General features: G+C 39.5%; 6 protein-coding genes across 11 annotated transcripts; 3 read left to right on the top strand and 3 right to left on the bottom strand.

Moving 5' to 3' along the window:
- The first annotated feature begins 20128 nt into the window (after positions 1 to 20128).
- Positions 20129 to 29515, top strand: LOC112286655 (mediator of RNA polymerase II transcription subunit 14). 2 transcript variants are annotated; one of them, XM_024528751.3, is made up of 10 exons: positions 20129 to 20335; positions 20949 to 22040; positions 22399 to 22496; positions 23003 to 23177; positions 23432 to 24677; positions 25149 to 26194; positions 26382 to 26447; positions 26628 to 27673; positions 28003 to 28306; positions 28513 to 29515. In XM_024528751.3, exons 1-10 carry the CDS (start codon positions 20129 to 20131, stop codon positions 29059 to 29061), a joined length of 5829 nt encoding a protein of 1942 aa, XP_024384519.1. In that variant the 3' UTR covers positions 29062 to 29515. The 2 variants fall into 2 exon arrangements, with proteins under 2 accessions (XP_024384519.1, XP_024384520.1); XM_024528752.3 differs by lacking the exon at positions 26382 to 26447.
- A 2405-nt stretch (positions 29516 to 31920) lies between these two features.
- LOC112286651 (uncharacterized) lies at positions 31921 to 38274 on the top strand. Of its 2 annotated transcripts, none has more exons than XM_090252911.1 (11): positions 31921 to 32059; positions 32190 to 32540; positions 33484 to 33524; positions 33643 to 33778; positions 34251 to 34380; positions 34678 to 35432; positions 35577 to 35907; positions 36084 to 36375; positions 36549 to 36698; positions 36818 to 37342; positions 37579 to 38274. In XM_090252911.1, the coding sequence occupies exons 2-11, from the start codon at positions 32369 to 32371 to the stop codon at positions 37891 to 37893; spliced, it is 2847 nt and encodes a 948-aa protein (XP_090109037.1). In that variant the 5' UTR covers positions 31921 to 32059; positions 32190 to 32368; the 3' UTR covers positions 37894 to 38274. The 2 variants fall into 2 exon arrangements, with proteins under 2 accessions (XP_090109037.1, XP_073392309.1); XM_073536208.2 differs by having other exon boundaries at positions 37576 to 38274.
- A 1184-nt stretch (positions 38275 to 39458) lies between these two features.
- Positions 39459 to 41795, bottom strand: LOC112286652 (uncharacterized). Its single transcript, XM_024528747.3, has 6 exons — positions 41522 to 41795; positions 40665 to 40792; positions 40411 to 40514; positions 40213 to 40300; positions 40024 to 40085; positions 39459 to 39679 (listed from the first exon to the last, which is right to left on the bottom strand). Exons 1-6 carry the CDS (start codon positions 41632 to 41634, stop codon positions 39527 to 39529), a joined length of 648 nt encoding a protein of 215 aa, XP_024384515.1. The 5' UTR covers positions 41635 to 41795; the 3' UTR covers positions 39459 to 39526.
- Positions 41796 to 44124: 2329 nt separating this feature from the next.
- Positions 44125 to 49427, bottom strand: LOC112286550 (uncharacterized). Its single transcript, XM_024528513.3, has 14 exons — positions 49210 to 49427; positions 48238 to 48356; positions 47791 to 47902; positions 47544 to 47626; positions 47365 to 47430; positions 47113 to 47210; positions 46766 to 46884; positions 46426 to 46466; positions 45976 to 46064; positions 45701 to 45869; positions 45286 to 45402; positions 45054 to 45098; positions 44725 to 44835; positions 44125 to 44606 (listed from the first exon to the last, which is right to left on the bottom strand). The coding sequence occupies exons 1-14, from the start codon at positions 49253 to 49255 to the stop codon at positions 44481 to 44483; spliced, it is 1341 nt and encodes a 446-aa protein (XP_024384281.1). The 5' UTR covers positions 49256 to 49427; the 3' UTR covers positions 44125 to 44480.
- Positions 49428 to 49749: 322 nt separating this feature from the next.
- On the bottom strand, positions 49750 to 59818 carry LOC112286549 (myosin-1). 2 transcript variants are annotated; one of them, XM_024528511.3, is made up of 23 exons: positions 58353 to 59818; positions 57928 to 58029; positions 57668 to 57811; positions 57296 to 57452; positions 57062 to 57089; positions 56743 to 56908; positions 56469 to 56532; positions 56300 to 56313; positions 56006 to 56090; positions 55725 to 55828; positions 55423 to 55561; positions 54833 to 54951; positions 54479 to 54631; positions 54181 to 54270; positions 53924 to 54001; positions 53542 to 53700; positions 53185 to 53361; positions 52861 to 53066; positions 52471 to 52615; positions 52121 to 52250; positions 51724 to 51870; positions 51236 to 51558; positions 49750 to 51119 (listed from the first exon to the last, which is right to left on the bottom strand). In XM_024528511.3, exons 1-23 carry the CDS (start codon positions 59091 to 59093, stop codon positions 50274 to 50276), a joined length of 4317 nt encoding a protein of 1438 aa, XP_024384279.1. In that variant the 5' UTR covers positions 59094 to 59818; the 3' UTR covers positions 49750 to 50273. The 2 variants fall into 2 exon arrangements, with proteins under 2 accessions (XP_024384279.1, XP_024384280.1); XM_024528512.3 differs by having other exon boundaries at positions 49750 to 51113.
- A 6693-nt stretch (positions 59819 to 66511) lies between these two features.
- Positions 66512 to 70061, top strand: LOC112286535 (putative fucosyltransferase 8). Of its 3 annotated transcripts, none has more exons than XM_073536176.2 (3): positions 66512 to 68069; positions 68258 to 68950; positions 69112 to 69280. In XM_073536176.2, the coding sequence occupies exons 1-3, from the start codon at positions 67416 to 67418 to the stop codon at positions 69130 to 69132; spliced, it is 1368 nt and encodes a 455-aa protein (XP_073392277.1). In that variant the 5' UTR covers positions 66512 to 67415; the 3' UTR covers positions 69133 to 69280. The 3 variants fall into 3 exon arrangements, with proteins under 3 accessions (XP_073392277.1, XP_024384252.1, XP_024384253.1); XM_024528485.3 differs by having other exon boundaries at positions 66513 to 68069; positions 69200 to 70061; XM_024528484.3 differs by having other exon boundaries at positions 68258 to 70061.
- The last annotated feature ends 270 nt before the right edge of the window (positions 70062 to 70331 follow it).

The raw sequence follows: 70331 nt of genomic DNA, 5'->3' as shown, positions 1-70331 counted from the left end.
AGCTTCTTCAATGAATATGTGGCATTATCATGAACTGTTACTACCACGTATGGTCCAAACCAACATTTTTAAAATTTTGGCAAAGCACTATGTTGGTTATCTAGACTACTATCATAAACAAGTATTCAATCACATTCCTCAATTGCTCTAAGCCTCAAACTAAGTTGCTTATCAAATCAAGTCTTATTGCCTAATCTTGCCTTTTGTAACCTTTCTAATGCTAATTCCACATATTTTGATCTTTGTTTAAGTTACTAAATTCTAATACCTAATAAATCTTCTCTTATCAATCCATCTTTCTATAGTAATATACTCCAAGTTGGCACATGTTCTTGAATTAGTATAATTGGTTTTTGACTTGTCATAAGTTCTACCAACATATATCTTATTACTAAACTATGTGTTGTTTGATCAGTTTATAATGCATGAGGCAAAAATTAAGGCCATTCTCTCACTCTTCTATTGCATGCTTTAACTAATGCTTTTATAATTGGAGGATGTTCACATTCATTCTTTGTATTCCCCTTATGATTATAAGTAGTAGTCAATGATAATTTAATTCCATATTTCTTAATGAATTCATGAGTTTCATGTGCATCCAATTCTCCACAATTTCTAATAATCTTTTCGACATATCCATAGCAAAAAATAACATCCTTAAGTAAAAACCTACAAATTTCCTTTGTGAACTTTGTTTTTAGTGTCCTATCTTCTACTTGGTTTGATAAATTTTTACAAGCCAAAATTAAACATCTTATTTGTCATAATTCCATCAACATAATAACTAAATCCACAATGTATTTAAAATGAATAGCCAAAAGATATGTGAAATATTAACCATCTCAATGTTGTATATTTGAATACATATGACAAGTTACACAAGATTCTATAAATGAAGCTACATTCCAATACATATTCTTCTATCAATATCGTTCCTTCAATTTAACAAAAGTAGTTCAGATTCTTTTGTGCCCTACTCGTAGACTATCATAAAACTCTTTGTTGATCTTTTTTGGTACCTACTACTCGTCATGGTATTCCAATATTTGATTTTGGCTTCTTCCGTAGAAATTATCATTGTAATATGATTCTATATATTTTTTTCTTGATCTCTTTAAATTTTTTAATTGACCAATTAGTATGCTTAATTAATGTGCTCAAATAATATCCAATATCTAATAACTCTTCTTCATAATTTCCTTCATGAAATGACTTAACTTCCTTGTTTAATTTTACAACCAAATAAAATTTTGTATCTACATCATCAATATCTTGAATCATCTCTTTTTCTTTATTATATATTGCTCAAGACAACATATTTGCTACCAAATTGTCTTTTTCTACAATATGTCTAAATTTTAGATTAAATGATTTAATATAAGCAATCTATCTCAATATCGTAATATTTCATGTTGTATAATTAGTAATCATTCAAAGTAAAGGCAAACAATCTGTTTCAATTACCACCACAATTCCATTGAAATAATCCTTTTCAACTTTCATAGAAGAAACAAGTTCATGTAATTTCCTTTTCACCTAAGAATATAAATGTTGGCAAGTATTTAAAACCTTAGCCCAAATCGCACTATAAATCTCTGTCTATTCGAATCATCTTGACCTACAATCCATCCAATGATAATTGGACTAGTATCCACTGTAAGAATCATTGGTTAATTACACTTATAATCAATTTTTCTTAATACTAAAGATGATGTCAATAATTTCTTCAATCTTAGCACTGCTTTAATAATTTTTTTTTTTTTTTTTTTTTTTTTCTTTCCATTTAAACCAATTGTCCTTTCATAACAATTTCTACAATGGATCCGCTACATGAGCATAATGAAGAATCTAAATATGATAAAATACACTTGTACCTAAAATCTATGAATCTTTGTTAAAAAAATGTAGTCTTCTTTCATTCTTTCAATTGCATCAACTTTCATTGGATCTCATTTTCTTCCATAAAATTCATATAAATGTCCAACAATTATGATCTCTTGTACTTCAAATGAAGATTTTGCATGTGATAATGTAAGATGAACTTCTCCAAATCAAGTCAATATTTTTTTATAATCTTGTATATGATTAATAATTTACTTGTAATATTCCTTTTTATTTAAAGTTTTATCCTTGTCTTGTTCTTTGCACCCCTTAATAAGAACATCATCTAGAAAAAAAATAGACTTTTCAAGAATAAAATCCCTCAATACATTGTTCATCACATTCACCATATGTGCAACTGAGTTAGTTATGCCTTGAAGAAGAGTATACATTTTAACTAGGCCAATGGTATTTTCATTTTTGTCATATCTCTAATCTATTCTGTAAGTTAAAATTGGTCATAGCCTGAATACAAATCACCTATTGATTAGATTGCTCTTCCTGCAAATGCTTTAGCAAATTCATCTACTATTGATGCAATTCTTGCATTCTTGATAGTCATCATATTTATTGGCTCTATATCTTGAATAAATCGTAATGATCCATTTTTTTTAGGCATTATAAACCATTGACTAGAATATAATGTAAAAAAAGGTTCCAAATTCTTCATCTTCATCTTTTCTTTTAATAATTCTATCAAGCTTAGTAAATATATCTTTGGTACTGGAGTTGGTTTTAAATTCTAAGCTACATGTGGTACAGTGAAAATAACTATAGGCATTACAATATTTAGATCTACATACTTTATTTTGTGAGATTCAAAGGCAAATTATTTACCTCATTTTGTCAACATTTCTTTGAAGTAAACAATTTCCTTTGGCAAAGAAGAACCATTAGAATCAATCTTCAATTCTTCAAAAGTCTCTTTAGTGAATTTGTGCCTAATATTTCTTGGATTCCTTAAGTTCTTTTTTCTTAATGCTTCTTCTATCTATTCTTTAGAATCTTCAAACAAAGGTCCAATAATAGATTTTACTTTCTTATCTACTATCTTATATTTTTTCTCAACCATAACCTCTGGTGCTTGAAAGGATTCAATCATATTATAAAATTTTCTTGAATGAATTTGTATAACTTTATCATTATTACCTAATTAAAAAGATGAAATCAATTCCAAAGGATCCTCTAGTCTTTTTTTTTATATAAATACTAGTAATATTTTTATTATCTTTTAGTATTCCTAATCCCCGCAACTCTTTTTTAATAGCGCACATAATTCTTCATAATACTTCCATTTTTAAAAATGCCAATAAATCTTGCATCAAAGGCATCTATATCTTATAACAATACCTCTCTTTTTGTACCTTTATAATCTCATTTTATAGGGATACTTCCGAAAAATCCTTGAATTCTTCAATAACCTTTGGCAACAATTTTTTTCTCAATTTGTCTCAATTCCAATCATAATTTGAAAGCACAGTTAAAAATTGTACCACCCTCTTCCTATACTTACTACAAATTCATGTATAAGATGAACCATCATCAAGTACCTTTGTTTCTATCCGAGTTACAATAATATATAGTTCTTCCAAAATAAGAAGATAAGATGTTGTATCTTAAACAATGAAATTTTGCTCCATTACAATATTACCAACACAAATTTTCATATATGGAAAAATATCATATAAATCACCTTATGTATTATTAGCTATTCATATTGTTGATCCATGCTCTATATCAATTGGCCACCTTTCTTTCATATAAAGATCTTTAGACATAAGATTTATCTCCAAACCATGGTCAATCAAAGTAAGAATTGACTTAGCTATATCTCCAACCTTTATTAATGCCTCTCTAGTTATTCTAGCCCAATGCTTCTAAGTATAATGACTTAAAACTTATTTATCTTTATTATTTTGATCATCAAAATATACTCTTTGATTATGACTCCTTCCTTCACTTACTGATTATTTGCAACAATTATCAAATTCATCTTCTTCTTCTTCATATATGCATGCATCAATCGCATGACTTAATCCAGCTTCTTCTATTAATTACCTCTTTTTTTTAATACTGTCAATAATAAAATTAAGGAATTCTTTCTTGGCAATTCTCAAAATCTCGTTTAATGTGAATTCAACTTTAGTATTGAGCATACATTCTTCAAGCACTTCCTTTAAATTTTTTGCTACTTCAATATCAGAGAGTAGTTTGTATGTTGATAATTTACCTTTCTTTTTTGTCTCTTTTGTTTTTTCTTCTAATATTGTTGAAGTATCCTTTGTAGAGAATTCTTATGAAGTTGCTTCACAAGCCTTATCTCCTCAACTTTGCTTCTTGGAAGAATTTCCTTCTCTTGTATTATCAAAATTTCTTCTCTTCTTCTCTTCTTTTAAAGCTTCATGTTGGCTTTTAACAATATATGCATGTACTAATAAAGCTTCTATAAGTTCTTCCTAATCTATAGTATCACAAATTGTTGTAATAGTTTCCAATAAAGCTTCCCATGGCATCTTCTCTTTTTGCATTGTAGAAATGGCAGAAGACCAAAGTCCACTTAGTTGAATATTTCTAAAAAAAATTTGTTTGCTATCATTATCTACCTTAGTTTCATAACTTGCAGCTTCTATTGCTACAATCCTATGTACTATCAAATAATCTTTAAGTAACGCTTTCATACCTCCTTTATCAAAGTTAGTTTAGAGAAGATCATAAGTATCTTTCAATGTAACTTTTCCATCTTTTCAATAAACAATGCCTTGCACCATCTCATTGAATTCACTACAATCTTTTCAAAAATAAGAATCAACACCACATCAAATACATCTTTGTACATACCCTTGTTTAAAAGTATCTTTTAAATTTTTTATAGAAATATTTTCCTCAAGCCTAACAAATTTGATTTGAAGATCTTGCATCCCACGTACAATCTCTTCCAATCCCATATCTTTTTTCTTTGGTGTAGCTAGTAGAGGTTGAATAATAGGCTCAGTCAATTGTGTAGTAGGCGTTGGCATCTTTGATACTTATACTACTCTTCAAGTACTAATCTTATTCTTTCTCTTTTTTCTTTTGACATTTAATCCAATAGTATCTTTAATAGCCCTCTACTTTATTGTCAATCCTTCATCTTCATTCTTGTCTTCAAGAAGAACTTTTAACTTCTTTTGTAATTTTCTATTAGGAACTCAAAGAAATAATTCAACCTTGTTTGATCTTAATGTTAACTTTTTTATTTTTGATAATTGAAAAAATTACCTTTAAAATTTTTTTAGTAATTCTGTAGCTTACAAATTCTTATAAGATCATTCAATTCATTTCAAGAATGATTTCTTGGTAACTCAATCAATATCCTCTAAAAAATACTCATTCTTCAATGCATGTAAAAATACCTCCCATGAACTTCCAAATTGTCCTATAATAGATTTTATATGTTCCTTTATATTTAATACCTTAGCAAGCTGAAATAATTGAATCATCTCTTTCTCAGAAATATGATTCAATTCTATTTCTTCCACATAACATCTTAAATATTTGAAAATATTCCTCCCATTAAATTGATCAACTTTGTTAACCATTGCTTGTAATGCTTTGATTGCCAAAGCATCTTTACAATCATTGCCTTGTTATTATTACACAAATAATATAAATGCTTGAAACATTTTTGTAGTATTTAGATCAAAGTACATACCTTATTCACTAATAGAAAACCTACTTGAAGCTCTACTTAAAGATCTACTTGAAGTTCTACCCAAAGCTCCATCAAAAACTCCAAATTCAACCTTCTTGCCTTCTTGTGCCATCAATTTCAAATAACCACAAATACAATTCAATACCTTCCACCACAAACTTTCACTTCAGATTTACTATTTATATTGTATTATGTATTGTCTTATTCAGAAATACACCAGGTATCTTATTGTGGAAGGTAAGGTTGTGTTTTATAAGTATCAAAGAGTCCTAATATATTTCATTCCTATAAGAAGAATGCAATTTGAATTTTAATTTAAAATACTTAAATCTAATATAAAGTACTCAAAAACACTCTTCTTAATAATTTGAATTATATATAAACTCAAATTGCCTATTTTTATAATTAAAAAATTTTGATTTTTTTTTTTTTGCAAGCCCTAATTTTAATTAATAAGTTTCAGTAAGTTGTAGCTCCTATTCAAATTATTCACTTGGTTCAAAACTTTGTATATAAATGCCACTATAAGTCTTCTATATGCTCAAAAGAATTTATTCCAATCCAACTTACAAATCATGAAAAAACATCCAAAAATCTCACTTATGTTATTTGGCGACCAACTTGAAAGTTGATACAAATGTTCCTATAGTGATTTCTCCTTCTCCAATTGTTAACTTCAACTTAAAATTGGTAAGTAGCTTGATCATCAAGTCTTCTAATACCATGCCGAATTTCACTTTGATCCAAATCATAGATCTTGAAATATAATAGAAATCCTATCCAACTCCAAACTACTAACTTCCAATATCTTCTTATACGAAAATCCATATGTCTCTCAACTACATCAATAGATTATCACAAATTCTTATATAAACTTAGCACACCCTATTAACCAAGTACTATCAAAATTTGAACTTTAGATGTGACACCCATTTTACAATCTAGTTAAGAGTGCTAATCTTAATTGTATTGCATAAATCCCAAGTTACCAATACAAATCATGACTTTGAACAACAATTGCAAAGTCAAATCAAATCCTATAAAAAAAAGCCTTATGTCTTTGGAACAAGCTTCAAGCTAGCTCTCCAATTTCAATTGTTGATCTTCAAATGTCTCCCTATTTTGCCTTAGGCAGTCATTTTAGTGGCTAGAGGTCTAATTTCGACCCTTTCTTACAAACAATCGATCTTTGAGTATTAATCTAACCTATCCTAGGGATTTTTTTAGCCTAATTCTATCCTTAACTTAATTTTAATATCAACCATGCTAATTACTTACCTCTTCAAATCTGATTTTATCAATTTATGGTCTTTCTAAGGTAATAAAAGAATTTCTGTAGCCAAGAAGGTGAAATTACTAACCAACATTTAACCTACTAAATATTAAGACAAAAAAATAAATTAAGAGGCTTTTATAAAAGCCATGATTAAATATCTTGAATTATTTTGAATCAAGATGATTAGATATTAATTAAAAATTCATTTTTGATTATATTTTCATCATATAGTCGCATTATAGTTGGACAACGTACAATAATAAGATATATTCTTCTATTCAATGACCACATTTCTATCCTCATTGAGGTTATTATCTACAACTTGATACTTCAGACTTTTCAAAAATTAATAATCATATGACAAAAGATATAAAAAATTAATTATTAAGCTATATGTAATAATAAAGATATAATTAAAAAAAACTCAAGAATAATAAAAAAAATCAATGAAGATGTGTATTGCAAGGAACAACCTCAATTCTACATTAGAAATGAGATATGGCTATTTTATTATAATAATAAGACTATTCATCTTTGTAATTATTAATAAGATATTTATCAAATTAATATATAGGCCAATTATAATACCATCTCTAAAATAAGTCTTGAATAATTATTATATGAATTGCAACAAAAATTGCAACAATTATATTTGATCAGTTGGAAGAAGATTAAAGTAGATGATAGATGGAAAAAATGAAGACTAATTGGATAAAAAATTGATTAAAAGTTGGCTGAGTTGGATGGATATTCAAATACCAAGATTTGAATAAATCATGGCAAAGATGGATTAAACCTCAAAAGAGGATCAAGAAGCAATGTAGATAGAAACCCATTCTAGATATGGAATTGTGTAAAGAAAGGTGGGTATGATTAAAAGAATAGTTAGAAATAAAAGAAGAGAGGATGTGAAGAGGATATCATTAGTATAGTGATGAACATAGGAATAGTGAGTATGACAAGTAGCAAAAGTAGAGAAGGAGGAAGAAACAAAGAGGTTTTGATATAGTTGGAAGGAAAGCAACTCTTATACTAAGCATGTTGATTATTGTGTGATAATTAAATATGAAATAAACATTTCTTTTTTTGCTTTTTTGAAACTTGAGTGGAAATAGAAATCATCCTAATATTAATAAAATAATTTATGATCAAAAGACCTTGGAGGATTAGATTGTGAATGTTCTTTTTATGGTATAAATAAAGAGTCTATTTAATAGCAATAAGGATGAAGACAAAAAAAAAAAAAAAAAAAAAAAAAAAAGATAAGAAATATAAAATATTAATAGAAAAAATAATACTATCTCTTATACGAAAATTGCATTGCAATGACTGGAGCTTTGATCAATAGAAGGTACTTTAATGAATAGTGAGGCACTAACACCTTGTTAATAGCATATAATATCAAGTAGGAGATGGCATATGCATACAAAAATCATCCAAATTGAAGTTGAAAATAGCTCTACTATTAGAAAGTAGAAGATATAGTTATAAATATAGAATCTTTGTACCAAAAAAATATATGACTAACACATTCTAAAGGCAACATTGGTACTACCAATAATTTCTTAAGAAGAAAGATTTGCATGATTGCATTATACAATAGATTGATAAGAATCTTAGATTATAAAATGATACTTCAAAAAAATCTAAATAAAGTAAAATATCAAAATAAATATAAGTACAATAACTACTCATACAAGGATTAATTGAAAAATTAGAAAAATAAAATATTTTATTTAGGAACTAACAAATATAAGAAACTACTACATAAGAAGTAAAAGAATGATTGGGATAAAAAAGATCGATAGTAACTAGTCCAATGGTCACATGGTGGGAGCAACTACGACTTACTTAGTGAAATCAATTGAAACCAAATATCAACCATTGAAAGTACCTGAAAGAAAGAATAGTGACCACGTACTACAATAGAATAAGGCTATTAAGGATTGAATAAGGATAAAATCATTAAAAAATAAGCAAAAAAAAAATTAACCTAAAAAAATATTAGAGAACAAGGAGCATTAGCTTAAGCAAGAAGAAATATACATAGATAAATTAGCTTTGAAGAAAATATTACTAAGGAAAAAAAGATAGACTTAATAAATAAGAACCTAATAGATAAAAATTCTAACTAGAATATAATATTAAAAATAAGCAAGAAAATAAAATCAATAATAAATATCTTACTTCTAATTATTTCAATTGATAAGAAGAGAGAGAAATAAAGAAGTATAATAGCTTGGTGCCATTATCTATATCCAAAAAGAAGAAATTTTCAAGACCAAGAGAAAAAAATATTTTACAATATTGATATTTCAATATAAGAATGGTCACAACCTTCTATCAAAATTAGGAGGAAAAAAAGAAAGGTGATAATAGACTAGATATTCTTTAACGAAGCAACTAAATTTTGAGTAATCTCAAGAAAATTATAAAATCTGTAAAGTAATTGAAGTAGCTTAAGACAAAGAATAAAACTACCTTTGATAATTTCTAGACATTTGAAATGTCTAATATTGTAAGGCAAGGCTCAATACAGTTGAAGAAGTATAGAGTGCAACTTATTTAAGAATAGATTACAGGTACAAAAGTAAAGAAAGAAGAAAATATAGAAAGTAATTTGAATTATTTAAAGCTCAACAATATAAAAAAAGACAAGCAAAATAACACAACAGAAATCAATGGACTATGGAAGAAAAAAATCAAAGATAAAAAGAATAATTAGACAAAGCAAATTATATTAAAAAAAAACATAGATAATTAGGCAGCAAAGCTTGTAGATACTAGAATAAAAGAAGTAATGTAATTGTAGCAAGTAATAAAAAAATTGAAAGAAAAATAATAAGATTAAAAAAGATAGAAAACTATCAAAACTTGGTTGAGGCCTCATAGAAGAAAAGAAGTAAAAAAGAAGTTTAAAGACAAGATACCATCTAACAAGATTTATTATACTAGGATACCATATACTTGCAGTAAGAGACCAAAAGATTAGCAAAAGAGACAAAAACAACAAAAAGACAATAATCTTAAGATTATATTATTTTATTTTAATAATAAAAGATAATAGCCAATAAAATACAAACATCAAAGGTCCAATATAAAATTACTTCAAAAATGTAATATAGATCCTGAAAACTAAAAGAACAACAATCTATCTATGAATTCTACTAATAGGTCTTAATTGGTAGAACTATTAAAAATATAGGTTTTAATTATTAAAATATTAAAATATTAATATTAAATAATTTTTTTGATGATTTAATTATTTATTATAATTTTAAAATATTTTTAGAATACAAGATTCTTATTAGAAAAAAAGTTATAAAAATGGAGTCTTAATAAGACTTAAAAGAAATTATCTTAGTTGATTTAGTATTTTTATTTATTATTAAGTATTAAAGATTAGTTATTAAGAACAATTTCTACATTGGACTTTTATGTAAATTTATTATTTATTTATTATTAAATATTAAAGATTAGTTATTAAGAACAATTTCTACATTGGACTTTTATGTAAATTTATTATTTATTTAAATATCTATAAATATTAGTTTGTAGTTATAAGAAGCATAAAAAATCTTATTCTTTTAGTTATTTATATTAAAAATAGAATTTTAGTTGATTTAAATTAATTTTATCATTATTAAATATTAAAAAGATAAAATACATAGCTTTAATTTGATATTAAATATGTAAAAAAATTATATAATTTTTTATAATTTATTTAGAATTTATTTAGAAATTTTTAGGAATTTTTAGAGAAAATTTTAAGACTTTGGTAAAATTGAGTTTTTACCACCTTGGGAGCTGTTATGAAGAAATGGAGCAAGATTTGAAGGCCATATCAGGTTCTTATCCTAATTGGATATTTTTGAATATTATGGTGTAGTAAAAAATATATAAATATTAATTTTACTAGTAGAAACTATGAAGACCAGGAGCTAGTCTAATCTTCATAGGAAGGAATGTACACAAGTCTCATATGGATTGTAGCACCTTGAATGTAGTTAGTAAGATAAGACTAAGGCCTCATGGACTCTCTTAGACATCCATATATACTACATATGAGCCTTGGTGAGGCTCAAATCTTTGACCTATAAGCAAATTATCCTTGAAGTAAAATATTTTTATTTAATTAATTATTTATTTATTTATCATTTTTAATCTTTTATAACTTACTCATAATAACTCAAATTTACATGTTTCTCATATCACTAGGAAGATAAAGAAATTAAAATTTCAAATTCATATTTTTTTTTCAAAAAAATTACTTTTATTTTTTATTTAATAAAAACTTAATAAATAAACTATGATTAAGTTTTGAGGTATATAAATGTTTGATTTTATTTATTTCACTTGTTTTTTTTTTTTTTCTTTTTTTTTTCTTGTCATTTGTTTCCTTCATTTTATACCACCAACTATAAAAAAAATTAACTAAAGTTAGCTTATGATTTGGATTGAGGAATGAAATTTATCCTCACACTATCCAAACTAAACAAAGTGAAGTATTGGGGCTTCTATTTCTCTTAGTGGCTTCTTTAAGTTAAATAGAATGTATCTATAGCATCTGAGGATGGTGATAATATAAGAATTTAAATATCTAAGGAACTTATAAGTTACACATTGAGAAAAAGATGCTTATAGGATCAATAACCAATAACAATAAATATAAAAAAGCTTTTAAAAAAATCTATAGTTATTAGAAAAGTAATGATAATAATATTGATCCAAGATCTTGTTTTTGCCTCATTTGATAAAAAAAATCTTTTATCTATCAAATAAAATAACTAAAACGTATAAAAAGTTACTACTAAGGCTATACAATTTAGTTATAGTAATCCATAATGCCAAAAAAAATTATTATTAAAAAATAAAAATAACATGCAACTAATATAGTCCTTGAAAGAAAGGATGTGCATATGTTTTATATGAATTTTAGCACCTTAGATGTAAGCAAGAGAATAAGACTAAGGCCTTGTGGCCTCTCAAATATACTTTTATATACTACTTGTCAGCTTTGGTGATATTCAAATATTTAATCATTTAAGCAAATTATTTTTAAAATAATTTTTTTACTTAATTTTTTATTATTTATTTTCTATCTTTAATATTTATAACTTACTTATAAAAAACCTAGATTTTTTAATGTAATTAAAAACTAAAAAAATTAACTATTTAAAAACATGAATTTAATTTTTTAATTTTTGTTATATAAAAATCTAATAAACAAATTATGACTCATTTTATAATATATGATTGCTTGATTGCAATTCTTTTACTGATAATATATTAATCTTCTTTGTTTCTTATTATTTATTATTTTTATTTCATATCATCGATCACAAACAACGCTTAATTTAAGTTATTTTATAATTTGGATTAAAAGGTGAATTTAACTTTATGGTTTAATGTGCCCAAAAATTTGATGGTATAAAGTTTAATGATTCAAATCTTTCAATATTACACATCTTTTATACATGCTATTATGTATATTTGTAAGTATGCATTTAAGCTTAGTTGACTTTTAAAAAATATATATTATTTTTTTTAGTACAAATACAATGTTAAATATATTTTTACCATAAACAACATCCATGTGTAATATAGCTCCATATTCATCAATATAATATCTTATAAATATTTTATTAAAGAATTTTCAACTTTTATAGTCATATTTATTTCAAAAAAGTTAACTTGACATATTTTTGCATGAAAATTTTGAAGGAATTGTGACATGGCTATAAAAAAAATAAAAATACTTGATTGCTTACTAATATCAAACTATCAATATTCCTTATCAACATCATACTATGGCTTTTTTGTGAATAAAAGAAGATATATTATTTTATTACCTCTATTTCTTCATTAATATTATTAGCATAAACTTTAACCACCATTTGAATTAAAAATCACATGCCATTAATCAATGAATTATTCTTAACCTTTTACTTTTTTTTATTTGCATGATGTGTCTTAATCATAAAAGAAGGTGCATCTACATCCAAGTAAATTAGATAATTGATTTTGGAATTTGAAACATTGACATGAGCTCCTACAAGTAGTTGAAATGATTCCAAATTATATTGCCTTTTAACACAATATAGAATATAAGGATAGAAATGCCAAAAATTATTTTCAACCTAGTTTTTTTTGTGATATATATTGATTGAGTTATTTTAAATTTATGTATTTTATTTGAAGAAAATTATATTAAAAATAAATTTGAAAAATAAGAAAATAATAAATATATATATATATATATATATATATATATATATATATATATATATATATAAATAAGATCTTATTGATAATAAAATTATAGATGAAAATAATATAATAATTAAAATTAAAGCATATAAAGACCTTCTATATATAAATAAAAAAATTTATCATTAAAAAATAAAAATAATAAAAAAACAAAGAAGTATAAAGAAATAAAGATATATATATATATATATTCTTATATTTTTAGAATCTAAAAATTTATTATTGGATTTAGAATGATCTAAAATTTTTAGATTTTTAAATATATATAATTAAATAAGTTATTAAAGCTATTTATTTTTTAATAATATATTTTTTTAAATTCTAATTTTACATATCTTTCTATTTTTAATGCTTTTAAATCTAGTTCTTTTTTTTGGATTTAGATTTAGAATTTAAAGAGTTAAAATTTAGGATTTAGCTTTAGAGGTTTGTGGGTGAGGATTTAAGATTTAAAATATTTAGATTTAGATTTTAAGATTTTAAATTATGTATGTGAGCTTAATTTTTTATTATATTATTTTTTAATTTTGACTTGATCTATTGTCTCATTTTGGGCTCTAAAATTTTAACAATATATATCTTACTCAATTAGTTTTTAGTTTATAGAATAGATCAATTTAAATTTAGACTTTAGAGATTTTATTTTAAACATATAAGATCTTTTGAAAGTTTTGAAAAGACTACTAAATACATTTAAGTATTATCAATTCAAAATATATGTAGGAATTATTTTAAAAGTATGTAGATTTGTAAATATTTAAGTTTTAACTATTTCAATTTTGAATTGACTTTGGAAATAGTTAAAATAATGTATATTTTTATTTGACCTATATTTTTATTTTTGAGATTTATAAATCTAATTATAAAGTTCAGATTTTTTATATAGAAATTTAATTTTATCATAGATATATTATATAGGAGACTAAGTAAGAAGTTGAATAGAAGAGTTTCAATAAGAAAAGCTAACAAAAACTTGATTAAACAAGATGAGTACAAGATCAATACTAAGAGAGGTAGGCTAAAGCTCCAAGAGATGTATTGTCAAGACTAAGAATCCCTATAGCCTCGACTATAATATATACTAGATATTAGGAAGCTTTTCAAGAAATTTCTATGTTACTTGAAGATGAAGCAACCATAAAAAGCTTCTCAAACAACTTCACTAATTTTTTAAAAATATTCTAAAAATCTTCTAAATTTTTTTTCAAAATCTTTTGGAATATTCTAAAATTTAATAGAATATTTTAAAATCATTCCTAAAATCTTCTTATTGGATGTTTATAACATCACATTATCTTTTAATTCCAAGTTCAATAAAGAATATTAATTTTATATTTTCTTTATTTGTTATATATAACATCCTAAAATTAGCTTCATAAAAAAGTCATCTTGAAATAGGTTTAGATTTTTGAGGATATTTTTGATGAAACTCTTATACTTTTTGTAGCACATTGATATTGTTGTCATGCCAATGAACAAAATATTCTAATTTGCTTCTTTTTGTTGAGAATCAAGGATCTTTTCCATCTCATATTTTACATGATTATCTATTTTAATATAAGGTAGTAATGATCATATTCTTTCCAGAATAATTGATTTTGAATAAGCCTCTAAGAGAGAAAAATGAAAGACTAGATGTATCTTTATAGATGTGAGTAGTTCCAACCAATAAGCTATTAAATTGATTTGCTTTTGAATACAAAATGGCTCCAATCTTTAGTAGTCCAACTTATTAAAAGGCTAATTAATTTTAATATTTCATCAAAGAAACCATACTTTATCTTCAACTTAAAAAGAAAGAGATTCTTTCCTAAATTCATTTGAAGATGTTTTGTAAGAATCTTAAGCTACATGTAAATAAAGCTTCAAAGTTTTTTAGAATTATGACAAATATTCTGTAAGATCTTCAACTATTGGATTTTTATCTTTTAATGTATCTAACATGTACCATATTTTTAAATTTATTCACAACAACATAGATAATATCAAATATAGTTGTTGGTGGCAGATTAATAATGAAATCCATTGATACTGAAGACCTTAGTCACTTCAAAATTGGTAGAGGCTATAAAAGTCTATAAAAATAATATTGAGAATTCTTAGAACTTAAACACATGTTACATGAGAGGATAAAGTCCTTCAAGGTCTTCCACATTTGAGGCCATTAAAAATCTCAAAAAATAAGCTCTAATATTTTGTTAAATCCAAAATGTCCTGCAACTAAGAAATCATGACGAGATTAAAGAATATAAAGTTACATCAATTTTTTTGGAATATATAAATGATATTTAAAATAGAAAAGATCTATGAAGAACTTTAATTTTTTGTTTGATATTACAAATTATTAAGTCTTTAGCTGATGTCACACAAATTTCTTCAAAAAAACTTGAATCAATAGGTATAACCATAGAAACATCATAAAGACAAAAAAAAATTGGCTTCATGAGAGTAGTATATTATTGATCAAATGCTACTTCTATGGCCTTTGGAACAAGATATGATCTCCTTGATAAAACATATGATAGTCCTTGTTGCTTTCTTCTTTGATATATAATTACAAAATCAAAATAAAATAATGACATTCCTACGAGCTTGGTAGTAATTTAAAATCCAATTTGACATGAAATATTTTAAATTTTAGTAATCTATATATACAATCATAGGATGTATAGCACCTTCCAACAAGTGATGCCATTCTTGAAAAGAGTCTACAATCACAAGAAGTTTTTCATTGTAAATTTTATAATTGAATTTTGTAATTGAAAGTTTTTTAGAATAGAACACAATTAGATGGAACTTTCTATCATTTTTTATATGTAATAGTGTAGCTCTTAATGCAAAATTTGAAGCATCAATTTCCAAATAGAAGGCCTTTGTGAAATATGGATGTAATAAGATTGAAACTGTAGTAAAAGTTGCCTTTAAATTTTAAAAAGCCCTTTGTACTTGAAGTCTTCATTTCAATTTATCTATGAATGTCAATTGAATAAGAGGAGCAAAAACTTGGAAATAATTCTTAATAAATATCCAATAGAAATTTTAAAAATCTAATAAAATATTATACATCCTATACTATCTTTAGAATTGCATACTTTGTTATAACTTAAACTTTCTTTGGGTCTATCAATAGGCCTTCATTAGATAGAATATATCCAAAAAATTCCACTTTTGGTTGATTGAATATACATTTCATCAATTTGGCATATAATCCTACATCTTATTGTCATATTGTATATTTACTTTCTTAAGAATGCATCAAATATCTAATTATAGAAGGTTAGTAGAAATACAATAATAATCCTATCAAGTCTAATAGAATCTTAAATAAAATTTAAATAATCTTTAATAATCCTATTCAAATTTAAAATAATTTAAAATAATTTAAAATAAATTTAAAATAAATTACAAAAGAAATACAAAGAAGTCATAAATTAATTTCAAAGAAACATAACAAAGATGGTTTGGATTATATTGTATTAATTTGCATATTTTCAATTCTAGAAAGTAGAAGTAATATATTTATTGAAGCAAAAGAGTAATTTTTTTAATGCATTGCTTTGTCAAAGTCTACAAGGGTTGATCTTGGCGGCATTGAAATAATTGATTATTGTACTTCACAGCTTGATTGATAGCTTCATTGAGTGTTTGATGATTAAGTAATGATAATAATAGGTTTTTCATATTATCTTTTAGTCTCCAATAGAATTGGCTCATAAGAGCCTATTCATTCCAATTGATATCACAAGCCAATTATTTAAAATCAAATGCATAAACTAATGTAGAATGTGATCTTTGATGTAATAAGCAAATCTTTGTTATTATCCATTGAACCTTGTTATATTTTTCAAATGTCTTTGCAAATTCTTCTAAAAAAAACTTCAAAGTTACTCAAGAATAGAGATTTCTTTTCAAATAAAAGAGAAAATCAAGATAAGGCTTGTCCTATGAGCAAGGTTCCAACTAAACTAACTTGCAATTTCTTTGTTGAATAGTGCTCAAGTTGTAGAAAAGTAACCAATTGAATTTGGTTAACAAATCCTTCGAACTTCAAGCCTATGCCATCAAACTTTTTTAGAAGATTAATCTAAGGCTATTTATATTATTGAATAGGTAAATTTTTTCATTGAGGTACAAGTGCCACTGCTCCCTTTGATGTAAAAGCTTGAGAAAGTAATTGCAACATAGGCTGACCTACTCCAAGTCTTGCATCACCATGAAATCTTGCAAAAAATTCTTCAATTTTAGGAGTTTTATGAGCTAAAGTATTTAGTGTGTTCTTAATAGTATCTAACTTAGACTCAAGAGACTCAATTGTATTAACATCTTCACTTCCACCTATCCTAAAAGAAAAAAAGGAAATTTCTAAATAGTTTAGAAGAGGGTGCTTCACAACTTCTAAAGTACTTAGATGCCTTCAAGCAGAAAGATAATCTAATCTCTATTAAGAAAGATTAAGTTCTAATATTGATAAGAGGATAGTCTCAAAAAATTGTCATAGATATATTATACAATAGACCAAATAAGAAGTTGAATGGAAGAGTTTCAAGAAGAAAGCTAACAAGAACTTGATTAAACTAGATGAATATAAGATCAGCACTAAGAGAGGTGAGCTAGAGCTCCAAGAGATGTATTGTCTAGATTGAAGATCTCTTCAACCTCGACTCCAATATATACTAGGTATTAGGAAGCTTTTTAAGAAGTTTTCATGTTGCTTAAAGATGAAGCAATCTTAAGAAGCTTTTCAAAAAGTTCACATATTACTTAAAGATAAAACAATCTTAGAAAGCTTCTTAGACAACTTCTTTAATTTTCATAGAATTTTTTAGAATATATTAGAATATTCTAAAAATCTTTTTTTGGATCTATTGAAATCTTATAGAATCTAATAGAATATTCTAATAATATTCTTAAAATCTTCTTGTTACATGTTTGTAATAAATTTGGTATTTTTTGTTTGTTGATTATTTATTGACTTTAAGATTTAAGATTCAATCATTTTGGATTTAAAATTTAATGGTTTAGGAATTTAGTCTTTTAATCAAAAAGGTTTACCAAGATATTTTAATTTTATTTTGTATTATTTTATTTTTTTGGTTTCAAGATGATATATTCTATTTTTTATTTTTTAATCCTACAATTTCTACTATAAGGTCTAAATATTTTTTGTGTTTTTTCTTTTATAAGATATAAATAGCTTAAGTAGAGATTTAAGATTTAAGATACGATGTTATATGGATATCTTTGGTTTTAATACATCCTTAATTTTTAATTTTAACTTTATCCACCTCTCTATTTTTAATTTTTAAGATTATTATGGCATAAATAACTTATTCTACAAGTTCTTATTTTGAAAGATATAGCAAATTCGACTTTGATTTCAATTTCAATTTCTAGTATATAAATATATTCCTATATGTATTTGATAGATTTTTAACTTTAAAACATCAAATTAAATTTTATAAAGTTGAAATAAGATCAAATGTGTTTTTGAATATTATAAAAAGAAGAAGAAGCCACTATGAGTGGTTTATAAAAGCAAATCTCAATTACTACAATACAATTAGAATACATTAATAAAACACCAAACAAAAAATATTAACATGACTAAATTACTTAATGGCCAAATGAACAAGTAGTCATGCTCTGGTTAATAAATTGAGAAGTTTCTCAAAATTTTACATAGCAAAAGAACCCCAACACACTAAATCACAAAATAAGAAACCAATTTTGCAACGTCCACAAGTAGCGAAACTTGAAGTGCCAGTAATCGAAGCGACTGCATCAAATTGTTAGCCCAAAATTTGGCATGAACAACGACCATTGGCGTAGAGGATGAAGTGCCCATAAAAATATTGAACGGGTTGAGGAAAAAGAAGGAGGCGTTGACATGAGGATGCGAACAAACCTACTCAGACGACTGCACCGACATGAACGAACCCGAACAGTTGGGTAACTTGGTGGCCTGCCCGCATGAGCAAGCCGCATACCGCGCGGCTTGCCCTCACCAGCAAGCCTCGTAAGGCGGCTTGCCGCGGAGCGGGACCAGGGACGCCCCGCACGGGTTTCTAGGAATTCGACGCGCCGTGAGTGGCAAGGCCCGCCCGCCCTCCCCAAAACTCCACCCTGACCAAAAAGGATTCGCTGCAAAGGGCAGGATTACAGAGTGCTTTCGTCTGCTTGCACATGCAGCGCAGCGCCGGACACCGGCACCAGGGTCCGCCAGCCTACGAAATATTTAAGTTCTTTGCCTCCTCCCCCTCAGGCTTTGACTATTTGCGACGCCCAGTTCCGGCATCGCCACTCTCCCGCCGTATTCTTGTACATCTTTCCAGCTTCTGCGGTCCAGGTGAACCCGCACGCACTCGGACACACGATGCTATCAATGCTCGGAAATTCGTCTCCGACGAGGTTCGACTTCTTAAGGGCGCTGTGAATGATTGCTGCAAGTGCTGATGCTGTCTGGATTTTGAGCGGATGTGTGGGTCCAAGGTTGTAGTGCACATGAATTGGAGTGTTGTTAGTGAGTGTGGAGATGGATTCTGGAGGCAGTGTGGAGCGGATTTAGGGTTCGCGGGGATGCGGGAGATTTGTGGAGCATCGGATGTGTGGATTGTTGGTTTGACGGGCGATTCCGGTTCGCCTGAAGCTGGTTGCGCCTATGCTCCTCGGCGACAGAAGTGTGCGGACTGGAATTGGTTTCTCGGCCGTGGAGTGGGCGTGCATGGCAGCTGGCTTGGTTGAGGAGGCCAAGAATTTTAAGGTGTTTTGGTACATATGGTTTGTGGCGAGCAGTAGGTAGGGAGGGGTGGGAAAGGGCCTAGATGCTGGATCTTGGCGATTGGAAGGTTTTTTTGAAGTGCAGAGGCGGTCGGGGTGCGTGGTGCAGCCGGAATTGAGAGCGCTGGTTTTGGGGTTGCGTGGGACGGATTGGAAAGGGCGGGGAGAAATGGTGTGGATTTAGGGTTGGAGGAGGTGGATACTCGTGAACAGGGAAGAAAAAGGGAAGTGCCATGGCGGAGGCAGCGCCCCTGGGGTCTGTGGACTTCTCCGTGCTGGTGCGAAAAGCCGCAGAAGCATCCGTTTCCGGGCTGAAGGAGCTGACTGAGACTGCTCCCGAGCTGTCCGACACGGAGAAGAAGATCGGGCTCCTGAAGTACATCGTCAAAACGCGACAGCGCCTGCTGCGCATTGCGGCTCTTACGAAATGGTGTCGCCAGGTAAATGCATGGCACCTGCAATTCCTGCGTACTATCACGTTGGTCCAGGTCTTTGGGAATCGGTGGTGAGCATTGGGAAATGGTCGAGGAGCCTCCTGCACGTTTCGCGTTTTGATTGTCCAAGTAAGAAGCAGCGAGGCATGCGGTGTGCATGAACTCGTGAGGGTATGTTTCGTGATAGGTCATGAAAGCCGGCAATCATGGCCGCTGTAAGATGACCGGATTCGTGCACAGATGCGAGCGGCACTGTGCTGTGCAAGATGGCGGGACATGACAATTATGGAGAACTCATGCACTGGATTGTATCCCATGGATGATGTCGCCAATGTGCTGACAGCAAGTCGGGCGTGGCAGTGTGAAGCGCCTGGTCCGCTAATCCTCCAGTTTGTTGTCTGCGTCGTTGAGTCAGGGGATGTTTGTAGCGGCTGGGAAGCAGTGAGCGGGCAGTGTGGGTGTGAGTATGCGGAATGGTATGGACGATGGTGGAAGAACTCTCCGTGAGGCGTGGTGGAAGAATTGTGGATGTAGTGGATAATTTTTTGGACTGGATGGCGGGGGGCGTTGTGTTATCGCGTGGGTAGTAATAACGGGTTGGGTTTGTGATGTTGTGCAGATTCCTTTGGTGGAGCGGTGTCAGCAGCTGTCTGGTACGCTGTCCAACCACGACATGAGCTTCACCCAAGCAGCGGACTTTCTGTTCTATTTGCATGAAACATTGCAGCAAGCGCGTGCGCCGGTGTATGACATACCTTCTGCAACGGAGATTTTGCTGGCTAGAACGTACAACAGGCTGCCGAAATGCATAGAGGATTTGGGAATGCAACCTGTGCTGATCGGAGAGGAGAGAGAGGGCGCCGTGAAGAAACTGAACAGTGTTCTTCGGACCCGGCTGCTGGACATCGAACTGCCAAAACAGATCACGGACATCAAGGTGACGGGTGGGCGGGTGATATTCAAGGTGGCGGGCGAGTTCGAAGCTCACCTGACGCTGGGATATCGTGGTCACCTATCGTACTGGAGGGTTCTGAAGATAGACATTCTGGTGGGGGAGCCGTCGGGGCCGACACAGTTCACGGATCCTCAAGCGTACTTCCTGGGCGATGAGTTGGAGCGACGCATGGCTGCGTCTGAGGACCCGCTAGGGCTGATGTATTCCATCCTGCACCAGTTTTGCACTGCTCTGGTGATGGACACCCTGTTCCGGCAGATCAAAGCGTTGTTGGTTGGCAGATGGCGAGACGCAATCAAGTACGAGAAGTTGTCGGATACGGGTGGTGGGAGTGGCGCAGCTGCGGGGCAGGCAAGTGCAGGACAAGGGACGGGTGGTGTTGGAGAGTTGGACGTGGAGTCGGGAAGTGCAGCAAAAGTCAGAGGGTCTCCAGGTCTGAAGATCATGTATTGGTTGGAAACACAGAGGGGGGAGGTCCTTCCGAGCCTGAGAATCGAGCACGGTGCAGATCAGCAGATAAGGTGCTCACATTCGCCGGCCGTGATGGACTCCGCGACGGGCATGGAGGCGGAGTTTGCGGTGGATTCGAGCTGCATCAATGTGGAGAAGCTGCTGCTGCGGGCTATCGCGTGCAGCGTACACACACGACTGCTGGAGGTTCAGCGAGGTCTGAAAGGGGGCGTGCATTTGTGGCAATCCGACAACGACGTGGTTTTGAGGCGTTCGATACCGGACGAACTGGAAAGCTCGAGCGAGGTGTGGTTGAGTTGCAGGAAGAGTAGTTGGTGAGGGGTTTTGTGGTTTGGACATGTGGTCAGTGTGGATCTATGAAGGGGAAAGTGCAGGTTGTGGAGTGGTTGAGTGGGTTGTCCACGAGTTTGGTCGTCCCGACCAGGTTGTCGGTTAGAGCTGAACAGGACACGGTTTAAGGGAGTTTGCAGCGTGGAGTGTCATTTGGTGAGGGGGGACGTGCTTGGGCAGACGCCGTAGCGTTGTTACGATGGCGAAAGCCTGGTTGTGGATGTTCACTCGTGGTGGACACCCGGAAAGGCGGAAGAGTGGTTGGTGCGGTACGTGGTTGTGAATGATGGTGTAGTTTGGGATGTATTTGCAGGCGAGTGGTGAAGAGGAAAACGTGGAGGAGGCTGGGGAGGAAGTTCTGTGCGTTCGTGCGTTCGGGGTGTCGCACATGGCGCTGGGAATCAGCATCAGGTATTGGCCGATGCAGTTTGGTCGTGGTTTGGAGGTCCGGTCGGGGTGTGTGGTTGTGATGGCGGGGTGCGATCCAGTACAGAACCAGTAATATGGAACGCAGTAAGGATGTCGTGGTTTGTTAGTGCACGGAACGGGGTTGTGGCTGCGTACGGTAGCAAATGGAGGTTGCATGGAAAATTGGTTGTAGGCGTCAGTGTAGTGGCACGTTTGAGACATTGTGGAGACGATGAAATGGGAGGGTCATGGTGAGTGCAGTCTGAGCGGGACGTGACGTTGTGGGGGGGGGGGGGGGGGGGGAGAGATTGTGTGACATGGTGAGGGTGTTTGTGAAGTTTGGCGAATTTTGTGGGACTGATGGCAGTCACACAAGCTGAGGTAACATAGCATGCTACAAACTAGGCCAGATGTAGGGGAATCTTGAAAGCTAACAGGAGTAAACGGTGGGTCGGAGTAGATGGTGGAACGTGCACGGTCTGCTGACGGAGTGGCGATGAATTTGACAGGAATGGGCGGTTCTTGCTGCGCTGTCCAAGCACGGTGCTTGCCGCACCGATGGTGAAGGAAATGGAAGATGCGCTGAACCTGGGGAGTGTGCAGGCTCTGGATATCTTCATGAAGTTGCGCGCGAAATGTCTGGTGCACTACTTTGGGCTGATAGGGAAGTCGTTGAACCTAAAGGTGAGTGGTTGGCATCTGAAGGAGAGTAGCGAAGGCGAGAGATGATGTTGAGGGAAGAGGTTTGGGGTGTGCGTGAGTCGGAGGGAAGAGCGGTGATACGGTGCAGTCCGTGGAAGACATGCGGGGTCGGGGTTGTGCATACGTGATAGAGGAGTGTTGTGTTAGTTGGTGACGCAGATGATTGGGTGGAGTGGATTGGTGGAGGGTACAGGAAAGGTTGATTGTCGTGATCTGATGGTTGGTGGTGTTGGCAGCTGTATGAGAGAGGTGCATCATCTGTGAAACTGCCCGCGGATGGTGGGTTGTGCCGACTGCTGTATGAGAGAGGTGCGTCATCTGTGAAAATGACCAAGGAGGGGCCAAAACTTGAAAGTGCCCACGGAGGCGACGTGCTGATAATGGGGTTTCCGGATTGTGACGAGTCATTTTTTCTGTGTGTGCAACTGGACGCGAACTTTACGCCTCTGTTCACCCTGCTAGAAGCTGAGTCGCAGTCATCGTCGGGACAAGCAAGCCTGGCATCGAGCGCGTTCAACATTAGTCGGTGGATGAGAATCGACATCGAAGCGATGTCAATCCTGCGCGACGATACTGGGTTTAGCCTGCTGGAGCAGAGCGGGAGCGAGGGCAGGGAGGGTTATGGCAGCATGGTGGTGAAGAGAGTGGAGGAAGGATACAGTAAGTTGGGCATCCCTCCTGTGCCGAAAGGTCCGATCAGAGGGGGTGGATTGGGACTGGATGGCGGACAGTCAGGGTTGGATCAGTACTACGGAGGGGGCGGAGCGAGTCACAAGGGGAACATGTTGGCGGTGCATTCTCCGTCGAACCTGCAGGGGGGGTCGCCAATGCAGCATGCAGGTTCTCCGTTGCAACACGGGAATGTTGGATACGGCGTGAACGCGGGGCCGATCATGGTGAGCCCTTCGATGGCGAGCGGCGGGTATCACCAGGGGAAGTCGTTGGGAGGAAGTCCTGCTTTTGGAGATGGGAGCCACAGGCTGGGTCGAGCAGGGATGGTGAACGGTGCGTCACCCCACAACATGACAGGGGTGAGCCCGCTGCGGAGTCCGATGGACGTCCGGAACCAGATGTCGCTTCGAAAGTCGCCTCTGCAGAGTGCGAGCGAGCAGGAGCCAGGGAGTACGAGATCGCCTGTAGCGGTGGGGGATAATGCGACGTCGCCTATCGAGTTGGACGACGAGCACATCACGAAGTTGATCGACTCGATATCTTCGAAGACCTCCGGTTCGTTTGCAACGACGGACTCGCCGTCGCGGCAGGGCAGGCACGTTCCTCAAGCAAGGGGTGGAATAGGATCTCCGACCTCTAGACCTTTGATCGGGAAAGCGGGGTCTCCATCTGGTTCACAGCTTGTGCGAGCATCGGGACTGTTACAGGCGAGTTCGCCTGGATGGAAGTCGACGATGTCTCCGTCGGGTCCGTACATGACAGATTCGGGGTGTCCGGGCCAGGATGTTGAGCAGCAAGGAAGGCTAGGAGGTACTGTGCATTGCGAGAGTTGGGTAGGTTTTGGAGGGGCGTGTTGTGATGCGTTGGATTGGGATTGTTGGATGGAGGGAAGCAGAGCAGGATGTGCAGAGGAGAGAGCGAGGAGAGTGTGATGTGTGTGGTGGGTTGGTCATGGGTAATGTGCGCCGCGTTTGATTTGTTGGGTTTCGACAGCGGGTGAAGAGAAGGAGGGGTAGGGGTTGTCGCGCATGAGGCAATGTCGAGATGGTTGAGGGGAATCAGAGTGAAGTGGATATTGAGCAGAGTATGAGATCGGGTTCGGATTGTGTTGGGAGGGATTGTGGTTGATATAGCGGGAATGCGAGATAGGCGAGGTCGTGTGTCGTGGGTGTGCATGGAGTGATGGCGGTGCGGATGTTTGATTGGGGTGTATGTTGCAAGTGTGGTTGGAGGAAGTGGTGAGAGGTCTCACAGATGCATCGTCCACCGCGGTGATTGCAGGTGGGTCCGACAAGTCACCAGCGCAGAAAAGCAAACAGAAGCGGTCGATCACAGATCTGTTTAACTCGATGTCGTCGGTACAGGCGTTGGCAACGGGCGGGCAGAGAGGGAAACGGCAGAGGACGGGGCTTGAGATGGTCCCAGTTCCAGCGTACCAGGCAGCGTCTCATGTGGGTGTTGGCAGCACGGCTGTGTCTCAGTCGGTTTTGGGCCAGTCTTATGGGCACGTTGTTCGAGCAGCCAACCAGGGGAAGGCTTCTGCGGGTGCTTACCGGGCGGTTTTCCAGCAAGTGGAAGAGCGGTGTAGGTTGTGTATAAAGCATGCCCGGTTGACTCGGCAGATGGATGCGCAAGGGATATCGTACGTGAACGAGGTTGGGCTGCGGGAGCCGTCGACGGTTCTGCGGTTCAGGCTTCCAGACACCGTGCCGAGCGGAGATCCAAGGACGAGACCGAGCAGAAGTGAGGGTTCGTATGGGTGGCAGCAGATGGGCTTGTGCCTAGGCAAGCCCGGGAGCGAAGGATGGGACGTGAAGGTTCAGGACGCGTATTTCAGCGGGCTGTGGAAACTGCAGAAGCAAAAAGAAGGGGTGGGTGGGACGGGAGAACAGTTTGCGAGTCCGCCGCAGGATGATTCTCACATGAAGTGCACGCAGGAGGGGTTGGTTCTGAAGTACTCGACGGTGCTAGACGACAGCGTGACAAAACTGGTGAAGGATCTGGAACGGATATGGCGGGCGCGGGCGTTTGCTTTAAGGATTCGGAAGCTGTTGGGAAGCAGTGAAGAGGAGAAGAAGCGAGGGAGCGAGCAGGGGGGCAGGTCTCAGGGCAGGAGTGGGAGCGTGGGAGACACAGGTGAAGCGGAGGAGAAGAAGTGGGAGGTAATGCGGCGGGCGTTCAGGGTGGAGGCGGTAGGGCTGACGAGCGTGTCATTCACGTACGTAGGTACGACGCCAGGCATCATGGCCCGGTTTGTTGTGGAGTGGGGAACGAGCCGTCGGGGTTGCACCGTGCACTCACCCGAGCAGCTGTGGCCACACACGAAGGTACGACCTGAGCTGGAATTTGCGATTGGAGGTTGGTAGCAAAGTAGGCGAGGTGCAGTGAAGCGCAGAATGTGAAAGTGCGTGCTGGTAGAGCGAGGCAAGATACAATGTTGATGGCAGTGATTTCATTGATGGCTTGGATTCATTGGAAATTATGGTAGTTTATTCGCATCATACTTTGATGCAGTTACGGACGAAAGGGTTTTCTCTAGCTGGAAGAAAGTTGTGGAGTGCACATAGGCAGATGAGGATGGTTACTCCCCTACCAGTTGATATAACTGGCCCTCATTCCCTTTGAAAGTCCCTTGCTGCTGTTGTGATTTTCCGATGCTGGGTTTGGACATTTGCTGTTTGGGGCCCAAGGAAGATTTGGTTGTTGATGCGGGGGATTGTGGGGCACAGCAAAGCATAACGCGTGGTTGGACGTGTGCAGTTTTTGGAGGATTACATCAATGGTGGAGAGGTAGAGCTTTTGTTGGATGCTATCCAGGTGACAGCAGGGCCTTTGCACGCACTGGCTGCAGCGATTCGGCCCGCGAGGATGGCTGCGCCAGCTTCCGGGTCAAGTCATCGGCCTTCCTCACCGAGCCCAGGCACAGGCATGGCGGCGAGGGCCGGGGCCAGCTCAGCGGGGTCTGGGATGAGTTTGTACGGTAGCGGCGGTGCAGGGCAGGGGCAGGGGCAAGGGGCGGGCGCGAATGGGAGCGTGAACTACGGGATGAACAGCAACGGAGGTCCGGGGACTCCTCAGGGAGGGATGCCTTCGAACAGCGGGAGAAATCCTGGGCCGGGTTTGGTTCCGAGCACGCTATTGCCGACGGACGTGTCGGTGCTGCTGCGGTCGGCGTACTGGATACGGATCGTGTACCGGCGAGATTTTGCAATCGACATGCGGTGCTTCGCCGGTGACCAGGTGTGGCTGCAGCCGGCGCCGCCTCCTCGGAGCGGAGGCAAGGGGGGCGGGGGGTCGTTGCCGTGCCCGCAGTTTCGGACGTTCGTGGTGGAGCACGTGACGTTGGGGATGAGCAGCAGCGTAGACAGCGTTGGGGGAGGGGCGATAGGGTCGAGCTCTCCCAGCACTGGGGCGAACAGCGGGGCTCGGCAGGCGGGAGGTGGAGTGGGGCGTGCAGGGAACAGCGTGGGGAGCACGATCGCGGCGATGCAGGGGGGCTCGGGGTTGGGCGGAGGCAGCAGAAGCTTAGCGACGGGGTCAGGGGTGGGAGGTGCGATATCGATTCGCGCGGAGTTGAATCCAGCCCTGGTCGGGATGGGCGACGATGGCGGTTATGGAGGTGCATGGGTACCACTGGCAGCCCTGAAGAAGGTACTGCGAGGAACGCTGCGGTACCTAGGCGGACTGTGGTTGTTCGCACAGTTCCCAGGCATCCTGAGGGAGGTGCTGGCATCGACGCTGAACCAGAACGAGGGTGCGCTGCTGAATCACGATCCAGAGCAACCGGCTTTGAGGTTCTTCATCAGGTAGGGCGGGGTGCGTCATTTTGTGTTGTGGAGATGAGAGGAGTGCACGAGGACGGAGCAGGAGTGTCGGGGAGGGTGTAGATGGGGGAAGTCGGGGGATTGTGTGAAAAAGTAGGCGGAAAGGTGCATTGACGTTGTCGTATGCAGCAGTAATTGAGTTTGGTGATTGGAAACATAGGAGCAGTGTGGAGTGGATGTGAGAGGGCCGGGAGGTTGTGATGTTGGTGGAACGCGGTGGTGGACAAGGATGTGGGGTTGTCGTGGCGAAGGCGAGTTTGAGAGGAATGCGTGCAAGCGTTATCGTTGATGGAAAAATGTGTTGGATGTAGGGGGTGCGTTTTCGCTGTGAGCATGCATCGGCAGCAGCTGTTTTTGCAGGCCATCAATGTGAACCGTTACAAACAACAACAGCAAGCAGCCGCGGCGCACCAGCAAGCGGCACCTGTGATGAACTTGGCAGTGGAGCTGTCACTGGGAGAAATGCAAGACATAGGGGACTTTTTTGCGCGGAGTGTGGCGTCAGAGCCATACGATGCGTCTCGGTTAGCGTCGTTTGTGACGATGTTGACGCTACCGGTACCCGTGCTGCGGGAGTTCCTAATCCTGATTCAGTGGAAGGTTGCGACGACCAGAGTACGGTTCCTTGACTGTACTTGTATGTTGGTGATAGGAATGTGTGGAGAGGTGTTGGTGTGAATCGTGCCGGTCGAGTAGTGGTGGTTTGATGGTTGGTCGGTCATGACGTGGTCGAAAGCCGCGTGGCGAAGTCGCGGTTTGTGGAGCGAGTGGAAATGGTGATTTACGAGTTGTCATGGATTTTTGGTGGTCATTGTGTGCAGGCAAATGGAGGGCCTGGCGGGGATGTGAGTGGTCAAGGGGCGTCCCCTCGTCCACAAGTGGAGCTTAGCCTGGAATCACAAGGCGGTGGTGGAGGAGGAGTAGAAAAGGGCAATTCACAGCAAGATGAGTCGGGCGTGGGTGGTGGGTCGCAGGGTAGAAGCAGCATCACGCACAACCACCATCGGAACACGGTGGAGTTCACGCTGACGTTCACATTTGACGCCTCGTCGCTACCACAGTTGAACGTGGCGGGCGGAGCAGGGTGGTTGCCGCAGTCAGTGGCTTTGCGGTTAGCGTACGCGTACGGGGAAGGGGCGAATCGGATCTCGTTGTCGAGTATGGACGGAAGCCATGGGGGCCGATCTTGCTGGGCCCGGGCGGAGGAATGGGAGAGGTGCAAAGAGGGGGTAATGCGTGCGGTTCAGGCGGCGCCCGGAGAGGGTCGAGGACGTCTTCGAGTTTTAGCGGAGCAAGTCCAAATGGCATTGCAAACCGCACTGACGCAGATCGGGAGAGGCGCAGGTCAACAGCTGCACGTTCTGTTGTGAGGCGGGCATAGCAGGAGGGGTGAGCGTGGGGTTGAATTGAGCAGGGAAATGGGAGTGGGAGAGCATGGCTTGAGGTTGGGAATCATGAATGCTTCAGGGCGTCCGGGAGGAGCTGTGCTTGAAGAGGAGTGATGATTGATGACCCAGCGACGAGTTGATTTGGCCAGGGAGGAAGGACGTAGATGCGATGGGAAGTGGACGGACTGTGTTGGCGGTGGGTTGCGAGGGGACGTGAAGGGTCGAGGGAGTGGGAAGTTGGACCACGAGTTGTAATCTGGAGTGCGAGAAGAGCATAAGTTGCACAAGTCGTAGGCTGCGAGTTACATAAACAGGATTAGATTGGATTAGGCGGGTGATGAACTGAACAGTGGTGACATATGTCGTGTATAAATCATGGTTTGGAAGGAAGGTTTCAGTACATCATTTTACATGTCGGGTTGGACATGGTAATCGATTTGATGGGGAGTGACAACTGGAGTTCGTGCAATGGTCGGTGTCGCCAGGTGTTGGTCTGGAATGTGAGAATGGATTGCAGGTGTTGTGAAGTAGGGGTGTTCGGTACAGCGATTGTGGCGGATGATACGTGGGATTGTGACGTGAGTCATGAAATGAGGGTGGGAATGGAGGATGAAGTTGGACATTGTTTTATTGGTCTTGAGAGTGATCCGCGGGGAAGAAAAGGATGTTTGCGTGGGTCCTGTCGTGTAGGAAGGACTGGTTATGACAAAAGTTTTTGTATGGAGGATGAGATAGCATTGAAACTAGGGGAATCTTTTCTTGCATGGTATGCGACTATCCTCAACTTGACTGAAATGGTGCAGAAATAATTTCTGGGAGTCGGTGATGCAAGTCGGTGATGCTATTTGTGTAGGAGTTACTCAATTATTGAGCGACATGATTTAAAGAAAAAAAAAAAAAAAAAAAAAAAAATCTAGTGTAATATTTTTCATCCAGCATTAGATCTTACGGTTGCTGTACATTAACACTTTAAGATTTTTACAGATATTGATGGGTATGCTTTTCACATTATGGTTCTGAAACGATTTCAATATTAACTTGTGCAGAAGAATAAATAAAATTTTCTTCAGATATAACTTGTGGCAATAAATGATATGTGAACTTCATTTTCAAGCTACATGTTTTTTTTACAACCTTACACCCGACCCGTTTGTTACCTTAAGTAAAAAGACTTTTAACAAGCATGAAGAGACAATTTACAAACTTGGTGTTGATGAAGTTAGTGTTTATGTGTGTATTTTTAACTTCTTCATTACTGCCATGGTATCATCGTACTATTTAGTGTAAATCCATATTTGTAAGTACTACAATTGAATGTCGCTTCAAAAAAATTAATTGATATGATGAACAAAACAAACGATACAAAATTATCAATTTTCGATTTGCATGATTGTAAGCTTCAGCTACCAGTTGCCTAGGTGTGAAAAGTGTAAAGGTTTAAACAAACTTGTGGAACTTCATGACTGGATTTTAAAAGTAATGAAAAATTACTTCACAACCATTTATTGGATGGGAAAATTTAAAATTTTAAAAACTCATGATCTTTCACATAATATTAAAATAATAAGTTTTGAATTTTTTGCACAATGCCATTTTTTATTTTATTTCATTTTATTTTGTGCTAGATTTGTCATATGATGTTGTAAACAAATTCAAATTGGATGGTGTATTTTCAAAACATACACATGTATTTGCTTATCTATGTTCATAAGTTTGTTTGTATATATACTTACACATGCATGCAATAATTAATTATTCACAAGTTGCATCTGATAATACTTTCTATGTTCTCAAAACAACATGATTGATAATATATGTGTTGACTATTGAGGATTGAATCAAGTTGTTTTCAGATTTATTGTATTTCCAGCTATTATTAAGGACAAGTTATTAATGTAGCTTATAGTATAAAGTAATTTTACCAACGTGCATCAATTTCAGCTTTTATCACATGGTTTGAATAAATACTTAGAAAATAAATGTAATGCCCTCATGTCTAATTAAATGATAACATCCAGCAATCAAAGAATGAAATCAGGGGGCGAGAAACAGAGGGGAAGTCAAAGACAAAAACATGAATTGGGGGGGAAAAGAACAATAAAATAAATTTGAATGTCTGCATGACATAATCTTCTTACAATGTAATTAACTTCTGGTGAAGCCCCTTCTTGGAAATTCCATACCTCCGTAAACAACAATAACAACAATGTAGTCTTTGTGAGAGCCCAATTGCTCCACAATGCAAATCAATGGCTACGTCAAAAATAAATATTCTATAAATTATGGAGAATGTTAAATTGACCCAGATTTTTATTAAATTGACCTATCTATGATAGAGAATATGGTAATTATGATGAATGTGGAGAATTGAATTTAGAGGTCATTTTTTTTTTTTTCTTTTTCTTTCATGATGGTTAGAACAAGTGGGTCAATTTAGTAAAAGATTGGGTCTATTTAACATTCCCCTAAATTACTTGAAAGACACAACTCCATCTTTTTCTAGTTTTAGTGAATCCCTACCCCACCCATTTAATGGCTGCCAACAACGACGCCCTGATTGGATGGATGGCTGCCAACAACGACGCCCTGATTGGATGGATGGCTGCCAATAACGACGCCGTGATTGTTCGTTGAGATTGAATCCCCTGACGCAACTCCCCCTTTAATAACAGAAACGAGTTTATAGTGCTCTCTCTATCCAAGTATGATATAGTATGAATGATGGGCTTGTCTGGAAATGGGCGAGGAATCGCAGAGTGCCCGGATTCTCACACACAACACCCAAATTGCGACGTGAGGATCGGAGTGGAGGCGCCGAATGAGAACTCACCGCGTCGGGACTGCGTTTGCGAGAGACCTGATGTGGCGGTGTGAACGGGTGGGCATGAGCCATGAATTAGGGTTGGGAGCCCACGTCTCCCGGCCCGCGAGGCCATCTCCGACTGATTGATTGCATTCAGCTCGTATCGCAGCTGCGTCGGTGTTTATTCTGTTTTTTTTGTTTTTTGTTTTTTTTGTTTTTTGTTTTTTTTGTTTTGTTTTGTTTTGTTTTTTTTTTCCGTTGTTTCCATGTTGTCGCAGAGTCTTACTGTCCCCCTTGTCTTGACCAGCCCCCCAACTCCGCCCCATCTTACCTTGCGCTAGTTCACTGTGGGTATTCGAAGTCCTGAGGTCTTTGGGTTCGATCATCGGACCCATTCTGGGACGTTTGTGAGGAGCGTCGGCACAGGGGGAGGCTGTCGCAGAGGCGAGGTGCAGGCGGGGCGCTGCTGCTGCACTGTCCACCAAGATGAGTAGCGGGAAGGGCAGCGGCGGCGGTGCCGTCCAGGTCCCGGCCAGCACCAAGAAAGTGGTGCAGGACCTCAAGGAGGTGGTCGGCAACAGCGAAGATGAGATCTATGCCATGCTCAAAGAGTGCAACATGGACCCGAACGAGACCGTGCAGCGGTTGCTGAATCAAGGTGCGCGACTGGACCTCGGTGGGGTGGATCGCTCTTGTGTTGCGGAGGGAATGTAATACCGCGCAGTGAATCGTTGTTGGGACGAGAGTTTTTAGCGGAGATTTGCACGATGGTGATCGTGATCAGTCGTCTGGCCCTCCATGGATAGATCCTCTTGTAGAGCATGGCCTGATCGTTGGCTGCATGATTGAGCTCGAACCCCGTATCCTGCGCTGCTCGAAGGGTTGAGCTTCTTGCTTGCGAGCGATCGGAGTACTGTTGATGCAATGTCGTGATGCACGACTTTGGGTTGCTTCACCGCGGTTGCGAGTTGGATCCTATACTGAATAAAGGGAACATCTTGGTAGTTCTGCGATGTAATTTGATTGGGAGGTAGGTCGGTAGTCTCTATGCATTGATTTCCTTGAGGGATAGATTGCGGACGAGACTCTAGGAGCTTGGTATCACGTGGCGCGGGTTGTGTAGCATTTGTGGAGCTTAAGGAATAGTGGGATTGTGGTGGGGACGGTGCCTGATACCGTTGAGTGTGGCAAGGACGGCTTGGGTGTGTTTGTTGTAGTGGAATCGTTTTTTTTTTTTTTTTTTTTTTTTTTTGGATCCCAGTGGACGGAGAGGATTTGCTGGCATTGAAATGGTGAAAGCCCTAATTGGTTAGTTCATTAACCAGTTCAGTTTAGGTATTGACAAGGGTGATTGTTTTGTGGATGGTAGAGTATGTGGGTTGTGTCGTTGATGGTTTTTTTTTTTTTTTTTTTTTTTTTTTTTTTTTTCGCCAGGAGATTTTAAAGGTGCACCTTTCCGTGCGCATTGCCGATTTAAATTTTTTCCTTAAGAATGAACATTATTGAATTAGCAAGGTGGTGATTTTGGTTTCACAATAGGTCGGGGCAGGTGGAGCGGGAGGGTGTGAATAGATGTACTAACGATGAGTTTGACGATGCAGATTCGTTTCACGAAGTGAAGAGGAAGCGGGATAAGAAGGAGGTGAGAAATGGTGGAGGGTAGGAGCTAAGTGGTGGCATTATGATTTCGGAGAGTAAAGCTGTGAGTGGGTTGAGAGAGCGAGATGGTGTATCTGACGCCCGTGTGCACGATGGTACAGCGGAGTGGAGAGGCGAAGGATCGAGACGCGGACATGAAGGTACGACCTGGGAGTGGTGGTTACACTAGGGTAGCTGGGCGTGGCGGTGGTGGAAGAGGGGGTTCCTTGCCGCGTTACGGTGCGCAGGGTTCACAGGGTGAGTGTCATTGCTCCTTTCACATCGTCTCTTTCGCTGAGTAGGTTATGGTCTCTGCAGAGGAATTCTAGAGCGAGTCGTATATGGAGATAACAACAGAGTTAGTGGTTAGCCATTTCGCAGCGTGACTCTACTTTGTCCAGCTAATCAGCTTAGGTAGCAGGTAATTGAGTGGGTCACATGATACAGATTTTATGGGCAGTCATGTCAGACGTGCGTAATGGTAAAAGTTTTAGGTTCAGTAATCTCTACCATCGGATCACCGCAGGTCCTGTGAAAGGTTATGATGCTGAAGAGATTGATCAGCCAATATACTCAAAGAATGCTTGATGTGATGTGATGAGACGGCTTGGCGTGTGAGAATTGAGCGGGCAGTGTACTACATGTGTATTATTAGAATTGTGGCTTTGAGGGTGGCTGGGTGGGTTTTGGGAAGGGTGGAGTGATATCTGGGGTGTTTTGGACTGCTCAGAGTATGGCCGTGGGCGGGGTCGACCGTATGCAAGGGAGAATGACATTCATCCTGGTTCAGGCGGTTCAAGCGCAGTTTCACTCTCGAGCCCTGCAAACGCTCCAGCCAAGCCGTCGGGCGCAGCTCCCACGTAAGCGTGATATACGAGAGATTGAAAATGAGTCGTTGGAAGAAGAATGCCACCTCGCACGGGGACACCGACATCGCTGTGCAGGATTTGAGCTAAAGCTTCAGCTTGGAGAGTATTCTTGGTGTTGTATGTGGCGGCACTCCAATTTGAGATGCCTTTGGATTATTGTTTTGGTGATGTGGGGCGGACTGAAGGGTAGATTGTGGAGTGGAGTGCTGATAATCGATTGGGCACTTCAGTTTTAGAGGCGTTGGTTTTGGAGGATGAGTTTTCGAATTCTGTGGCTGTGAATTGCAGCTCTAGGCCGTCTCCAACAGGCGCAGCAGTACCAGTTCAGGTCTCGAGTGCAGGCAATATAAGCTCGGCAGGAGCAGCAAGTGGAAGCAACGGTCAAGTGAGGCCCTCACTAACCCCGCAAGGAGCATGGGCATCAGGACACGGCACAATTGCAGACCTATTGAAAGCACGAGCAGTTCCTCCCCCACCTCCCGTAAACCTCCAAGCATCGGCTGCTTCTCCAGCCGTTCCAGCCGTCGAACTGGTTGTGACTGAGTCGTACCCAGCGGCCTCAGCCACTGTAGCATCTGTATCATCACCGGAGTCCTCAGAGTTTTGTTCGTCAACTCCGGACCCGGTGCTACAAACTTCGGCAGACTCGTGGGCCATGGGCGCTAAAAGTGCAGTTGGATCGGTGGGCAACCAGCGGCCGATTGGAGACCAGCCTGTAAGTTGGACTGGAGCTGATGCTGAGGTGAGCCTGGATTCAATCGCAGCGTCCCCATCCGCTCAAGCAAGCGCTATCCCAGCAGCCATTGAGTCAGGAAATTTGGAGGTGGAGGTGGAGATGGAGTTGGCAGCAGCGAGACCGTCTTCTCATCCTCCTGCGGCGGCGCCTGCACCGTCAAGTCGAGACGCGAGCGCAGACAATGCTGCCGTGAGCATGGAAGCAGGTACCTCGCAAGGACATGGGTCAATGAGCGCACTGGGCGGGAACCAGTTAAACAAAAGGCCTTTGTATGTGTCCTCGCAGCAGCCCATGGGCACTCAGAAAGGTAAGAGTTCGTTATATGGTTATAAGAGTTGGTGGACAATGGCATATCATGGATGATCATAGGAGTTGGGTATTCTCTTTGAAATTTAGGAATGTTGATTAGACTGTTTTGATTGGCTGACGAACGTAATTGGGGAATTTGCAGCTGTGGGCGGCGGCGGTTCTGAGTGGATGGGAAAAGCTTCAGGGCATAGCTCGCTGATATCGTCATCGGACGGTGGTTCTCAGGGTCTGGGTACCGTGGACCCGACGAGCATAGCACAAGCCTACCAGTCTTTGAATATACAGGACGATGAGCCGGTAATTATACCGACGCACCTCCGAGTGCCGGAGGCTGACCGTTCGCATCTGAGCTTCGGCAGCTTTGGGGCCGATTTTAGGACGAGCTCTGGGCTTGCAGAAGTTCAGGAGACCAAGAAGCACGTGGAGACGATTGCAGCGGATGAGGCTTCCATCGAGTTGCCGGCTCCTTCGAGGTCAGATCTTGAGGTTGCAGTTGAAATGGGGTCTGTCGCAGAGTTAAGTGCATCGTGCTTTCATTTTTGTGGATCGCCAGTAGGTGTGTTGGCTAGGAGTGAATGTGTGGTGATGCAGCGAAAGGGTTGTGTGGTGTGTGCATGCGAACTGATAGTTGAAAATGGATGGGTTTCAGCGTCGAGACCCAAGTGGAGATGGTGCAGTCGTATGGGCTGCAGGAGGTGGCGACTCCGCTGGAGAACATGCGCGCGAGCGCGGAGGCGCCATCAGTGGCTAACCAAGCTCCGGTAGTTTCAGTCCAGGAGCAGCACACGAAAGCAGATCCGGTGGTGCAGCAGACACCTTACTTCTTGGGGGCTTCAAACTATCCTGGGTTTGGACTGATGCCACAAATGCCCGGCGGTCAGTATGGGTATGAGCAAGCGGAGTCGGCACCTCAAGACATACCTCGGATTCCAAATGTGGTGGTATGTGATGAGCATGTGGTGTCGTTCGTCGTGTTTACTTTATCTTTGTTTTCTGCCCTTCTTTTAGTTATGGAGACTGGACGTAGGTGCAATTGTATGTGCGTGACGTTTTGTGGGTAAATCGTCAAGTATGTGACTGACTTGCTTGGTACTGCGGTTTTGATTCTACTCAGCCGACGTACGATCCGACAACGAGTTACTACACTTCAGCATTCCCCGGAGTAGAATCCGATCGGCTTAATTCTCATTATGTTCCGACGTCCTCGAGCAAATATTCTGGAAATATTGGTCTGATGGCAACTCCCTCTCTTCTATCTCCGGAGGTGAGTAATCGGGACCACTGGTTTGGAATAGGAAGAGTGTGGTTGTGATGTTTTTGAGGGACCTGTATTCTGAGGGGCATTGATGATGCGATTGTGACGAGGCTTATTTGGTTGTGCAGGGAGGCAATCCGATGTTAGCTTCTGCAACACCAAGCGCTAGTGCTGCGCAGAGTTCGCAACCGGGAAGCGACGTGCAGACGGCACAAGTGGTGCCGCAGCAGGCTTTGCCGTTGCATTACTCGCAGCCTCCTTCAGCTCATTACGGGAATTACGTGAGTTATCAGTATATGCCAGCGAATTACCCTCTCATGCAGCCTCCGTATCCGCATCACGTATACAACTCGAGCAGCACAGCCTATGCCCAGCCTCTTGCAGGTTCCATATACACTCCTGCAGCCGCGGTATCGTCTTTCCCAGCGAGTGGAGTGACGGCTGTGAAGTATCCGATGCCCCAGCACAAGCCCGGTGCTACGGCTGGAAACGTTCCTCATTCTGCGCCTTATTCCGTAGGATATAAAGACTACATTACAACTCCTTCGGGATATGCGTCGAGTCCCGCGGTGACAGCTGGGACCAACTCTGGATACGAGGACGTGAACGCATCGCCTTACAAGGACAGCACTCTGTACATTCCGAGTCAGCAGGTAAGGCGATGCATCCCAAGAGTTGTGGGAGAGTAGAAAGTGAGGGTGGGCATGACGGAATCGTGGTTGTGAGTCGGTTGTCCCTGGGATCGTCTGCCGTGTTAATCTGTAGGGATGGCTCCGCACTTTTGGTTTCCTTAAGTTTGGATGATATTGTTGCATACGGTAGGCGGTGTGGTGCAGTTGGCGAGGCGCTGAGAGACAGAGCTAATACTGTGTACGTTGTTTGTCAGCAGGGAGACGGTTCGACGGTTTGGATCCAGACCACGATGCTTCGGGACATGGGACCTTCAGGGTCTATGCAGACGAGCTCATACTATAATGTAGCGGGACAAGGTCAGCTTAGCGGATACGCACACTCTCAGCAACCGACGCACGGGCACGCGCACCCAAACGCGGCGTATTCTAACTTGTACCATCCGTCACAGATAGGGCCAGCTCCGAGTCACCAGATTCTTCAACAGCCCCAAGGCATGGGAAGCGGAGGGGGAAATAATCAAGCAGGAGCATACCAACGTACACAACGGGCATGGAACACTTCGAACTATTAGTGGGCTGGGGTTATTTAGAATGTTCAAACATGCAGAAATGATGTAATTTCAGTGCCTCCTGTATGCCTAAGGGATGCTGACGGGATTGGGAGCATCGATGATCTCCACGCCACATTTAGATCATGGCAGCTGGGTGAGGCGGAAAGGGGTGAGGGTGATGGCCTATGAAGAGTGTAAATACAAGTTAGACGAAATAGTAGGATGGGTATGGCGGATCCAACCGTTGTCCTTGCCACAAATTTTGAATCACTGGCACACTAAAAAAAACTTTAAAACTTTGAGCTTTAACTCGCTTATGCAAATCACATGATAGATCAATAGAATGACCGAACATTGTGGAAGCAGACAGTAAATCGAGGTGCCATTTTCTTGTGATGATAAGTTTTATGTTCGTGTCTGGGCTGTATCTATTGAAACCATTCCATATCAACTGATCTTAAACAGATCGATTTTGCTACGCTGTGGGATAGTACCTCTAGCTTTGAATGAAAGCTGGGGAATGATTTAATGGGCAGACACTGAGTATGTGCTTTAAGATTTTCTGGCTGAGATTCAATAAGGAGTCAAAGAGAAAGTCACTAAACGTCAATCATAATTACTACATCATAATTGACAGTCATGTTTTCTCTCCCACAACGTTCAGGGGCACATGGCTGCAACTGATGACAAATTGAAACCAAATCAGAACTTTATTAGATAATTGTCTCATCAGTGGTCTAGGTGAAGAGTCTAAACTGATTAATCAATGAACACTGCAGGCAGACTGTTCACAATACTCTACCAAAATATTAATCATCTCGCTTCACCAACTGTTTTGATCGATAGAATTTTCCTCGATATCAGGGCTAAGGCGATGAACGCTGTCACATTTCTCAATCACATTATTAATACTCGTAAAAATCTCAAGTCTGGGTTGTTGACTCATCCCGGTGACGAACCTACACACAAGAAAATGTCAACGTTAGGGACGAAAGCCCAGGACTCCAACCGAGCAGACAGGTTAAGTATATCCTGCCCCACCCAAACATAGTGCAGTTGTCAAGGAGGTTAAAGGGAGTTCCAACAAAGCTTGCAAACACGAGACGAACTAGACATGGATTATTTCAACACTGCTCCCTTGAATGAAACGTTACTGGGTCGATGCAACTTCAAATTTGTGAAAAAGCCCAGAATATTGCCAGAAGCGAGTCATCAAGTACTTCTAAAATCTAATAGCAAACATTCAGCTCAAGACTGAGAGCTGAAGAAAGTTGGATTCGAACTGTGCATCCACTTGCAGAAATAGAATGAGACTCCCAGCAACAGATTCCCGCTTACTCCCATCACTCAAGCATAGAGAATCTCAAACCAACATTTCAAATCTCAGCTCAACCTCGAATAATAGTTATCGCATACCAGAACAATCACAACAAGCGATATAACACATACTAACGAGAGAAAACAATATAAAAATGTCACTGACTAAAGTTAGACGGCCAGGCTCTCTCAGACCTTGAGGAAACTGAGACGTGAAAGGCTTGTGTGCCAAGTGCACCACATCCATGCAAGAAGAGAACAACATGCCATTTGAAATTGAAACAGGACAGGCTGCATCATCACAATAGTATTAACTACATAGAACAATGAACAGATGTCACATAAAATCCTCTTCCAATTCCGCCAGGGATTTTCCCTTGGCAGCAATATCCTTATTAGATGTCATCTTCTCCTGAACCATGAGCCTTGTGTAGCTCCGAAGTTCTGCCTGCTTCTCCTTTTCCAACCGCTCTATTTCTTCTCGCCGTTTCTGCATTTGAATTCAAAATCGTCAAAACTCGCTTTAACCCTGCAAGTGACTATCACCTTATCTCACCTGCTCTAATCAATCTGAGTATCCAATCGCCAGTTTTCAGATTCAGACGTTGAACAGGGCGAATGAAAACAAAACAAACTACATCCACTACCGCAAAACTCAGAGGACTTTCCACCAACGATTAAGTACTCCTATTGGAATGAAATCAATCGCTTCGGCTTGATTATACGGTCGGGAGTATGAACGAGTAAAAGTGGGGCACAAAAATCTCTAACAAGACTTGATCCCATGCAAACTCGACAGAAATATGAAGATATCCAAAGGTAGAGGGATTATACCTTCTCCTTGATATGTGCCTTCCGTTCATTTCTCTCTGCAGCGTTGTAGGCTTCCCTTTCAGCTGCATCCGGCAGATTCAACGAGCATGTCAACACACAGCATTAAAAGGAAGCATTTTGGTTCGCTGAAAACATGGTAGCTAGCTGAATAAAGTAATAAATAAATCAAAGACACAGGGGCAATCGCACCTTTCAAGTCAGGAGTCTGCTCGGTTTTAGTCTTGTTCAACCGATTCACAATTTCATTCTTGCGTGTCTCAACCTTGACTGTACGCACCTGCCATAAGGCCGTACCAACTTAGTCTAATTCGAGGTCCATGAACCTGAAGATATCAATAGTACACCAATCTTTGTTGAAAACAAAGACAAGGGTCTACAAACTCTTACAAGCTTGGAGTTATGAAAGCCAACTTGGCCAACGTCCATGCTTTGAGTCTTCCTCAGATTATACCACGGTGTGTAAACAACATCCAAGTTGTTGAGTTTATTACCTACACAAAGTATCACCTACCTATGCATCAGGGCAAGCCTCAACAATGAAATCATCCGCTCGACTACAAGCAGTGCATGAAATAGTTCTCCCAAAAATTCCACTCTCCTCATCAAATGAAGCGTAACTTTAGAACCTCATGCTAACATACCTTGGATGGAGTTGGCCTTCACGAGCTGAGCACAATCTTCTAAAAGCTCAGGGCTGATCATCTCCATAGTTTGGCCCTTGTGCATTCTCAGGTAGACATGAGCAGATGACAGCTTATCCACATGGAACCTGGGCCAACAATGAAGCTCCTCATTATTGTTACGACGACTGCACTTGTCCCACATGGACTCAAAGCATGAAAAATCACTGCTGAACGTCAATCCCATATCAGTCACAGGGGAGAGAAAAAAAAAAAAAAAAAAAAAAAAAAAAACTCTCCTGACTCCTGAACGGAAGTAGCTCCATATTGCAAACGACAATCTAAAAGAAAAATTATGCTGTCAAGGGCGTTGCACGTCCTCACAGCAACTTTGGTAACGTAAAGAGGATTAAGTAGAATGCGCATCGACCAGCACACAAATTTAAGTGTCTAAAGCGCTGAATGCTTGTAGTGAATGATCTTATTTTTCAATCAATCGATAGATCACGGCTAATCCAATTCGCAGGCGTCGCCATCCGCCGAAAAAAAAACCACCTCTATAATTCAATTCAGCTGGCCCTGTGAACGCGAAAGATGTAACCCAATCCCTAACATCAACGCAATTACTCCCTCCCCACTCACGACAACGTCTGCAAACTCCAAAACTACCCGACTCAACAAAACAAGAATCCACTCCAATCTAAACCAAACTGCACAAACAAGCACCAAAATTCGAAAGCGCAAAGCTTCCACCGAATTCGAAGTAGAGGTTCCCTTTGCAATGCCACAAATTACAACCGAACCCTAAGTTCACGAAACATCGCCACAATCTGAAGCACAATCATACTCATTGCCAAGAGCTCGAAAACGGAACGCACCAGATATCCTCCGGTAGGCCATACTTGATAAGGTCCTCGTTCTCGTGCTTGTCGAGGCCCATGTAAATAACATAGTCCCCGCATTCGGGACGTGCCTTGAAGTAGTACACCATGATGACAACACCAATCTAACTCTCCTTCACAAATCCACGCACCGTGAATCGGAGACGGAGGCGTGCGGAAGAACCGTCAGAAGCGCGAGTTTGACGTCGAGGTGCTCGCTCTCCGTTGGCTTTGTGCTCTCATGGCGGCGATTGCGACACAAGGGGAAGAAGAAGACGTGCAATTGAAAGGCCGGCAGCAGAGTGTACTGAATTAGTAGTGACGACATCGACGACGACGACGCCCGTGGACCATCGCCAAAACAGAGCGGAGTCGCTGATGCCCACAATCTCCGCTTTATCTCTGTTCCTGTAGGCACTTCTTACCCTAATCTATCGACTAATCCAGCATTTTTCCAGCGTTAATCCAGTGTTATGGAGCTCAAGCAAGGTGAGTAGTAATTCTGGGTCTGCAACAGGAATTGGGACAATGAATTTGCCGAATTAGTGACCAATGGATTTTAATTCCAAAAAATTAAACATGTGTACGTAATCAAACTTAAACCACTTTAAAAAATTCTTTCTACTTCATTTGAATGGTCGTTTGTAAAATCATTAGCAAGCATAATTGAGGTTTTATTTCCATTTTGCTCTTGTGATGTTACAGATTCTTGAGTTTTGATTTGATGAGGTATAAACTGAATCATGGATTATGCTAATTTTGCACTCAAACTAGCGTATCACTGATGGAGTATTTTGATTTCTTTAGAAAATGAAGAGTTGATATATTTATACACATTGCAAACTGCATTAAAATTTCCAACATTATTCTTTAAAAATTAGAGTTTCAGAAACTATTCATGCATGTTTTTAGATGAGGTAATACCAAGTTTACATGTGTTTTACATTGTTTGATAAGATCCAACTAGTATCAATTTGAATAATTATAATTTAAGGTTTGACACTAACTTCTACAACTTACATATACATAAAATTATAATATGTATTATGAAATAAATATTTTTTTAATACTTTTATTATTCAAATAACATATAGCATATGAAAATAATTTATGTATTTTTTTATTAAAATTTTATTAATTTATTCTAAAATCAATCTTAAAAATCAAATATTTCAGTAGAATATATAATAGATTTATCAAGTTGTACTATGTATAATAAAATCTCAAAATCCTTACTTTAATAAATTATATTATATTTGAACAAGTTAATATTATTGAAGAAAAGATAAGTAGGAAGTATCAACACTTAGCATTACTAAAGTTATACACAAAGAAAAGTATAGAGTAAGATGAATCTCACTTTCAATACCCATTACTTATGGAAGAGGGATTATATCTCATGTAAATAAACTTCATTTATAATCATCTTCATCCTACTTTCTTTCATCCAACTAAATCCTATATTCCTCTTAACCTAGCTACTACCATAATAACTTGTATTAAACATGTATTATCTTTTGACCATTAGCAACATACTAAGGTTAAACTCTAAATGGTGGTAACCAATCCTAGGTTTGTTGATCTTCAACAAATATTAATAGTAGATTATTCTAGAGCAACAAGTCAAATTATTCTAAAATATCTATAAGGTATGTAGGTAGAATAGTACAAGGAGCATGCATCTTAATTTACTAGTTATTAAATTTTGTATATGTTGTTTTGACTTATTGAATCCTCCATTCTTCTCCTTTATTTTCTATTGAATTACTTTTCTCTCTTCACCTTCCTCTAGACTATTTTTCCAAATTATATTAACAAGCATGCAAAAATAATTTGGACTTGTCAATTTTTTTTAATTAAATGAACATAAATTTTTAATAAAATGAACATCAATTTCTAATAATTATCCTCCTTAGTGCTTCATTTGGGGGTGATTTCTCTCCAACCATACATCAAGGATTGACTCTATTGAATTTTTAATTTTATCCATTTTTCCAAATATTTCTATTGTGAGTACCACTTTAAAAGCATTTAAATGTAGATGACTACACATATTCTACAGCCTTACATAATATTCCATCCAACATAAAGTATATTGGACTTTTACATCCAATACATTTTTATTTTTATTTTTATGTTTTTTTACATTTTACATACACTTTGTTAAACTTCCATGGTCTATCATCAATTAGATGTATCACTTAGATAGGTAGACGTGCATGAAGAAAAACCCCCTACCTGCTTTGTACCAATATTGCTCACACTGAAGTATATTGCTTTCCGGTATTAAACAGTTTTAATGAAAATTTAAGGAACAAAGCCACACTTGCACTACAAAGCGCACTACTAAACAAAAAGCAAGTCAATCTTTACTCCAGTCCACTTCATTACAGTCGTTCTAACGAAGGAGTGCGAGAAAGACTCGCAGCGCCTCCAAGTTCGAAGATCTGCTCAGAGCTGGAGTCCTTCCAAATGGATTGGTATACGAACCAGGTAGAACTGCCAAAACTCAGTACTTCACTATCATTAGATTCTTCGAGGATCGGCAGTTCCTAAGATCTTGGATGAACCGACATTTACATCAGAACTGAAAATGGAACTTTTGACAAAATATTGTAATCCGTGTTGCACAAAACAATACGTATTCGTTCTGCAGTTTGAGCAGAATCGATAGAGCCATGAGGGACATCATGAAAATATAATCTATTTTCTTGTTCATTAATTGGTGACCCATAACTTTTTTTACGGTGGAAATAACCTCTACACTCGTCTCTGAACATTCGAATCCCCATGTGTGTTTAACATGAATGCTTCAAGAGTCCACATCCATGAATAAGCTTCTATTTAGCATGCGTTACCAGGAAGAGATGTTACTACTAAACTTCAGGTGCTTACAATACCACGCGGACACAAACAGCACATCTATTACGCGGGAAGCCGGTCATCTAGTGAAGTTCTAGAAGGTTGGTAGGTTTATGTAGAACTTGGTGTTGCTATAGTCTTCCAAAAGAGGGTTGAACCCATCCAATGTTTTGGTCTTGTCCACTTGAGCGCACTGCTCCATGAACTCAGCAGACGTGACCTGCCAACCATTCCACCAAACAACTACCACCTTAAAAATCAACTTTAAGAAACAGGTAGAAATAATGTAGGAGGTTTAAAATGTGATGCCCTGAGCTCCTCGTCCAGTAAGTGCTTACCACCGTTGAAATGCGTTCGCTCGTTTCCGTCTTCGCGAACAAAGTTGCAGAATAATGATCCAAGCGTTCCAACAGTTGAAAATCTGTTGGAAAAAAAATGTCGGCGTTTCCCTAATAATACACAACCATTAGTTATTTCCTTAATCCACTTTGATTCATCTCATATCCAACGTGATGAAACTGAAAAAAAGGTTCCAGGACAGGCCCACATCATGATTAAGTTAAGCTTGTCATTATGTGATGTACAAGAAAGTAAATTTTATAGATTCTAGTTCCAAAAATCCTTAGATTGTCCGTAAGAGGAACAAAGCGATAAGAGAAGGATATACCATAGCCTCCAGGTAAGTAGAATGGTCCTTGGTCTCTCCATTTTCCTACAAAAGAAGGAAGATGCATTCCACATCAGGAAACACACCAACTTATCGCCTTTTAGTATCAATATGACATAGAACCCGCGTTCTTTATTTTCCATCAGCCTGAAGTTGAATTTTTGACTTCGTATACTCAGTCATCACCATGGTTTGCTGGAAAGGTAATATAAAATAAGGCATAAGAAAATACCTTGCTGGCCACAATAGGTGCACGTGCTCCAGAGATAGTGACGTCAGGCAGACTGCTAAAATCGGAAGTTATGAGAGCCATGTTGGGGCGCATCCTGTGAAGAGTTTCTAGTAATTGCTGTGGGATAAAAGGCAGCCGTTAGCAATAAAATATATATTTGCTACGCAGCTCCTACACAGCTGGTACATAACCAGAAAAAAACCTAAGTAATGTTTCAGTGTGCGCGTATCAACAGAAAAAGGAAAGCCTAGATTAAAATGTAATTCAGCATTCGCAATTTAATCAACAAAGCCAGTACCCCCTTAAATCAAAAAATCATCTGAGACTTTTCTCTTAGTGTAAAAAGCTAGCCAATTTACAGTATAACTGCGAGTATCCAAGAAAGAATCATCTGTGATGAGGAACCAGTTAGTACCAGGCATCCAGTGGGTATCCATGAGAGCTCAGCCAAATGAAGCAATCTGGATAATGAAGATTTTGCAGATGCCACTAGAGATGAGGTTCCAGAAACTGCAGTTGTCACATCAAGGCATCGTTTGATAAGAGGATCTTGAAGAGGCCGCCGCTCCTCTACATAATTTTTGCTGCAAATCAACATTATTATTGTTAGACAGATTTCTAGCGCATGACTTCAACAATCACATCGAACAACAGATACTACTGGTGCCCAGCAGAATCGCACATACACACCTAGTCTGGTCCTGTACAACCCATGTTTCTAACCAAGGGGACTTGGGTGTCTCCCTGTAAACCAGGTCGTGAGGGAGGTTGTCCAACACCTGCAAGGTCCAAGTTCAAATAATAAGATTCAAATGGAGACTCATCCCACAAAACCATAGTAAGGCTGAGTTCCTAGAACGTAACCTGATCATGATATTAAGCAACAATTTCAAAATAGGGAATAAATGGTCGCTGCTGTAATGGCAGCCAATAACTCAACACCTCACATCATAATAAGTGACTCTTTCTGGCTAAATCTAAGACTCGAAGCTCGAACAGTCATGTATTAAGAAAGTAAAGTTAGATCATGTTAACATTTCGGGATGATACCATGGAGACTAATGCAGGGACATCTCGAATATCTAATATAATATAAGGGAATTTGGGTTGCTACAGACATTAGATGGGATGGAGAAGCACCTCGAACATTATTATATAACAAGGACTAGCATTCACCGTCCCTGCACTTCACCAACTCCCAACACAGTGTTTCAGAATATTCAAGGCGTTAACAGGTTGCCCAGAATCAAACTACAGAATTAACAGAAAAGGTGGTGCAAAAAAGATACTGAAAAAATCATGGCAAAAACGTAGCAGTCGTGAAGATACTAAGGCTAGCATACAGAGAAGCCAGCATGAACACCTAGACATAATACTGGCAATTGACCACTGTAGATTCCTGAATCCTGACTAGTTTTATAAAACATGAGATGCAGTTGCGTCCTGTTCTCACTGATGAACATACAAGACAGAAACATACCCCAGGTCCGTGCATCACTGGCACTTCCGCAATTAACCATGAAATGACCTCTGTGGCTTATTACGGTTTCCACTCGGGCTTTCTGCTTTTTGGCTAATGCAGCACTAATCTCCACTGATCTGCCATGATGAAGATAAGGATATTCTTTGAATAATTTCACACAACAGGACCAAGACATACCCAATTCATCACATATGTATTCGATTCCGAAAACTTGAATCGCGGCTTCATCCAGGACACATACCATAATTACACATACCTCGAATTCATATGTCAATATCTACGAGATTAACAACAGGTATCTGAAATTCGAACGTTAACTGAAGTTAAGAGTTGAGGTCACTCACGTGTAGGTCATACTTTTGTAGACATTAGGCGCCCTAAGTTTGAAATAAGTGAGTATGTTGTTCGCACAGGTTCCAGTCCCTCCCCCAACTTCATATATCTGCAAGTCAAGTTGACCATGATAACAAATAAAACGAGTCTAAAAGTTAACAGCAACTTCAGCAAACTGGTTCTTATTTAACCCTGTTAAAATGTATAGCTACATGAAGGCAGCAAGGTACCTAGTACAAATATTGTTTTCAGGGATCTCATACCTTGAGCGGAGCTGAGGGATCCATAGTACGCAGAATATACTCAGCAACCGCATAACCATACCATGGCTGCAAACAGAATATCAACGGCGAATCAGTCAAGGATTTCAAGCTGCCAAAATAACTTCGTTACTGCAAAAGATTCTTGACACCTACTCGGACGTAAAATGAATGACACTCGCCTGGAAAACTTCCACTGGTGTAAACCATGCTATGTCATGCTGCTTGTACAACTTACTCAAATACTCGTTGTAAGCAGCCCGTCCTGCAACATGTCCAGTTAAAATCCTCTATCACAATCCAGCTAAACAATGCACCTCCATCACAGTCAGGGGCGGAAGAACTGTAAAATTGGAGTTAAATCACAAAGCATGCTGCATAAAGATAAATACAAGATATCCTAAAAAGAAAGTGGAGTATCGAACTTGCCTGGGATGCGATCGAACCTGATTGGCTCTGCTATGGCGCCAACTGCATTAGATTTAGCAGCAAAGTACCCCTTGTGGGGTTCATATAAGGCAGAATGAATGTAGTCCCGAACCTGAAAAGAAGAAACTTATTAATGCAGTGACCCACAAGATTGTCATCAGCACTCAAGAAAAAAGAAAAAAGAAAAAACCAACTAGAGCTACGAGACGCATTTGAACTCTAGCATTAGCTAACATTCAGAGCGTGGTAAGAAGCAGCAAATGCCACCAAAGGCACGAGTATGTAATATTCTAATTATCGCAGGCACAGTTAACCCTGACTGGATTCTCAAGCAATCCATGTCGTAAACTGTAAGAGCTCGTATTGATATGTTTATGGTGTTCTACAAACCATGTGTGTCCAGAAGTTGACACTCTACTATTAACTATTCGAAGGCAGTTATCTTACGAGGAGCCCCTTGTTTTCTGTAGATTCAGCTGCAGCTTCATGAGTCGATATCCCGGCAACGCCACAAAATTGGACATGACCTGCAGGCTTTTGACACCTGACCTGCCCATTGCGAAGCCCTGCAGTCCGAAAAAACCATCGTAAGCCTCAGAGTCATCACCAACACATAATCACAATGCTCTGCATCAAAAATCCAGGGTATATCTGCAAATCGTCAATTAGACGGCTGCAATCTACAGAACGCGCGGCAAGGAAACCGCTGCTTAAGTGGCAGCTGTAAACTTGCAAGTTTGAAAATCCAGAATATGACGTTGGGTATTCGACGCACCGTCTTCTTTCTAGCAACGGCAGAACCCTATTCTATCAAGTGAGTAGCGAGACGGTGTCGTCGAACTACAGATTTAGATAAGCAATGTGATATCCGAACTCGTATTATCTGCCTGGAAACAGCCGAACTCCACGGGTTTCTTTCAATGCAGTTCGAAATCGACATTTATTCCGGAGCAACTACGAATTTTAACAAAGAGCGAAACCATCTACAGCACCCCGACAGACAACGAAGTGGCGGATTAATTATAAGTTCACCAAAATTCTCGCCCAGACTGCATGAGAAGTGCGGGGTTCTTCCACGACAAGGCTAGCTACAGAGGAAATCAGTTGGCCGGTACTACGCAAAAAAAATCCAGAATAAGTTCACTGCAATAGACAACCACCACAAATAATCCGATGCAATATATATATATATATATATATATATATATATATAAATGTGAACAAGATAAAATTACTCACGCAAACCGCAAATCCTTACGAATCATGCGCCCGAGTGCGCAAAAACAACTTCAAACTATCTGAAGCATCTATAGAGCACACATTTGCCAAGCAAGAACAAAATAACTACGCCGATCTTAAATCGCCACGTCCAGACATCAAGGGTAGCTAAATCGGATGCGAAGCAGAACAGAGATATACATGAAGCAAGGTGCCTAAGAACTGGCGGTTGTGCCCTCAATCCCATCTGTCAACTTCTGCAGCGCTGCATCGAAGTGCACGAATTCTGCAACTACGTGAAGCAATGTGATAGATTATTTGCGTTCTGGGGGTCTCGACGTCCTGGGCTTCGGTGAGGGCTGGTACATTCCGTCGATGGACGTAAGCAGTGGATGAATGCTACCGGCTAGTCTTGGGTAGAAGCGAGTGGGTTTCATGAGAGCCATCTTGGGTCCTACTTTCTTCTTCATTCAAACAATTCCATGACTGCGTAGACGGATTCATTTCCCAGATTCGCCCAAATTCCCACGACAAATTCGGTGGTAGATGTGACTATTCATTTCCATGTGACGAGATGGAAGGAGTAGTGTTATCGGAGAGTAATTTATTGCGGAATAGCGAGTAGTAATCTAACAAAGTAGACATTGAACACATCACTTAACGAATATGAACATAGACTGCAGACATGGAATTACAAGTCAAGGTTGCGCTGAAAGTAAATAGGTGCACGATAGTAGACAATTCTGGAAATCTGAGTCAGTGTATGACTCTTTCATTAGAAATAACTAATAATGCCTAGGCAATCCGTGGTCAAGCCAGCTTCAGAATATGAATAGCACAAGCGAGCTGCGGATCCAGACAAATATATATAATTACATGTTAGTACATTTAATCAACAATCGAGGGAGCACATGAATGTCTGCTGTGGAGGATATCCTTCGCACCCTCGAAACCCCAACATCACTACGTTTCTCCCTGATAAGTTTAAAAAGACATGCTACTCCTAGCGGGCAGCTTGAGACCATGTTTGTCCCCTCCAAGCGTTAGGGTTAGGGTATAAGTTAAAGCTTTCCAGCCAACACAAGTGTAGTTCGATTGACACAAAGATTACTGAAAATGAAAGCTTGCAGCACTGGAACTATCTTCGCTGCAGAATGGCGCTCAAAACGCCAAAAAAATGAACCAAGCGGTAGGATGCCCGGCCTTCTTAGGAAAAATTCAAAGCAGAAAAAAATAGATGAAATGTGAGGGGCTGCAGAATTGGGTCAAGGGGGTGCGACTTGTTTCCCCAGTTTACCCCAGTGCCATTTCTTCCCTCGTATCCACCTGTCAGTCGAATCTGTGTGGCTAAGTTTGTTCAGTACCACCTTCGTCTCTCGGAGCCTCACCTTGAAGTCTCTTTTCCACCCATCAAACCTAGTTTTCAGCTTCCGGAGCTCGTCTTCGGGGTTCAAATGCGCCTGAGTCTGACCAGACTTCACTTCTACAAGGAAGTCAATGTCGTCGGTAAACACCTGTTTCCGATGGTCAAATTCTCGGTCAAGTTGCACGACATAGGAATGCCCAGCCGCAACCTCACCCTGGCTTGACCCAAGCTCAGACCCTGCATGCAAGAATTTGTTAGAATTCTGCTCTGAATCCATAGTAACCTTCGCCGATTCCTCATCCAGTTCTTGGGTATCTTTGTGGAACTTTTCTTCCTCGGTGGGAAGCAGAGGCCGGGTGCCACGGCTCAATTTCCCACCTGTAGTCTTCAGGTCCCCAGAATCATCTTCAGGAGAAGTCTGCAATGTGGCACTCTCTTCGGTGGCAATGCTCTTTTTTGCAGCTGGTAAATTTAGGTGCAATGTGGCACTTTCTTCAGTGGCAATGCTCTTTTTTGCAGCTGCTAAACTTAGGTGCAATGTAGACATCTGCTTCTGCCACTTCTCCTCCATAGATGAAATTTTGGCTTCATACTCCGCCCACTGTTTCTCATAATGCTGGATCTTCTGACGCTGTAGAACGATTTCTTCCTCTTTCTCTCGTAATGCTTTCTCCGCAATCACCGCTCTTTGCTGCAGCTCTAAAACGTACGAAGGCCTTACCCTAATGGTTGCTTCGTTCTGTTCCTGCGCTCGTACAGGCACTCAAAATCTGAAAATCAAGTAACCCCGAACGAATTCCACATTCTAGAAATGCACAGGTGATCAGAGAGTTGAATAAACAGAAAACGGAATAGATGTACCTCAGATTCAAAACGTTTCGTCGTAGCCATTTCGTAAATTTCCTTGATACTTTCTTGCTCTTCATCAGCTGAGACGGTCCCATCCGCTTGTCGCGTCAACCTAGCCTCTTCTGACAAGACAGTCTCGAAAGCCACCTTTGCATCGGCTGCTATCTTCTCCTCTGCCTCCTCTACCAACTTTGCCTCAGCCACTCTCTTCTCCTCGGCCAACTTCTCTTCTGCTGCTTTCTTCTCCGCAGCCAGTCTAGCTTCCGCAACCCTCTTCTCCTCGCCTTCTCTCTGGAGGGCGTAAAACTCTCTTTTGGCCAACCACATCCGCGCGACTGCGACGTCCAAAACGATATCATAAGACAAGAAATAAACTAAACAGGATCTATCGATACATATACATAGATATAGATATAAACAAAATTTCCGCAGCAATTCCGAGGCAGCAAGACAATTACAGTATTTTGGAACTTGAGAATTATTTATTAATCGAGTAGTACCTGATTGGACCATGATGACATTCTTCTTCTTAGCTTGATATGCACGACGTGCACTCCACCTACGGACTTGCTTTTGAATAATTCGGGCTGCTCTGTGTGTCTGTTTTATTTTCTCAAAACGTCTCCTTGCTATAGCGGATCTAACCACTACACACGGATAAACAGTCCTTAGACAACACGTTTAAATCATTTGGAATTAAGCTGTGCTCAACAGCGAGTTTACTATTTCAACAATCTGAATGGATCTAAACTCATATCTGCATCAAGATCATTAATAAGAAAGATTATAATGAAATACACATTAAAAATCATCTTGTGAAGGAATAACAGCTCATCCTAGGATATGGAGACCAGCGCACTTTCGTGACTGAACATCTGAACAGTAGAAAACACTCACAGCATTGTAAGAAAATTATCGTCTTGCGCGTCTTTTTGTACGCACGTCGAACCTTGTACCCCTTGTACACTGCTTGGGCTCGATCAATACTGTGAAGAGTTCTTACCCTAACATCCTCCAGCATTCCAATCTGCAGTACACAAAGTTACAAATAGGATTCATAGTCGAACAGAAAGATGCGACAAATAAGCATCCAAAACAACTGCGCATCTGCAGTATGTTAACAGCTCTAACATACAAGGTAAGTTGCATATTGTATGAGCATCTAGAAGCCACCCAGCAGGCGAACTGAACAGCATTGTTAGTTTTTCTGATGCAAAACTTGAAGTAACATCACTTATGGGAAGTACCTGTCCAGCGCGGAAAAACAGTTTAGAGATACCAACTTGATACATTTCTGAAGTGAAGTACTTCTTAAAATGCTCAAGAATAGCCACACATACGCTCAACACGTCCTCTTGTTCAGAGACGTCTCTGGGGAGAAGGAAGGCATATCTGCAGAGGACAAAAATTAATGCTGATTTCTTTTTGCTACCCATTTTCGACAATGCAGATGCACATGTTGAGTTTACTAAATTAAAGACTAGAAACAAAGCAGACCTTAGCAGATCGGATGACTCGGTGGTACACATCTGTGAACTGTCCTACGAAGGAAATATTAAGATAATGTTAACCAGCATACAAAACAACATCTCAAACGTGAAGGCATCACAAGGTTCACGCTTTGAGATAGTACTAACCTGTTCGCAAAATCATTATGTGTATGTCGAGTTGGGTAGCCAGAGCGAGAGATGCGGACCACCTCCAGGACTCCACAACACCGAAGCTGTTGCAGGACCAGTTTCTGATCGATGACATTTGGAAGCTGCTGGGTATTTGGTTTGATGCAGCGTATAAAATGAGGTTCGGTTGCCTCCAACCTTTGCATGAGCTTGTTCAATTGGCCCTGCGGTCACAACAGATGGTGGTAAAAAACATGGTACATTTGCCTATCACAAAAAACACATCATAACGCACAAAACTGTAAAATTATGACATGTGCTGCGATGAGAGAGGCTGCAAACCTTGAACTTGGCTGCAACACTTTGCTTTTGATATTCTGAGCCATTAGATCTTTGAGAACCTTGGCCAGCTAAAAATTGACGCGTCATTGTACAATCACAAGACCTCAAAACCTCCACAAGATCTGCATGTAATAAGTCTCTGTTCTTCTCAAGAAACCCATCTGTTTCATAGAGCACCTGGAAATGTACCACAACATTACAACGTTCAAGAAAATCCACTGAAGTGAACCCGCAAAGGTAGCATACCAGCATCAACTCTAAGCACCCAACACTAGGCTTGCAATCACTGTCAACCTACGTCCTACACGAAAAATGCCAAGACTGCGAAAGAATTCTAAATAACAAAAAGTTGTCTACCTCTCCAGCATAATGGTAAATACGGAACTTCTTGTCCCGCTCTCCTTTAAAAGAAGCATTCCTTTTCAGATGGTCCTTCAACTTATTTGCAAGCGTAACATCAGTTGCTCTTGGAAACATACACTCCTCATCAAGTAAAGACAGTAATCCTACAGGCCTCTGCAAAGTCATGTACCCCGAAATATAAAGATTCAGCTCAGATGCTTAAAATCAAAGGATAGCCTCTAGAAACCCAGAGAGTCGTGCACAGCATGTAAAACGAATTAAAGACAGTAATCCTACAAATCAAGGTAAATATTTAGTGACGAGTCTCTTCACTGAAAAACCATACAATCCGTCGAATGGAACTCCATCTTCAGGAATAATCAAAGATGAAATTTACCTTCTCGATCAGATCAAGACATTCTTGATTGTCTTCAAATTCTATTCTGGTCCAATCAATATCTTCGGAAGTATATTCCTGCATGATCATCAAAGCAACCCGAACAGAATAAGTATTTTGCAAGCTGGTGTAGAATGAATGCCACAAAAACGGAAGGAAACAGCAAGGAGCTAATCTGGGTTCAATTCCAGTATAACATTAATTTAAGGAAAAGATAGCTATATCTATCACTGTATCTAAGCTTTCATAACACATACTTCTTGCTCAAGCTTAAAAAGGTGACGGTTGAAATGTTGCTGCAGCCTCTCATTTGCATAGTTTATACAAAGTTGCTCGAAACTATTTCTCTGCAAAGTCCGAGATAAGAATCGAGACGCGTTAGCTTACAAACTACAATACTATACTGCACCGAACGTAGATTTGCAAAACGAAACGATTCAACAGGTTTCCAACCCAGCGAACGGTAGGAGACTATGGTCCCAACAATAAAAGCATCAATGCCAAAAACAATTGATCAAAATAGTGCATACATCAGAAACAGTGAAGATGAACTACCTGGAAAGATTCAAATCCATAAATATCTAGAATGCTGATTGATCTTCCAGTCAGTGTTTTGCCAACTTCCAAAGACTTGTTGACACGTTGAACCAGCCAATCAAACAAGTAGGAATAAATGGCTTTAGCAAGCGCATCTCTTGAGTCGGTTGCCTGCAACAAAAACCTGTGTAAGAATGACGTATCTCCAAATAGACATTACCTTCCTGCACTTGTAGGTAATCTCAGCTCTATTGAACTAGCATGGACAGTCTCGCTCTAATACACGTTTCCAGCCAAACCCTTAAACACATCCTCATCTGAAATTGGTTCAGCTGAATTTTGAGACTTTAAGTGCAAAAGAAACAGAAATACCTGAGAAAGTGTCAGTCTCTGTACAATAATATCCCCCCCGGCACGAATCCTCCGAGTGGTGAGTGCTATTACAAGCTTACCAGCATCGCAATGCAGCAAGGTTGCCGCCATTTCCACCGCTGCTTTCACATTCATCAAACGGTAGAATTTTGTAAGCTAATGATAAATCATTGGCATCAATATCCACAAATATGATCGGTATAAACCCAACCACCCACAAGATGCAGTAGCAGCAGGATGACCACCATTATAAGAACATGGTAAATGAGGATTCTCTATCCGGCTGAATAATTGTTAAGTAACAATAAAAAGAAAAGCCTATGTAGCTACTCATGCCGATCCATGAACCTGTAACAATGACCAGTCTTTCTTAGAAACTCATCGACTAAAATGGATTCTGATAACCTCAGACATAAAACATCGACTCATCAAATATCGATGATTACAGATCCTCCGGTTTCTTCAAAATGACCTTGAAAACACAACCGCTAATAACATGTGAAGATAGATGAAATGCACTAGCGCAAGTTAACACGGAGTTACAATGAGAATAAAAAATAAAATATAGAATACGTAAGAAGTAGAAGAACCTTCTTTATCTTTAACCACGACATGATTGTCTGGTTCTACAACGCAAAAGGTAATATTTCCAAGCCACAAGACGGCTGAAAGAAGCTCAAAAACTTGCTCCTGCTCTTCCTCACAAATTTGCACCACACTCATAGCATTCTGCAAACAGTAACCCAGTAATACACCTTGATCTGGTCATTTCGAGGATAAGACAAAAAGTGATTAACCAACTAATAGCAGAACAAGTCTATTATTGGACAAAACAACGTCAATTTCTGATGCTATTCAGAACACACAAGGCTCAGCCATAGAATGCACGCACCCTCAAATGTCGGAATTGTTTGGCATCGTCAACATTGTCGATAGACAGACAAGAACTTTGGTTTAAATACCGATACTCCTTGGCGGGTCTCAAACTCAGACGAACTACTCACAGAGGATCAGAAGATCAAGGATGTTAGGATCACAGAGAGTGATGGAATTCAGAATCAGCCAGTAGAAGAAATCACAGAAGCAAGGTTTAATAATGTAATTCTATGCACTACGAGGCTCAAAAAAATTCCTCTAAAGAGACACCTAGACACATAGAGAAAGCCGACATACCTCGTAAAGATTCATCAGCACCAGCACATAATTGATAAAAAACGTGATATGATCTTTCGCCTTCTGCTTGCTGTACAACTCTCGACTGCATATAAAACAACAATAAATAACTAAGCAACCACAGATATAAGATAAGATACGATGAACGACCTCATTTGGTAATACTCTGAATACCAAACCACTAAGTTTTGAAGCCCTGTACCACCCACGAACACACACACACACACACTTCCCAACAGAGTAGCAGCATCCAACTCTGAATTCATTATAAGCGTACAGAAAAAGAAGCCTTACCTTCTCAAGCAAATCTTCATAGCCAGAGATAGTGTACCAGTTCAACAGGATGGCAACAAAACAACCAAGGTTAGAAGCTTCATATAGCACAATAAATATCGAAACAGCTCAGCAACCATTAGGACAAGCTCGGCGTGAGAGAACTAAAAAAGAAATTGAGAAGTCTTACAAGTCTGAATGTTTGCTCCACATATTTTGCCACTTTCACCGAAATGTATGTCGATTAGCTTCCCCTGGAAATTCAAACAACGTTATTAATACTAGACTCTTGCAATTTATGTAACACCTAAATCATCATAACCAAAACTAAGTACAACACTCAGAAAAGACTAGGTAATTAAGAATAGCAGTTGTAATATGCTTACACAATAATATTCATGATCATAGAGGCACTTCGGTTAAGAAACTACACACAGTACGGATTACAGAATGCTACTACTTACGAAGCGACTTGAATTGTCGTTCCTTGAAGTTTTTGCGTTGCCGAAGGCTTCCAAAATGGGATTGGTTTGTAAAATTTCATCTTCTATTCCACTACCTCCTCCTAGAGCAGCCAAATACTGCATAGCAATCTTTGCCGTTTCTGTCTTACCTGCGCCACTCTCACCACTGTACACAGTAATATGAAAACCGTGTACATCATATAGCTATCGAAGAGGACACTGTCTAAATAAATGCACAACGTGGTCGCTGATTGAAAACAAAAGAAGATACTCGTAGTTTGAAAATTAATATAGCACCGAATCAAGGGACATAAACTACCTGATGATAATGGACTGGTTGATCCCCTCTGCACAGAAAAAATAAATAAATAAATAAATAAATAAACCCCAAAATGATTAGCCAGGAAACCCACACAACCAGGTCTCATAAGATATTTATGGTTTGAATATGAGCGCAAGGACCATACGATCTTGGGTGAGACACACTAAAGCATGAAGTGACCCAAAATAAACTTCAACCCTTAAGTTAAGAAAATCGTGAGATGTTATGCACCTTTCATCATCGCACCAAAGGCACTGTCAGCTACCATATAGACATGTGGCTGAGAGCTTGCAGGAGCTGCTTTCTGGTAGGCTTGCACGATGTCCTCCCCATATATTGGAATCTTCTTGAATGGATTGACTGCAATCAATACAGGACCGGCCTTTGTCTACAAGATCCGCAATAAGATCAACATCAGATTGCAGTTGGCAAAGATTGTGCTGAAAAACATTATCAATAAGTTTACTTCTAAAGCATTTATTATCAATGCGATGTAACGTGAAAGAACCTCTGCTTGAGCACAAGAGAAGTTGCTGCAAGAAATCTTCATACTTGGTCCAATAAAAGACACCATCAGCACCGTAGTCAAAAGCTAGCACTTACATAAATCTGATCCTTCGAATATCGGTAGTCCAAGTCATGGAGAACAGAAGGTTCGTTGAGGTAGCTTAATTTTATGAGGTCATCTACTCCCTCCAGAAAGGCAGGGTTTGCAGGCAGCAACTTTGTTGCACTCACTCTAATCTCCTGCAGCAACCACTCCATAAGAAACTCAAAATCTGCAACAACAGATTGCTTTGTCTTGCCATAGAACATCCCAGTAGAAGAGAAACGAGAAGACAATATCCAGGAGATACTCGTACTTGTCGATCAGAGGTTCGCACAACTGCCTCCGTATCCTCGACAGATATAATGACACCAGGAATCCACATGCAATCCGAGGTTAAGCACCATATTCGCAAATTCTGCACAAGGAAAATCACACATAAACGCATTAATTCTGATCCAAAACTACCAATGCGGAGACTGAAACGAACCTTATATGAGTAGAGATGGCCGCTACAATCGCTACAATGTTATGTAAGGAATGCGACAATGAAAATATGATGACACCACATTACGCGCACTTATACAAGTTCCAAATTCAGAAAATAACACATGGTGTTTTATAACTAATGATGTTAGTTGTAATGTCCAAGCTTATTTCATAAAGAAACAGCACTTTGCTCTCTACAAGTTCCTCGCATCGATCCTTAGCGTAATTTAGGAGCCTAAACTGGGCGTGTACCTTCTTTAGCCGTAACACTCCATCATCCTTCCATTTCCTGCTTGGTGCTGGTGAAGAAGGAGAATGTGGTGGCAATGCAGGTTGCTCTGGTACAAGGGCAGATAAATCTGTTCGTCCCAACTCAGTCTCTTCGTCAGCAAGAGATCCGTTTGGCATCCCTCCGAAATCAAATGAAAGGTTCCTAGAATCCAATTCAGCTTCTTCCTCGCTTCCCCCTGGCCTTCCAACCGAGACCACAGCTGGGCAAGTCCATGGAGCTTTACTTTCTTCCAAGTCCGATTTATTCGTGCAGTTTGGAGTATTCAAAGTTGATTCAACAACTGTGTGGCCATTTTGAGGTGCCTGATCGGCATGGGCTTTGGTGGCTGAAAGGTGATCACTAATTCTTTCCCGAAAGCTCTCAGGTTTGGGTACCTGGTCATCGTCTCTATTCAGGCAGTCTATTACAAAAGGCAACGCTTTATCAGCATCCAGAGAATCTGTTGCAAGGTTCTCCTTGGCCACATCAACAGGTATTTTGCTTGCCGGGGCCAGCTTTACTGCAGCTATAACTTGTTGCTTCCTTGCGCGTACAGAAGATGGCAATCGCGCCCGTGATGTTGGCCTCGCAGGGAGAGGTGGTGGCCTAGCCTCCTCTCCATTGTCCTTAGATGTACCCTCCTCTTGTGTGTCGTTCGTTCTAAACAAATCCAACATCTCTTCTAATGTGCTCCGAGGGCCGGAGCTTTTCAAAGGAAACATTGTACCGACAACCTTTTCTTCTTGCCGAATTTTCAATCTTTCGACACCTCCAGGTGCGAGGGAGCATGCCCGCGAGAGCTCTTCTCTAACAAAACGAATGAGGAGCGCGTATTCATCAGCTGATCGGCACACAAGGGAAGATATCCTGTGATTGGTGCAGGGCTTTCCTCACTGGTTTAGACATTGCAAAGGAGTCTGACAGTGCCCCCACGCTGGAAGCAAATCAGTTGCATTCCCAATCATTTCCCAGCCCACGGACAGTCCATAAACGGCATCTTCTTGCTCCAAAATGCACCAGTTCGGTGCCCGTTTCCAGCTCCGTAGTCTAATTCTCCCGGAAGACTCATGCATACTGTCCGACACCTCCTCTCAAGATCTTGCCGTATTAAGAACGCTTAAACCTCACAACCTCGCCCTGATAAATACAACTACCCCTATAGGCTCAAAACTTCGCTCCGCTTCGACATACACCCTCTCCGCAAAAGCTCACAACCGTGCGGTCCCCGACGCAAGCATCCGAATCCAAAAGCCAATGCAACCCTCCTCAGAGCTCCCCGACCTGCCCATCCTGATCCACAGCAGCCGACTTCCGACACCGCCTCCGTCGATTTACCCTAGATCTTGAACTCAACACACCTCCACGAAACTCAACAACGATGTCTCTCAACTCTCATCAACCGCTGTGGCTGACCTGGCCTAGCTTCCACAATCCAAATCCTCACAGCTCTATCGTCCCACGGCCAGAAACCTCGGCGTTCACGATTTAGCTCGAGTGCGCTGGCTCAGTCAACCTGACAAGGTAAGGATTGAAAAATCTGATGTGTAACGAGTGCGACGAACATTAAGCAGCAATCGAGGGATGGAAAATGACGAAAAAACGAAAACAAAAAACAAAAAACTTGAAGAAAATAGAAACATGACGGTGTAGGTAGTAAGTCTATTCTACCTCACCCCTACAGTAACTCCATCACACATCTGTTCCAACGACGAGCCGATCTCATATCCCCTCGTAAGATCATCTGCATTTCCACATGTGATGCCGTTTTCTCCCTTTCCTCCGCGTTTTTCTTCCCTCTATCCCTCCCTTCTCTCCCTTCTCTCTCGCTCTCTCCCAGCATGCTTTTCCTCAGCCTCATGTCATTCACTCACGTCTGCAAACCTTTACCTCACCCAGGGCTAAGTTAGCTTTCTTCGTGCAATGGCATCTTCTTTCTGCACGTTGACTTACAATTCATTGGACTATCCGAAGCGGAGCCTGCCTTGAATGTTCGTTCGGAGAGTGACTCTTCCGCAGACCACTTCCATAATATATACATATAAGAAAATAACCCCCCCGCCCCCTTGGTAATGGAGTTTGTTCCCTCTAGTCCTACCTACTTAATCCATCCGTCGCCCTGTGTGTTCTTTTCACAACCAAAAGCTCCGTCATTCGACGCGAAAGAGCGCTGCCTCGAAGGCCCCACTGCACTTGGAAAACATCGGTGAAGCACGTAAGAATTTGAATCTTTCATTCGTTCACTCTCATCCATGTGTTCCTACGTTCATCGCCCCTTACATTCATTTATCGCTCTCACAAGTTCATCCATCATATCCTACGTTCGTCGCTCCCTGCATTCATCCATTTCATTTGTTTTAAAGGTCGACTTTAAAACGAGCAAAAATTATATTAATTAAAAATACGTCAAATTATGAAATCCATCGTCGTATTTTTTGCAAAAGATATAAAATATAAAAAATCATTTTTAACATAAAAATTTTCCAAAATCAGAAATCAAAATTTGACTGTTGCACATAATTATTAAATATTTTCCATGATTACAGGGTCATTTTTACGGATTTATTTTCACACGTTATGTACATGTATGGATATATACATGTGAACTTTGGGGAAAAACTTCTTTGTTCTTTTATGAATCGCATTGTGTTCTAAAATTAAATGTAATACAAACAGATACTTGAAATATTTGCAAGTATTGAATTGAACAGGCAGTATCTGTAATTATGACACTTTTACCACAACTGTATTAAATGTTTTATTTTTATACGTTATTTCAACGTAAATAGCAATTACAAAGTTGCCCAAATTTTTAGAATCGGCTTTGTAAAAATATTTTGCCTGTATTTGCTGAAGTTTATGTAATTTTTTTAAAAGAAAAAAGAATATATGGGAGCAAGGAGTGGTTTCAACATATTTCCTTCCACAATGTTGTATTGATAATATTTTGATTGTTTTGATTTGTTTTTTAAAATAAAAATAAAAATAGTGTTATTCACCATGTTCAAAATTGAATTTCAATCAATTTACCAAAAAAATATTATTTAATGTAAGTGAGACTTTATATATTACTTCATCTATTTGATGAGACTGTAATGTGGTTATTATTGTACCAAACTAGTTTTTGATGCTCAATGAGAATTCGAAACACCTTCCATTAATAAATTGAGTATTTTTTTGAACTCTAATGTGATTGACTTAAACTAATTAGAAATTATAATGTTGCAATGTGTGAAAATAAATAAATAACTATGTGTGTGTATGTATGATTTTAAATGTTCACATATGTAACTATTTTTTTTTAAATCCTTAATTTTGTTCTCTTTTTTCTCTTTCATGCATAAATAAAATTAAAATGTTAATAAAAGACACAAAGTAGTTCAATAATGTCTTACAAACTTATATTAAAAGTATTTGACAAAATTTCATAAAATAAGTAACAAAGTGACATAAGCTAGGTACAACACTGTATACATTAGTAATTATGAATTTGTTGTGCATTTCCACATCATATGCTTACTATATTTTGCAGTCTAGAGGTAATTGAAGCAATGATGAAGATGCCAATTTCATGATAATTGAGCATGCTTGTTATAGTATCATGTGCTTGAATAGAAGTTTATCAATGATCCTGTATGAGCATGTGACAATACCAAGAATAATTCTACTGTGATAGTGCATTACAGATGTGGCTGTGTACAATTGGTGACAAGACAAAGTTTCATTGCATGTCACAAACCAGAATTGAGTGGTCTATTTCCAATCTACAATGCTCATCTTACCTTAGAGTTGTTGTTACCGCATCACAATGTCATTATTGTAACATGAGTCTCACATCATATCACAATTTGCAGCTACTTGAAAGTGTAAAATAATCATACAATACAATATTTGGGAAATATTAAGTTGACCCCACCTGCTGTTATTTCAACCCCACCATCACATCCAGCAGTGGGTCCGTATTCCCTTGTCCCCTGTTCCCCATTCTGTTCCCAACCCCGTTCCCAGCCTCGATCCCTTGATGTAGGATTAAAAAATATTTAGAAATATATATATATATATATAGATAGATAGATAGTCCTTGATTGTTACAGTAGTAAGTTTGGTGAGCAAATCAGTCAGAATTATAAAAATGAAACTTATAAATTTCAATTTCACTTACAAATACAAAGAATAACCTTTCAATATTTGCACTCATATCCATGTGAAAGTGTGTGTTTTTGAATATGTATATTGACACAAACACACTTGTTGTTTCTTTGTGTTGGTAATGACAAAAAAGCTAACATTGGCATCCAGTTATTCACATCTCTGTACAGGATATTTTAATTCTACATGAAAAACAAATGTATATTTTTTATATTATACTGAACGCTTGAAGAAACAATCATTATTTAATCAAAAGATCAAAATATCTGCATTTCCACAAATGTGGTATCATTTCTTGGAAAACTCAAATTCTAACCTGATATTCTGTAGGATTTGTATTTATGTTTATGTTTATTTTGTAATTTATTTATTTAAAATTTAAACAAGTTCAATAAAGTAACCATCTTTCAAAAACTAAAACCATTCAATGTCTATTATGATATTTAATTTCTATAAATGGATATACTACATGTTACAATTCTTGAGTCTTATTCAATGTAATTGCACATCAGAATGGTTCTATGAACATTCTATTAAAAATCAATATTGATTTCTAAAACTAAATGAAATATGATGAGATACGTTCATTTATGTATTCACCCACATATAATTTCTTAACAATTGTATTCTCTCAATATTTTAGGGGAATGATAAAGCAACCCACCTATCTAAACCATTATTGTACCCTTGTTTCCTATCCCCGTTCCCTCATTCTCAACTCTTCCAATCTCATTCTCATCCATATCCCTCATCTCGACCCCTTCCATGTTTCTAGCGCTAGTTCTACATTCCCTTCATTCTTCCATTCTCAGGGTCTCTTGTTTGTCATCTCTATTTTCAACCCCATCTATTGTCCTGATTTGTTAAATCTAAATAATATTTTATTCCATGGTTTATTCAATTCATCATCATTATTCTATCAACATAAGCAAACACATTCAAAAATTTGTCCATGCTTGAGTTCCGTTGTTGTGTTATGGTTTAGCTACCATGTGAAAATAATGCACATATATATTTGATATATAATTTATTATACAACGTGGTGAGAGCCACATTATTAGATTTTAGTTGGTAACAAAATATGATTAGATTATTACTTTGAAGTAGTTAGTTTAAAAAGACTATTATTAATTTTGATTTTATATTGATAATAGTTTTTATATATTTAGAGCCACCTTTATTACACATTGGTGACTCTTGAAATCTTCTTTGTTTCTTTTATTTGGTATTTAGGACATATACTATACAAAACTTATTAAAAAATGATTAAAGAAAGATTTTTGTGTAAAAAAGAGTAGTTAGGTCAATCATATGGATGAATGGAAATGAATGATAAAAAATTCCATTCTTATTGACTAAAATTCATATCCAATGGACTTTAAGGAGGTTGCTCGAGGCCTTATTAAATATTAAGGTTACTATTTTAAGGGCATTTGAACTTGGGAGGCTATGGTCAAAAAGTTAAGGTCTTTGGCTATGGTTTTAGTGCAAATTTTGAGTGATTTGGAGTTTTTATGAAAGAGTTATAGGCACTCAAAGTTAAGGTGTTGATTTTGTACTTATAGCACTCTTTTGGACATAACATGCATGTACCAAAAGCAATGAAGGATCAACAGCTAATGTCTAAAAAAATATGGTTGGAGGAATACCAACAATTCATAAGTAGTATAGAAGGAGCATAGGGATATTCAATCTAATCGTCCTTAGGGCCAAGACCAATGGTCCAAGTCATGCTTGCTCCATCACTCTAACCCCCAATTTCCAACAACATGCTGTCAACTTTGTGGGATCTCATTTGCACCATATGTCAATGAAGATATTCAAAGTTGGGATGGGGCAAGACAAGATGAGATTGAAGCAGTGACAAATTTTGAGTGTGTCTTCTTATATTAATAGAATAAGGATAATGAACTAAATAAGCCATTGGTTTAAAACATTGTTCAGATTTGATAATTTATGACAACAGAGGGGATTGGGAATAGAGATGGCAAACACAAGATGGAAGGAACAAGGGAATGGGAAACCAATGCTGGGAATGTAGAAGGAGTCAAGATGGAGGATATGGATGGGAATGGGATTGGAGAAGTTGAGAATGAGGGAATGGGGACAAAAGACAAGAGGTATAATGATGGTTTACATATGTGGATCACTTCAGTAAAAATTTAGATTACTTTATCATTCTCCATATTTTATTGTAATATTCAGGTTTTGAATATTTCACTTTTACTACTCCTTGTAGAAAATATACTTATAATATGACTAAAATATCATGACAATAAGTTATGAAGTTTGGGACAAATTTTTGAGTAATCTAACGTATCAAAAGCAGGAAATAAGAAAAAGCCAAACAAAGTAGATGTACAATTACAGATGTGAATGACTTGGAAAGATGCATCTTAAATTCCCCACATTCTACAAGCAGTGGTCTATTATTCCATCTCATTTGTTCCAAATCTTTACATTATTTTCCTAATTGAATGGGAGCCTTTGCACATCGAGGATTAGGATTTAACCACTGTGTCGCCTGGTTCCTGTTCAAACCTCACGGTCACAATATCCTTCCGGAAATTGAATGCCAGCAAGGTGATTGCGCTCTTCCTTACGTTCCTTCGCATCAACATGCTTGAGGAGTGAACCGAGATGTTTTGGTTCCATTTCCTCTAACTTTTCCAACCACACATCTGCATTTCTGGGAGGACTTTGGGGTTTGTCTTATTATTTGCGCTTGTTCGGTTCCAAAAGGGATGATGATGGCACATTTCTCAAGTGTGTTCGGTCTGCAAGAATTGTAGGCACGTAATTGTCTACAGAGCCTCGTAAGAGTGTTCGCAAGGTAATCTGGTTCACAGGGGAAATCTAGCATTCTTGAGAGCTGTGATCTATATGGTTTCTGCCTTTTTTTCACATCAGGGGAGCTTCTAATCCTTAACAGTAGTTGGTTACGAATAAGAAATGGGTGGGAGATAGATTGTCGAGAGCTTCTGTTGTGACAAGTGTTGGAAGCACTTTGGATCGTACGTTGAAGATGTGTAGCCAAGGTATCTCCCTGCTCTGGAATCTGCTTCCGTTCTTTGTCCTCTTACAATCTTGACTCTGGTGTTCTCATGAAACACACCTCAGAAGAGTGGTGCCGAGATTGACAAGCTCTGGAAGTCTCTTCGAAGGTAGTGCGAGTATGGTTCAACCACATGGAAGTTGAGCTTCTTGCCCCCTCTATGCTGAAGATTGAATCCTGAATAGGGATGGTGAGACTGATGGTATTCTGGTACAGTTATGCTCCTCCTCAACAATAAAATGCATCTTGTGCATTTCAGGAAGTCAAATATTTAACTAATATTCCGCCACCATCCTACTTGACGAGACAAAACCCAGAAATTGTGAAAGACACTGACATACTCCCTGCAGAACTCCTTGCTGGGCCTTGCAGGACGATGGTCCTAACAGGATGTTACCAACGCTAATTGGAACATCCTAGACAAGAAGCAGGGGTAATGTATGTATATTCCATTCACTAACTCCTGCGGCTTGTGAACAAGCCTCGTACCTGTAGGAAAATGTTTGCGTGTCCAGCTTATAGATTTCAATGCAGTTAAAGTTTTGCCAACCAGAATGTTGTTCGTAGCTCTTTCTTCATCGCACTGGAAGGAGCTAGCAGACCTTGTGCATAGCCAACATTAGCTCTACATACCTCTGGGTATGTTCGTGTCACAAGAATCTACAATGGTATCATTTTATCTAGCATCCATCATGGTTACTGATTTGAAAGACATGGGGCTCGTTCTTACATTCCAAGAAACAGAATAAAGTGCCAACCGTCTCCATCCGTTAACGACAGCCATTCGGTGTCTGACGTTCGAGTCTCACTCTATCCAAAAATTGTCTCTACTACTTTGTCCAGGCATGGATCAAATTCTCTAATTCTTGCATTTGGAAATCCCACTTGAGACTTGTGGGTTTGAATGTTTCACGGAACGGAGCACTGGCCCCGCTTTGAGGAGCAACCTCCTATGGTAAAGGATGTGGTCCGCTGGAGATGGTAACCAATAATCCAAAAAGATCGGCGCTGATATCCCAACAGCACAGAGTAATTACCAAGAAAGTCTTCGGGAACAGAAACGGACACTCCCTGTCCAGTAGTGAACACGAGCGGATTTGGAAACATGGGAATTCATCAAGAACAAAATGTGAACAATTTCATTACAAAATTTCCTGGTTCAAATGAATCTGGCTTCCGTGCCTTCTATGACAGCTGTACTCTGCACATTCTTTCTCGAATAGTTATATGCTCTTGCACGTTCTTTATTCTTCCTGAATTGGTATGTCAACCAACTTAATACAATTCAGTTCCAGGTCACAGCCAGCCTGTGCCGCAATTTGACCCTTGGTAATTCCGCCGACGGATGGGACGCTGGTTAACCATCTGCAGACTTATGAAAGTGGTCAAATAGTGAGCTACTTGAGTGAGGTATTCTGGTGCTCGGCGTTTACCCATCTATCCATCGACTTTTAATCTGCATTGAATGGAATACGTGACTATGATGGCTACAGTTGGAGAGGATTTCGACATTGCGCATTAAGAAGGGAGGACTGCTCACGTGTCTCAGAAGCTTCAACGATGGTTTAATATTGTCGTTAACTATATGGAAAGTTTGTTACGCGTGATGATACAGAATGGTTGATAGTGTGTTAGCTGTTTAATTTAAATTGTTTTATGGGGATGCACATAAACGATGACGGTGTTAGTAACTGTTTATTTACACCTCTTGGCCTCGACTTTTCTTCATTGAGAGAATCGGTCGATCGGTTCCACTTATGAACACCCCAAAAATAGAAAGGTAGCTGTAGGAGATTTGGTCGTGACATGTGTAAAGCTTGCTCCATTATTACGCGACTTGGACATGTCCGAGATGGCTCATTTGCTCACCGCGGATTCACAATCCACACGACAGTGTAAGCAACTGTCAGTTTGGACGTTAGTGACATTCTTTCTTGTGAATCATTTAAGTGCCATATTCACAAAGCCGACGGATGGCCTTGAGTTGACAGCTTTCGAGAAGGGGTTGAGGGCTTTAGTTCAGGGACAATTGAAGCCGTGCCTCACAATTGAAGTTGAGGGATTACGAGCCGGATGCTCTCTCATGGCGGCCCTGGAGGCAGAGACTGCGGCCGTGAAGGACTTAGCAGCGAGACGGAAAAGTGACAATAGCAGGTTCTCTATTTCACCAGACGCTTGCGCTTACCGATTGCAGGGAGGTCCTTCGCTGCACAAATTTGCTGCGACAATGCATCCGTATTTAAAGCATGTCCTGAAGAGATATGCCACATTTCACAGACATTGTACGGAATACGACAACTTGAGGGACGTATATGACAGCAAGAAGAACCCTCAATGCCGGTATGTTATGTGGAGTTGCACGTTCGGGCTCGGAAACAAGCTCATGTCGCTGCTATCTACGTTACTCTATGCTATCATTTCCCAGCGCGTGTTGCTAATCGAAAGTCCAGGCTGGGAGAGTTTGTTCTGTGAACCATTTCCTGGCTCAAAATTGCAAGTGAGGTTCCTACGCAGCTCGAGTAGCGATTAACTCTATTCCCAAGTGTTGGGCGACCTCAATGTTAACCAAGACTATTTCGTCTTCAGAATCTGTACAGAATGCAGTGAGGGCTCATTCTTCGTAATGAACCATGTTTTCTTCAGTACTTTGACGTCGAAGCACTCAGATGATCGTCGTCCTGGCAGGTTCCAGAAGGCTTTTCTCTTGTCGAGATGTACACATCTCTCTCTTTCGCAGACTTTCGGAAGCTAAACTGTGGGGAATCAACGACAAAAGAACCGCGATGTATCAGGAGTGTGGTAGTGGTTGTCTTCACAGGAGAAAGCAAACGTCAAGATCACAGCTTTCTCGTCTGCCCAACTGCTATGGCAGCAGTTCGAGAAATTCCCTTTCTCCACTTCCGGAACAGCAATCAACACTTCGCGATGGGATTCTTCCTCAATCCCGCCCTTCGCCCGCTCCTTGAGCTCTTGTTCCCAGAACATAACGTCTTCCACATGCTAGCACAATTCTTTTTAAGTCCCAGCGATGCCGTCTGGGTGCAAATAAAAAGCTTCTACGAACGAAACTTGCAACCCGCGTCCCGCAACGTCGGTGTCCAGCTCCGAGAATCTAAAGGCGAATACCGGCAACACTACGACGATGTGGTTCCTCTGTGTATACTGAATAAAGCAGCCTTATGTCCTATCGAGCTAGAAGCGCAGCTTGAGAGGGAGAAGCGAGTCGCACAATCACCATCATCCTCTGAGAGCAACATCTCCCGACCCCTCGTCTCAGTGTACATTTCCTCCTTGGTTGGCGGCCATTACAAGAGCTTGAAGCAGAGTGTCCCGAAACTGGAGCCCAAGATGCTGCAGCGTTTCGTAGTCGTAGCTCAGGTAATAAGCACAGACTCGCACTTCAAGACCTCATTCAGTAAGTTCGCGCTCTTAAGGTGCACCTAAACGTAAGCTTGCATGACTTTCGATTTTTTGGCTCGTCACTTAAACCTTCCATAGTCCGCTAAGGATACTGTAATCCTTCGAAATAACAATTTCAGCTCAAAATTTGTCACCGTTGAGAAGATTACGGCAGACATGCACAATGAGGATGCTTAATGTCGGCCATGCATTGTCGGTTGCATGAAGCGGATGGCGAACAACGCGACGACATAAGACACGCGCAAAAAGCCTTAGTGGATATGTGGCTGTTAAGCTTGAGCGACATCCTTCTCACCAGCCATATGTCGACATTCGGATACAGTGCGCAAGGTTTAGCAGGCATAACACCGTATCATCTAAAGCCCTGGCTCAATAACGCATGTTGGCAGAGCATCTCCAGCGACCCTTGCTTCCATTTTGCACCCCATCAAGTGCATTGCCCTAATGACAACTTCACCCTGCGTGATCCTCTCAAAGAAACACCCTACATTAAGAAATGTCCCGATCTGCCCGAAACAGGATTACAACTCGCAGAATGACAGGTTCACGACGATTAGTGCGACCGACGATATCGACCGACTATTGCGACCTGGACATTCATTTGGTACTGATTAGTGCTGTAAAAACCCTTTGGCCATGAAACAATCAGTCGAGCGATGTAACATTCGTGCTTGAACATGAATCTGCAAGACAATACTACTAGGGTACGTTCTCAAGCCCTTTAAACCCTAATTGCAGAACAATCCGAGCAACCACTTACAAGCTTAACCATGCTCTTCATGGCAAATTCGAACATTGTAAGGTAGCCGACCCATTTCGTGTAAATTAAGCATTTCAGCATCTATGTAGTAAGTGTAAAAATGAAAGAAAAATATCCCAAAGTATTTCAGATGTTTTTACACAATTTGGCTCATAAATGGAATTTATATAAATATTTTAGGAGAAAATTTTAGTTTGAACCAAATTTGTCATATAGGTCAACCTAATTCCAGTAATTCCAATAAGTGGTGTGTTATAAAATTGAAAATTCTCCTTTATCATAATTGAGAAGTGCGGCACCTAATTATGCTATCAAGTTTCATCTAATTCCATGCTACCTATGGCTGTTAATGTGTGGATGAGGTAACTGGAATTCAACCAACTCCTACTAAACTTGAATTCTACCCCAACCAATCTACAATTGTCACCTAAATTGGAATACACCCATTCTATCTTGCGACACTTTCTCTGTGATCAGAATCATTCTAAACTTAACAAGCATTAGATCTATTTTCAACCAAAACTAGCTATAAATAGGATACCAGACATGTCAAAATATCCCACCTTATAGGTTGAAAAT

The sequence above is a fragment of the Physcomitrium patens genome, chromosome 9, assembly GCF_059467195.1.
Source record: "Physcomitrium patens ecotype Gransden chromosome 9, ASM5946719v1, whole genome shotgun sequence".
Taxonomy (NCBI): domain Eukaryota; kingdom Viridiplantae; phylum Streptophyta; class Bryopsida; order Funariales; family Funariaceae; genus Physcomitrium; species Physcomitrium patens.
Note: the sequence above shows the minus strand (reverse complement) of the source record. Positions and strands in the feature narration are given on the sequence as shown.

Coding starts and splice junctions, on each gene's coding strand:
- LOC112286655 (XM_024528751.3), top strand. CDS start 20,129: ATGGCGGAGGCAGCGCCCCTGGGGTCTGTGGACTTCTCCGTGCTGGTG. Junction 22,041..22,398: donor AACTGGAAAGCTCGAGCGAG/GTGTGGTTGAGT, acceptor ATGTATTTGCAG/GCGAGTGGTGAAGAGGAAAA. Junction 27,674..28,002: donor GCTTTGAGGTTCTTCATCAG/GTAGGGCGGGGT, acceptor TGTTGGATGTAG/GGGGTGCGTTTTCGCTGTGA.
- LOC112286651 (XM_073536208.2), top strand. CDS start 32,369: ATGAGTAGCGGGAAGGGCAGCGGCGGCGGTGCCGTCCAGGTCCCGGCC. Junction 32,541..33,483: donor GCAGCGGTTGCTGAATCAAG/GTGCGCGACTGG, acceptor TTGACGATGCAG/ATTCGTTTCACGAAGTGAAG. Junction 35,908..36,083: donor GAGTTGCCGGCTCCTTCGAG/GTCAGATCTTGA, acceptor GATGGGTTTCAG/CGTCGAGACCCAAGTGGAGA.
- LOC112286652 (XM_024528747.3), bottom strand. CDS start 41,634: ATGGTGTACTACTTCAAGGCACGTCCCGAATGCGGGGACTATGTTATT. Junction 40,793..41,521: donor GGCCTACCGGAGGATATCTG/GTGCGTTCCGTT, acceptor TTGTTGGCCCAG/GTTCCATGTGGATAAGCTGT. Junction 40,301..40,410: donor GCTTTCATAACTCCAAGCTT/GTAAGAGTTTGT, acceptor GCCTTATGGCAG/GTGCGTACAGTCAAGGTTGA.
- LOC112286550 (XM_024528513.3), bottom strand. CDS start 49,255: ATGGGATTGAGGGCACAACCGCCAGTTCTTAGGCACCTTGCTTCAT. Junction 47,627..47,790: donor CAGGTTCGATCGCATCCCAG/GCAAGTTCGATA, acceptor GACATGTTGCAG/GACGGGCTGCTTACAACGAG. Junction 47,211..47,364: donor ATCCCTCAGCTCCGCTCAAG/GTATGAGATCCC, acceptor CTTGACTTGCAG/ATATATGAAGTTGGGGGAGG.
- LOC112286549 (XM_024528511.3), bottom strand. CDS start 59,093: ATGTTTCCTTTGAAAAGCTCCGGCCCTCGGAGCACATTAGAAGAGATG. Junction 56,909..57,061: donor AACCAGTCCATTATCATCAG/GTAGTTTATGTC, acceptor TACTGTGTACAG/TGGTGAGAGTGGCGCAGGTA. Junction 55,562..55,724: donor AACAATTCCGACATTTGAGG/GTGCGTGCATTC, acceptor TACTGTTTGCAG/AATGCTATGAGTGTGGTGCA.
- LOC112286535 (XM_024528484.3), top strand. CDS start 67,416: ATGTCCGAGATGGCTCATTTGCTCACCGCGGATTCACAATCCACACGA. Junction 68,070..68,257: donor TTCCTGGCTCAAAATTGCAA/GTGAGGTTCCTA, acceptor TCGTCCTGGCAG/GTTCCAGAAGGCTTTTCTCT.